We start from the raw sequence: 72089 nt of genomic DNA, 5'->3' as shown, positions 1-72089 counted from the left end.
AATTTATCCTCCTCATACTTTAAACAAGCAGGGTTTTCTTGATATTCTTCTCTCTGACCCACTGGGTTTCATAACAACATATATTGCAGTCATTCACCAGTCAATAAATCTTGTATTCACCCTCTGAAATCTTTTCACTGAAAGAAATGAAATGTATTGGGTGAATTAACTAACTGCAGCAAGGATAGAGTTCTCCAAAATGTAATCAGATCATCGGGTTATTCCTTCCCTGTCACTTTCTGTTGAAGGGTTTTTGAAAAAAATAAATTCTGACATTATGACAAATGCCATCAAAACAACAAAATGTTCTACATGCCTGGCGCTGTTTTCATAAAGCAACTGTAAATAACTCGATATAAGAGAACGCAACTGATTCAAGGCATTGTCTATGTACAAGAGAAGATGTCAGTCTTTTTCTTATGTGGTTTGACAGCAGTAGCTTGTTGAAAGTGAACCAAACAGTCATGGTGTGAGAACCTAATGCTCTTAGTTGAATTGGAAGATGTAAGTTAGGTGAAGTCACTCTCAGGGACATGCAGCGCAGATGCTTCAGTGCAATTAAACTGAAAGACTCATACAGCCATATGGTCAATTAAATGTCTTTTCATCTGGCTTTCTTTTCTTATATACAGTATGTATTCAATTTAATCCTGTTTAAATCTGCTGTCTTTGTAAGGCAACTTTTGATGTCCAATTATTACAGAAATACCCGTCAACAGTTTTAAATCTAGATAATTATTATGCATCTTTACGTCATCCAGAAAATCTGTTTGTGCTCTTGTTTCCGTCTGCACTGCTGTGCTGTATTTGTTGCAGGCCATGATGTAGCATTTCAATCTCAGATTGGCACTCACAACTGAAACTGAGACTTTGGGAGAATGTAATGACATGCAAATGATGCTGCACAATAATTCATAGAAACTGTATAGAAATGCTGAAGCAGAAATCTTTTGGCAAATTCCTCTCTTGTATTATATATGCAGTGATCTGTATGCATCTATTCTTTTCTTTGTGCAGTGGTAGAACTGAATAATGTCCAAGCCTGGTGTGAAAATGTCACACCATACAGTATAATGTCAGTGGAGGCCTCAGCTTTTATTGCTGTGCACAGGTACACCTACTGCTTACGCCTACAGGGATTTGATGTTACGCTGCAGTCATGTTGTTCAGGGGTTAACCCAATTTGCTCTCTGAGTAGTACAGTACACTTCACTTCAGATTTTTCACAGTTAAATGTTCAGTGAGTGACTAGAAGAGCAGGTAACATATGTAACATATCTCCACAGCCTTAATGGGCTGAAGACAGCTGCGCCTTTGCACCATCAAGTACTGCATGTGTTTTCTGTGAGGCATGAAAAATGTCCTGTGATTATGTTTTAGCATGGTTATGGCTAGGGCTGAAACTAACAAATCGTATCACTACTAGATTTTTTTATAGTGGGATGTTGCCTATTTACACCAAAACAGAACAAAACTTTGAAGAGCGAATAGAAAATTATGTGTTTAAGGTTTTGTTCAGGGAACTGTTTTATTCGTAAGAAACACTTCTTGGGAATACATTTGGCATCTATTTACCAGAAAGACATGTAGAGAAAGAAAATACAACAGGTTTCTTCTTGTGTTCTCTGAGACTACTTAAAGCAGCTGAGAATGGGTATAATTAACAGAAGTTGCTTCCAAGATGGACATATAAGAAAGAGAAGTTTTCTTGGAGAGACACACTTTAAAGACCTTCTCCGGAGAATGATACATTTAAGAAGCAGACTCCTTGGAGAGAGAGAAGTGGGAGGAAAAAGTGCTCCCCTTGGGAGACAGACCAATCTGAAAACGATTCCTCCTGAGAGAGAGAGTGAACAGAGAGAAAGAGGCCATGATTGAGATAGAAAGGACACAAAGTATGTTGTAAAGCTGGTGACTGTGTGACTGTGTGTGGGTGTCTGCAGACAGTTAGCAGGAGGAGGACTCCTGACTGACCCTGCATGGACTGATACTGCCTTTGTGTGGCAATGAAGCATTGTGGGAGTGTGGACAGCTTGGGACTCCACTCACGTTCTCAGGGCCACTAGAGAAGTATCCGATTGGCTGCCAGACACAGACACACACACACACACACACACACACACACACAAATAGATAGCTTAGTCCTGACTTGTGTTGGATGTTGGATTGGCACTACTATTGTGTGGCACTGAAACGATCTGGGACTGCAAAGAGACTTGGAACGCTGCTCGACGTACACACAAATCCACAGCAGCAGAGATGAAGGCGCGTGTGTGTATATCCAGCTGTCAGACAGCAAATGAACAGCATTAGTTTAGAGGAATTAAGAGGCAGTGGCTGAAGCATTGAGAACCATTACAGCCGGCTCCCAGAACAAGTCTTCCAAAACATTATACTAGGTCTCTGTGCATTCCTCCATCAGTCTGAGCTTGGTAGCTGGAACACATTGTGTAGGCTCTGTGGTTTATGGCTTTAGTCTCAGCTCCGTAAGCTTCAGCAGTGTGCATTATGTGCTTTTGTATTGACTGATCCACTGATTTATGCTGCATCATAATTAAATTAGATTAAATCTTCTTAAATTAGATTTTTGTTTCCTTTCTTTCTTGATTTCTTGTATAAAATCTTTGGGTTTGCTGAACTGCTACTACCAGTCAGAGCATCCCTGGAACAGAACATTACACATAATATAAAAGAGAGAAAACAGTATGGCCTGTATTTCTGGATCTGTGGATTATCTCTTACTGCTATGAATCAATAGTCCCCTTACAGACAATGGACATTGTGTCCAGATATTTATGGCACAGCAGTGAAGTCAGTGGACAGTGGGGTTAACAATCTGTGACTGAAGAAACAGAGAAAAACCAAACATGTTAAAAAACAGGTTATTTAAAGTACAAACTACAAAGAGACCATTTAAATGTAATTCAGAATATGTTATGTACTTGATTCTTTCCTTTGTTCAAACACTATTCATCCTCTCCTCTCAGTCACTTCTGATAGGATGTGTCACTTCACTTGAATCAGCAACGAGTTCATAACAATTTTTATGTCTAGTCAATCTGAGTACATATCCCAACAGATCTCCGTGCATATAAAGCCAGTGCTTCATATTATGCAGGAACTTGTCCTCTTTTCCTTTTTTTAAAGCACACTTTGATGGACGCTGCCGTCTTTAATAAACACATTTAACCAACAGAAGTTCACTTGCGATCCCTCTCTGGAGACTGAAAAAAGCCCTTATGGGAAATGTATGAAATCACAAACTGCAATTACAGGTAGATGAGGCAGGTTGAGGGGAAATGGGCCCAGCACAAACTGTATTACAACACCTCATCATGAAACACCTCCAGGGGCCCACTAATGATAGATGTTGTGTATTACAGTGCCAGAGTGCAGGGGTTGACTTTTCCTGCAAGGGTCACTGTGTTGGAATGTTTTCTAATACAATTACATGTAGCGTTTGTGGTGTGTTATTACATACTGGCTGAAGAGAATGCAATAGTGAATTTAATAATGAAACCTTGGTGTGATTGACGCAAACACAGGAACGTTGGTAGCATCTGTCTCCAGCATAGTATCAGTAGGAATCACATCCATATTGAGCGACTCTGCAGCTCGAGGTTTACATGAAATGCTAATGCCGGCGCAGAGAGTAGTGTACCCTATATAATGAGGTGAAAAAGCACGGGTGGGGTGAGGGTGGTGGATGGGCATGTAGCATGAGATGTTGATGTAGGAGAGCAGTAACAGACCTGCCGTTTCTCTTTGTATTAACCATAATCTGGTTCTTTACCCACCTTAACCAAACGTTGTAGCTGCCTAACCTTAACCAACTGTTGTAGTTGCTTTACACTAACCATACCATAACCATATTTAATTTTCATAACAATGAATAATCGTGACCTTTCCCTCACCTAACTATACTGTATTTGTCGTTGCAGAATATCAAAATTCCTGTCAGGTAATAAGGTCGCTGTCCCGCTGAACATGCTGTTGTTTCTCTAATTTATGAGCTGTCAACTTGAATATAAATAGAGTTGGACCTTTTTTCCATCAGTTGTTATGCTGACCAATCACGACCCTTAAAGGGACAGTTAATGAATTATGTCCAATTATTTTGTATGGCATCTTCATTAAGCTGGGGGATTTACAAGACAGATTACAAAAGTAACAAAAGACAAAGATAGCCTAGTAATAGGGGTAATAGTATGGGTCAAGCGCTGAAAACCCCAGATCCTATGTTTCCCATGATGCAACTCGGATTTTGCCTTCATCTTTCAAACTCTGCATCCCTGGTTCTTAACTGATGCTCTCTCGTGAAATCTTGTGAGAGACAACGTGCTGTTACAGAACCAGATCACTGATCAGTCAGTAGCTGATTCAATGAAATTATAACCTAAAATCATGGGAAAGAGCTTCATTGGATCATTAAAAAATTCTGGAGGCAACTAGAACTTAATTATTTAGATAATGACATTTATATTTATTACATGTCTATCTATTACAGTTTCTATGGTAAGTACTCAGTAGTATCCTGACAATGAGTGCAATGTGTTCAGCATGGAAAACGGTAATTATAGGCTACACTGGTGCCTGTTTCTTTTCATGAATTCATTCTATTCGTGAAGTAGGTTTTCTTTAAAATTGGCAAAATGAGAACTCTTTGCTCATAAATGATTCTCATTAGCAGCCCAGAAATAAATGTTTTAGAATGAGGGCTCAATAATAATTATTAGAGGAGCTGTTTCAATTTACATTTTGAATTCAATGGACGAAGAGTTCACTGACCCTCAACCCTGCTGCGCAGACACACTCAGACACAAGCCCTGTGGTAAAGTCTGAAAGAAACTGCTTCGATATAAAGAATTAATCAGCACCTTAGTCATTTTTTTTTGTATATAATGAAAAATTGGGGTTTGGAAATGTTGATGTTGTGTTATTCATTCTGTGCTGTTTGAGAGCACTTTGCTTTAGAATCACTCCTGAGCCCAAAAATAGAATTTGTCATATTTCAGCTTTTGATTGTGATGCATAAGTTAACTTTTCTTTCCAACAAAACACTAAGGAAAAACCTTAAGTGACAGAAAAGGGTTTAAATTAACAATCAACAGCTTTAGACAAAAAGCTTCTCCATGGCTCTGTGCCAGCAGCTACAAATCTCCGACTCAGTGTAGGACTGATGTTTCCAGAAAAGAATAAACATGCTTTATTGACTTAAATATGTCTTATAGAACTTTCGCTCAACAGATCTACTTCTGCTTCCTTGAGTAGGAAAAGCAGCAACGAAGAAAATAAGGTAGTTAGGAAGTTAAAAACTTTGGTGAAAGAACTACAGCAAAGGATTGAAAGATTAACTCCTCACAAACAATGCACTGGCAGTGCTTGTAGTACTTTAGGTCAGATGTCCTTAAACAACCCAAATCGTTTGTGAGAACTGATTTAATCACACGCTTGCTGGGCCTCTGTTTCCTCTTATTTTTATACATCCAAAACAAGTTGTTAGCTTGACAAGAATATTATTTTTCCCACTTGTTGTTATTAGAAAAGAAAATTGTGTCATGGTGGCTGTTTTAACCCAGAAAGCACCTGAAAGAAACAAATCTTGTTCAATTAATCAAACTTATTATGGTGGGCACGCTTATAAATCATTAATACACAGGCAAAGCTGACATCAATAAAAACCTAACGGCCTTAATGAGTGAGGAGAGAAAAAAAATGAGATATGAGCAGATGTTCACAATGAAAACCTCATCAACAATGGTTATGTAAAAATGTCATTTTGTTTTTGAGACACCGGGAGGTGCTGTTGAGCTGAAGAAAGAATGGAGGACGCTTTGTGTGTGTGATATGCAGGGGGGGAGATAGAGGAGCGATACAGTGAGAGGCAAAGAGAAGGAGCTAAAGAAGTAAAGAAAGAAAGAGCTGGATGGTGGTGGAGGGGAGGGGGTCAGAATCGAGAGGAGTATCTCGTTATTTTGAGAAATCTATCGTGAGAGGGGTTAAAGATAGAAAAAAGGGTAGTGTGTGATGGGTTAATATGGTATAAACACCATATCCGTCTTCCCACTGTGTTAATTGCTTCCATTATTACCCTGCTAGTTTCTGGGTCAGATGAATTTGTATTCACGACAACATCCTTTGAGGAGAGATTACAGAAAATTACAACAAATACCTAAGACGTCACTGAAGAAGGCCAGGTCTTGTTTTTGAGTAATTGTGAAAAGCAATATACTGCTCTGCTAAAACGTGTTTATCAACTGAGCCCCCCCCTCAAGGGCCTTGCCATGCTGTCAGACATGCAGCGAGCATCACTTTTGTTTTGGTCTCCTAGCGCTCCACCCTTTGACTGTTTGACTCCTTTTCTAATGCTACACACAGCTTCCTCCGAGGCAGATGAAATTGTGCCCTACATGTTATGACGGTGCTATGAATTCCATTTAATTACACCAAAGGAGACTCGTATCATCATTTTCAAGCAGAAGGTTGCTGAGCCTGACACTGTGTGCTGTACATGCATGTCTGCAAGTTTTCCCAGCCTAAGCACCTGAGCATGAGCATGTGCATGTGTGTGTGTGTCAGTCTACGTGCAAATCCCCCCAGCGCACCAAAGTCAATCTGTGTGTTCAGCCTTTCGATGAGCGGATATCTGAACACTAACAGCTTGTCAGCTGCATGTACAGGTTTGCAGACGAAAACAGACCACCAAGCGATGTTCTGCTAGGTGACAACAACCTCTGGGAGGATGATGTAATGCAGAAAAGGGGGGGGGGGCATAGAGCCACACGTGCAGACAAACACAACACACAGACGCAGCTAGATAGAAGTCGCAGCACAGTGGGGTAGACTGTGTAACAGATCAGCTTGTTGTCAAATTGGTGAGACTTGCTTTTAGGCTGTTTCTTAAAGCCAGACAGGAATGATGCAGCAAATCTGTAATGACTGCAACACACACTCACGAGCATGAATCATTTATTTATTGCCGCATAAATCAAGCAGCGCGGCGAGATAAACAGTAACAACGATTTTTTTGAAATCTGTCAGTTACATGGTCGCTACAAATAAAAACACAAAATCACAGATAACAGAGGCAGTCGTGAATTTACCAGAAATAGCTGTCACCAGCCCGATATGCTGCAAACTGAGCGGCTGTCCTTTGTGATATCCTCATCCTCTGAAGGCTCCTTACCTGGCCTCCACCTAGAAGTATAAAAAATATAGCATTTGGCAAACTGAAAACCTATAATAAGGTAGTTGTGCAACTGAGGTCTTGCATATAAAACATGAAAGCCTGGGTTAGCTAATGGGTTACTTATTATGTGCCCTTGAGCCGTTCTGTCCATCATATTTCAGCTGTTACTTAGTGACACACTTTCACAAGAAAATTAAAGCTAAGGACTTTGTCTACTGTGTGTTCTTATTCAAGAGAAGAAGTCAGAGACAAATAATACATTTTAGAAGTTTATTAAAATATTTGAAAATATTTTTACCATGAAATACATGCTTTACATATGGAGCAAACTGTTGAGATATCTGTTTATAGCATAAGTGCACTTTAAGCCTTTTTTATGGATGAGAAATGTGTAATACCCTGGAACTACAACACTTTACATATGTACAAGTGTTTTTTTAAAGACCTCTTAAAAAAATCAAACACAAAAAAACACAAAAACAAATCGTCTAAAAATAACAAAAGGTTGTAATTACCCGTTCAGGCTTCGTAGAACTAGATCAGACTTCATCGTGTGTGTGTTGTGTGTTGTCTGCCCAAAGACTATGCAGTATATTGATCGAAAAGTACAGGAAACATTTGTGAAGATGCCAGTGTCCAGAACATAACATAACATAACAATATTGGCAGTATCACCCTGGATTTACCTAATTGTTCACTGTATTTTCATTTTAAAAAATACATCAAAAAACGTCTTATGAATCTTACTACTTATAATAGCTATTGCAAACTTTCAAAATTTCATAATGTGTCAGGATGTTTTCTGTCTTGTAAAAGCAGAAATTGACCAATATCTTAGGGCATAAGTTTTCCTTTTTCAGCCGTCTCAGTAAGTAGAGACCTTTTCATCCAGACAGGAGGTGTTAAAGGTCCAGACGATGTCCTCAGACTTGTAGCCACCTAGGAACCTAAAACTGGAGACCTGTTTCACCTCTGTTATTCATGTACAGTGGATAAGTGTGTTTCTGCAGCTTTGAGACTTCCCAAAGTCCATAAAGGGCTCTTTGGTCCTGCTGATGGTGACAGCAAGGTTGTTATTAGAAATCCACTCTGCAAGGTACTTGACGACAAGAACAGAGAAGGAAAAAAACACAATGTCCAAAAGACCAACACTTAACAGCAGTGGCACAAAAACATGGACCTTCTCAGAGGCTTAGACGAGCTCACTGATCTGTTATTGAAAACGACATATTAAAGTTTCTGCACAATTCAACCTCTATGTGAAAGCAAGTCCTTTTATTGCACATTAATTAAGATTTGACAACAGGATGAACTGAATTACAAGTCAACAACACCAGAGTCACAGATGTTCAGGTATGTACGGCTAATAGTGCGGTAGTTATTGTGTCTTGAATGAGAGTTTTTAAACATGTTCATTGTACCAACACTACTCATTTTAAGTCATTCAAGCACATTTTTGTTACATTACCCAACCAAAATTAAGAGTTATGAAAGGCAAGAGTGAGATCTGCTATTTCATGTGGATTGCAGGGGCTGCTTTGCGGCCCAGCACTTGTTCTTGGTCGGCTGCGTATCTCACAGTGTGCCTATCAGCTTGCTCCAATGCATGCTGCACAGTAAGTTGCCAGTTAGTTGCCTGGTGGGTATAAAGACGCCCTGCACGCTTGTCATATGCACTGATGAGTCAAGGCTGTTTGACTGGGCTGGAGGGCCGGATTGTGATTGACCGGGGCTTAGCTGGCTCAGTATTGACTGTACACAAGGAGAAGCATAACCATTAACCATTATAACCATTTTTCTGCAATAAATTACAAATATTGAGTATTATCCCCAGCCTTTTATTCTTGGCAGGGTAGAAAAGTCTCTGCAACGCTTTAGTCAAAATCCAGGATAATGACTTCTTTCTAGGTTGGTAGACACCTCACTGACTTAATATGCTTTTAGGGAAAACATTTAATTTGAAAATGTACAAATATCATTAAATGTGATTTTCTAATGTTTCTGCTGTTTTGTAGACTTAATGATTAATTGATTAATCAAACCATAATATTTGCTTTATTTGATAATGACAATGATAATTAGTTTGAAAAAAAATCAATTAACCAAGTAAATGAACAACATATTAACTGATAAGGAAAATAATTGTATTATAGAAAACACATTTTGTTAGAGACAGGTTGGGCCAAAGTGGAACGTGGAAGCAGTGGAGAGATATCTAGTATTTAAAAACAATTAATGGGCCAAACTCTTATCAGTTTCATGGATAAAACAGACAAGAATGCTGCATGACTCACACTGGAACACAGAAGGACACACACACACTGCCGCAAGACCTGAACCACTTTGTCAGGTCAGTGGGAAAACCAGAGACTTGGCCATAGCTGGGAGCATATTTAATTAAGATCTCTGAAATCGCACAATTAATTACTTAAAGACAAACGGAAACAAACAATTTGCTTTTGCACTGAAGAAAGGGTAATATGGAGGGTACAAGGGTTCATTTTTGTTATAAATGTATGTTATATATGTATGTGTATATATATAATGTGTATATAAATTTTTTTTTTTTTTTGTCCACCATCATTATTGAAAAACACATACCAATAATACAAGCAAGCACTTGAGCCAGACTAATGGGTGAATACTGGCATATGAACAGCTTCATAAGCGATTTACTGCTCCCAAAGTAGCCAGTGATGTAAGCCATTATGAAAAATTCCCAGCATGAGACAGATTTGTGTGAAACAGCAGAGCCATTTCCTTCATAAAAGAAATACTCACATAATGCACTGCAGTACTTTATTGGTGTGGTTCAAAGACATAATGACTGAAAAAGCCCCTTTTAAGTCAAGCACTATAATATGTAATGATTCAAATAACTCCCTCTTAAGCAACAGAAAATAAAATGATCCTAATGAGTCCTCCTTTCATGCAGCATGGGATAATTGGAGCTCACCCATTTCCACTCATTGTTAGTAGCCTGGTTGAGTCCTTCCCTACACACATTATTATACATGGCGCAGTATATGTCATATGCTATACACCTAAATGTTCTGTTGAAATGGCCTCGCTGCAATTTGTTGATGGCAGCAAATTGATGCATTTATATGAGAGGATGGTTTGGAGGCTGTTATCAGCACATGGACGGTTGAAGATGAAGAGGAAAACTTAACTAAACCTGTAGACGCCATCCAGGTTCAGCACAAGTGTGTCCCCATTTCACTGATAGCTATGATTTAAAGAGACAGCACTACATGGGATATTTGTAAAATCTTTCTGGGTTGTATCTGTGGTAGTTTTCTATCAACTACTGTATATGTTCCTCTTTGGCTTTGTAGTTAACAGCAATCCACCCATTAGGCAACACAGCTTATAGCACATCACTTCATTTTCTAATAAGTATGCATGTTTATGCTGTCCTATGGTTTTAAAGGAAGAACTCATGCAAAGTAAAATATTTTCACAAAAATGTGACATTATTATAACATATTTGTGTTTTGAAAAAGGATTATAGGAGAAATGACATTTCAACCCAAACAGTTGGGGTCCAAAATGAGTTTTTGATCGTCAACAGTCCTAGTGAAGTAAATGTTATAATCATTAATAAAGTAATAATTGACCAGAGGGTGGTGTCAGAATAAAGGTCTTAGGCATTCTACATCAGGCAGGTTTATCATGTTATTTATTTATTTAGGTCATTTTCCAACTTATAAAACTCAAATACATGATATGTTATGATCATGAAAGTGTTGAGAGATATACGTGACAGTATTATAACAATAATAAAGATGAACTTTTACAGGCATTAAAAAACACAGTGGTGCAATCATGAAATTGAAAATAGAGATAAAAGACATTGAAATAAAAATCTTCAAAATGAATAACAGAATAAAAGCCAATAGAAATAGAAACCTTGACAGGCTTTTAATTTGAGTTGAGACAATTGCCTCAAATTGTCCGAATGATTTCTGAACGCTTAGGCATTTAGAATATGTATGGTAGTGGTTGTTATTTCTGTGCAGTATAAATATCAGTGTTTTCATCAGTGTTTATGTCTAGGTTTATCGTTTAGCAGAAGACAACTTGTGTTAATGATTCATATTTAGAGAAAGTGACTCACTTCAACATGATAATAAGAGTACAGACTACCCACTGTTCTGGAGTGATTGTATGTAAATAGAGAGTCAAGCATCATTTCATTCACATACAAGTAAAATGCTGACATCACTTAAAGTCTATGTATAGTTGATAAATGGCAGGCTAAGAAAATAAAAAAAATTGAAACTATATTTATCTCTTTGTTTGTTTGTTTGAATGATTAATTTCCCCAGTGAGCATCGTGGAGTTTCAGACTATCAATAGCAAACAGCAAAAAGTCAATGCCAGAGAGCATTAGCTTATTACTTTGGCAGGATGAAGTAGCAGCTTCGTGTCAATTAGGAGGAAATAAATGAGTTAGTGAAAAACTGCTGTTTGATTCTTCAGCGTCATGGAACACTTACATTTGGCATACAAAAAACCAGAAGGCTGCTCGAAGGCAAACTTTAGAATGTGGCCATTTTGGTGGTTTGGGCTCATGGAAGAATTACCCGTAAAAATTCAACAATTGGAGTGTTTCGTATAAATGGAAGAGCCTTTCCATCCAAATGTTCTGAGCTGCAAAGACTGTGTTGCAGCCAGAGGAGAGCAGGTCAAGGACTTTTGCCTTTGGTGTAAAGCTCTTCACTGACATGGAGGAAAATATCAAGGGTGGGCTGAGGTACACACACATGCACACTCACTTTACAACATGTTCTGTTGCCGCTTTGCTCTGTTGAGTAACTAGGCAAATGACATTCTTTGAATCAGGCATACAGAGGTCTCACACTTTCGCCTCGAGCAAAATATCCTCTGCTGAATGCCATCTGTGAGTCTCTTTATCTCTCTCTTTTTTAAGTTTTTACTCCTCTTTGTGTGACTAACAGTGTGCATGTTCAGCATCAGGGTTCAACACTGCGCAGGCTGCTTCCTTTGTTGAGTTTATGAACATTCCTGTGTGTTGTACACACATGACAGGGAAGCTAAGATGGTTGAGGTAGAGTTATGCTAATGGTAACAAATTCATCACATTGTTTGTTGAATATTTACACAGCCCACAGCTAGTCCTGTGATTATCTGCACAGTTGAATATGCTTCTGATGCAGTGTGTGTTCTGAACCATGCTGGCTGGGGTCATTTGTGCCTTTAGCCCTTTGATTGTTTGTTAAAATGTTGCTGCACTGCTGAGCAGGTTGCTTCATCACATCAGGGTCAGCTACAGCGGTGGCCTTTTGTTCAAATGTGTGTTGTGGCAGTTGATAAGTCACTTGTTGCATCATTGTGGATTTAGAAAATGGGAGGCTGTGTATATAAACTGGAGGTGTTGCAGTTGTTCAGGAAGAAAAGGGGATGTGGAACAGACAGTTCTAGATAATATGGACTAGGTGTATTTTACAAGTGTGCAAAAATCTTAATGCAACACATTTCAAATGTATGCAAGCAGTGGAAAGAAGGAAAGAGGATGAAGAAATCTAATGTCTTTGGATTACTGTCAAAATGTTGCAAAGCACTGAGCATTTCAGATAATTAAACTTACCAGAGATTGCAATATCTGAGGTTTGTAGTCAATACACAACAGAAAGAGGAAACTGATGCAATGACGTACAATAGCAGTCTACATTTTGCCTTGTTTGAGTGTGGTGTTCACTGTAATGTAAAGTCAGACTCTAGATTCAGGTTTAAAGTCATGCTTTACAGAGAAATGAAATGTGGTTCCGCATGGACTTCAGTGCAATATAGAACAGATATAAAGCACCAGACAGTCTGAAGGATTTACATTCACAGTAACCACTTGGATGTAAACAAGGTCAAGCGCATTTTCTTTTCCTCTTGGAGCAAACTTGATGTGTCAGCAAATCAGTCTTTGAATTTACATGATCGCCAGCGATGGTGAAAAACCTGTCAGGGTGCGCTGCTGATGCTGCTGTACAGCTCTCGAAGGTCGACCGCTACAACAACAGTGGTGAACAGTCTTTGGACACTGCCAACGCATTCGTGCACCTTTTCTTGTGGATATAGAGACACTGAGTGCCACCAGACAGCGATGATTCCCTATTGTTTCAGTCGTGGGTTATCCCATCCAGCTCCAGCTCAATGAAAACATGGACGCAGCAGTTCTTCAGTTCACGCTGGATAGTCCGTCATTCTCACTCTGCCAAATCTCCAGAAGATCCTAGTGGCTGAAGTTGAGTTTTGCTGTGTAAAAGATGCTAAAAGGACAAAATTGCTTCAATATTTGGTCCCTGAGGGGCTGCCGCATCTTCATGCATTGCCGTAGTAACCAGATCATCAAACCAAGTTGTTTAGACTACATTATCTATATTTACAGTAATATAGATCATGTCAATTCAGCAAGCTTATGGTTAAGCTTGAGGAAATGACTCACTATTATTTGATAATGAGAATTTTATTTTAAAGGGCAATAACATATAACATCACCTTTGATACCATTGTTTTGATTTTATGTACTTATGTACTTATACTTACATTTTCTTTATATTTCATTAGTTTTACATCTCTTGTGGTAACTACACATGAGCCAGGGTACCACAGCTGCATGAATGGCGAGCTGCAGCAGCTCCTCAGATTAAGCCTATCGCTCACCTGTCACCTCACTTTGTTGTTTGCTTTTTCCCTAATCGGGGCGACAGTAGAGGCGGACGTGGAGTGGTTTCCCAGAGAGGGAGCGAACGTGTTCAGGATAAGACACTGAAAGCCTTTTTAGCTTCTGTTGAGCATGTCAGTTTGTTTGTTTGTGAGTGTCTGTGCCCCTCAAGAAAACAGCAGTCAATAAAACAAACAACCTGAACAGGCACAGATGCAGTCATTCTACAAAGGGGCTGTACAGAACTGCTACAGTAGTGTAACATTTTAAAAATGATTAATATTACATTACTTATATTCCCAATAGTCCCTGCCCCTGATACTGTATCTTTTGTTCTGAAACTATATCTTGAAAGCCTGTAGAGAAGTATTTTCATATCTAAATAAAACTAAATCAGAAATAATACAATAAAATAAAACAAAACTTTACATATTAATTTATTAAGAGTTTAATATTCAAAAAATCATCTGCTTCATCAGGACTATGTTGATGGTTTCATTACATTTGATTGACAGGGACCATAAAACCCTATTGTTCTTATTCATATGTTGGTAAAACCTGACTGGTGCACACTAGGTGACATCAGTCCACCTACTTTTAACCAGTTAAAAGCGTGTAGAGATAAAAAGATATACAGACATCTCGAATGTTAAATAAGCAAAACTGTTGTAGCTTTGGCAGAAATAAGTGTTTATGATATCCCATCATTCATAGTAAGGGGATGATTGAGGAAATAGGTTTTTAGCACCTTTGATGGACAGAAAAATTGTGTGAAGAGCAAGGCGCAAGTCCATTAAACAGGTGGTGGAAAAAGGTGTTAATGCTCGATAGCCAGCGCCGTGTCACAGCAGGAATGTCATCTTCCATTTCTGCCATCCTGAACTATGACATCAACCAGTTTTAATTACGTTTTCAATGGTTTCATAGTCCTTGATGTCCAACTCTGAAAAATTGCTTTTTTTTATGTTTTCTTTATCATAAAGCTTCCCTTGAGCACTTCAAGGGCACTCAACTTTTTCAGAGAGGTGCTGTACATATGTCACTTTTTAATGAGCAGGTGGGAGTGTAACAATGATAGAACTAATAGTATTTAGCGGAATACATGACAATGTAATGGAGCATAACTGACTGTAATATACATAAAAATTACAATAAATCAAATATCAATCAAATATAATAGATTCATATTTACAATATAAACACATATAACTGTATATATGTTAAATAAATCATTGTGTTTCTCTGCACAATAATGTGGCTCCTCCAAGCAAAATGAGCTCGCAATATAAAGAGATATAGAGGAAAGTGGGACAGGTTTTGCATATATTTCAACAAATAAAATCACAATAAACAAGTTCGAGGAATTTCCAGCATTTTTAAGTCCGTCTGCATGGTGATGTCATTGTTCACGGTCAAATTTCAAAATTCTCATTTGAGTGACACTTGTAACTATTCCCCCCGACAGTTTCAGATCAGCTGACTCATAGGAAACAGTAAGACAATATTGTGCTGCAGTGTCCCCAAACCCCATAACACAAAACAAACACACATAGTCTGCTGTGTCTCTGTTTGAGTTGTCCTGGCTGTGGCTGCTGTTTGCAGACAGTGCAGCCTTTGTCTCTGTCCTTATGATGACAAATAAAGCACCTTGATGCTTCCTCAGAGGGAGGCATGCAGGCACACGCACACACACACACACACACACACACACACACACACACACACACACACACACACACACACACCCTTGGATTCAACTGTTAGCTCTGTTATAATCTGTCAAAATATCCGTGTGGGTTCATGTGTTGGTTTCTCTTTACGCCTCTGGAATCTAAATGAGGATTTCAAATTCAGTAATGTTCATTTGGTGTTTTGAAGTTAATATTTTTCCTCCAAACAGTTTTGGGTTCCTTTAACAAGTCAAGAATTCTGATGTTTTTATTTCAGTTGTCGACCACCCTATTTAAACATTTTTAAATTAAGTACAGTAGCTGCAATTATAAAGTAATTACTTACATCTCATAGGGGACTGACAAAAACACCTAGCAAACACCTAGAGGCTCCAGAGGCTTTGCCCAGTGACATGTTGTATTTAGTTAATTTTTCCAATCCCAATATTTGTTCTGAAGACTGACATGGCATGTAATACCCTGCCATTTTACATGAAAGCTGCTGTGGAAATCAAAACACCTTTCATCACAACAGTCGCCGGACATCTCCGCCAAACAGAGCAGTGGATGAGTTGTACAACAAAGGCTTTACACAGGTTCAGGAGGGGCGTTTGAGAGGAGACCAGAATTAATGAAATCAGGAAAGCCACAATAGTGCTGTGAGCCAGATGGGGGATGTTACAGTGGGTGAGATCTTCACAGGGATTTGAATACAAAGAAAAAAAAAAAACCTTTTGTTTTTTGTCATGACCTGAAACCAAACAGAGGAAAAATAGAAGACATGCAGCAGCAAAAACATGATGACGTCTATTAACAAAATAGATGTACGAATAGAATTTAAGTTTTGAGAATAATTACTGGCTGACCATGGTCATAAATACATTGTACTTCCTGCAGCCTCTTCACAATATAAGCCATCCCGTGTTTCAGCTTTTATTGTGAAGCAATAAGCAGTAGGATGTTTGGTTGCATACATTTAATATGGCTCTGACAGCAATCAGTGAGGCTTTTATCAGTGAGGATTACAATTAAATGCATAGATCCTTTCCTGTGAATCCCTCCAACTCCAACACTCTGCCGCCAACAGAAATAAACAACCGTAAATAGTATCCAAAACAGATTTCAGTGTGTAAAGGAGTGTAAGTTTAACTACACCTGCTCTGACCTCGGTTTGTGCTCTCAGGCACCAGATGTTTTCTGTTGTGACAATTCAGGTTAAAGAAAGTCTTTTTTCAAATCTCTTTACAGGCAAATGAACAATTTTGACTTATTGCTCCTAATTAAGAGGAGGCCGGGATTCTTGCCCATCTGGCATGCTCAGTGATTTCACTAAGCATAGTATGTAATGCATCAGTGGCTCAAAACCAATTAATAAGGTATCATAGGCTTTGCTTTGTTTTTTCCACTTTAAATTGATCCATAAAGCGTAATGACTTAATCTGAGCATAAAACAAAACAAGTATATGGTAATTTCACAATGATAGTTAATAGCAAATGTTAACCAACTCCAGCCTGTTCACTGGAGCATGACAATAAAGCTTTGATGCTTGAAACTAAATCGCATTAGCCTTCAGAGCCATTCAACTTGATGTTAATTATCAATGTGTATGACCCACAATTTTAAAAATAAAAGTTTTGATGAAGTCTTTTGAATCATTGTGATCAGTGACGCTTTATTTGTTATTGACGCCGGATGAATGAAATTAGTTGAATGCGTTTAATCGACTCCATTGACTCAGCGTGGACGACGATATGTCATTATATTCAGAAGAGATTGTATCAAAGCGAGGGTATGATTGTGCAAAGACGGGGCTTCAGCAGCAGCAGTCTGCCTGTTGAGAGCTTCGCTGCTACGTCGCCATGACTCCATTAACAAATGCAATCTCAGAGATCATATAACTAATCTTTGGAATTAATTAAAAATCCTTTTTTTTCTGTACATTTGTGTAATTAAGCTAGTGTGGTCCTTGGTTTCGACTGACAAAGCTAATCCCCTTTTTAAAATGAGATTGAAATTCTGCAAATCAACAATCCCAGTCTGCCCTTCTATTTATAATTATTTCATTATGCGCAGCCATGGGTGTTAACTTGGAAGAATTGATTGTAGCAGCTGGTGATATGGTCAACCTGATCAGGGTGACTTCACCCTGGTGAGAAATTGTTACTGACTGTTTTCCACTGATTCTATATTTCCGAGGTGCCAGAATCTGCCTTAAAAATGATCACCTGAATTCACCTTTCTCTCATCTCTCTGCTTTGCCTTCATTCCACATTGTTGCTGTTAACCTTAACACTGAGATAATGGCAGCTCTTTGCCACAACATGACATTTACCTTACCATGAATAACAACAGCAATAAAAATAACTTCAGTCTAGAAACTGGAAGGTGAGCGCCCACAGAGGTCAAGCCACTATCCCTCTCATTTCTGTCGCGTAACTTTCGGTTCCAGTTTGCTTTTATTGCCCTGCGACAGCGTTTGATCCTCGTGCCTCTGTATTTTTCTTTTCGCCCAGCCGAGCTGACACGCTGACACTAACAAGCAGTGCGCCTTCGGATCTTCTCGGCACCGCCGTCTGCAGTGCCATAAATGCACCTGGCTTTGATGCGCGGCGCAGGAACAACAAGTCATTTAGTCGTTTTGGTTCAGTGAGCAGGCCGTTTGTTAGTTAGCCCCAGGGTAAAGCTGTCTGCAGGAGGCAGGGGAGATGAAGAGGATGGGGAGGGGGTGTGGGCTATTCTATAATGCTTACAAAAGGAGTTTTAACCTTTATATTATATCAGCAGAGTTACATAAAGGCAAGGAATAATCCTGTATGTCAAAGGGAGCTAAGTGCTGTGAGGAAGTTCTAATTTAATGAGAAAGATGGCAAACTAATTGCAGTTCTCAAGTGTTTGCCTTAAATCTCAGACTGCTCATCTCCTTTAAAATTAACAGTAAATTCCTTCTACAGTTTGTTGTGCTCTCGTGCCTTATTATTGCTCAGAGTTTTTATTCACCTTTTTTACTCAATTTATTTCCTCCCCATTCCCCTCAAGACTCTTTGAAGATGTTACGCTCCAATGACCTCTGTGTCCAAGTGTTAAGCAAAAAATTAAAACACAAAAGTAGACACTTAACAAGGGAACGGAATAAACAGAAGCATCACAGCAGAAATACTGTCCAGATAAAACAAATTGTCAAAAGGTTATCTTGCTCCGTGTTTGCTTTTCTTCTCGTTGAAGACGTGAAACCCCATGATGAAATATGATATTATTACACCTCTCAACCAATTCTCAACCCAAAACCACATTACAGTTGGATAGATATGTCACTACTGTTGAGTGATGTTCCCGCTGTGTCTGTAATGCAGGATGTTTAACCTCATTCCACTCACCTGGAAGGACATAAACTGTAGCCGGGTTTCTAATTTATTTAAATCTGATTCACCACTGGCCTCGCTCTTTCAGATGGATGAAAAGGCTCAGGAATTTTGACATTGAGGCCTCTGTGACCTTCTAACTTTGGACCACAGTTTCTATCCAGCTGTGTGTGTGTGTGTTTGTGTGTGTGTGTGTGTGTGTGTGCATGAATGAATGCACATTATACTTAATATTTTCACTAAGCTCTGAATTTTTGCTAATGTGTGAATGTTTATTAAAGGGGCACTCCACCAATTTTACTCACCAGTTTACTCTTCACAAGAAGTACTACTTAGTGTGTGTCAATGTTTTCTGTCTATTCAAAGATGCTGTTGAGTTGCATTATGGGAATTGTAGGATGCAGCATATTTGGACTTCGACCAGTACTTAAAAGTAGGTAATGTCAACCTGTCCTTCAAAATGTTAAATCCTCGCTCAAGTCCTTTAACGTTACACAAAGAGATGTGTCTCTTGTTTAGCCTGCCCTAATTGTTTTGAATGGAGTGGACAAAATAATAGGAACACCTGTCAATGTAAGACAATGCAGTTCAGCAGGACCACTAAGCGTCCTACAAAATGGTCACACAGTTGAACCAACACCACTTGAACACACTTAACAAAAACTGCACAGTGAATGTGACAGTAGGATTTATTGTAGGACTCTTGTATTAGACTGCATTGATTTTAGCCAGGTGTTCCTAATAAACTGACAACTGAGTATATCATAGGGTATAGTTAAGCAGTATGCAATTAAGTGCCTGAAAGAGAAACATTAGAAGTGTCCTATAATTTCATAGCATGTGTCCAGTTTCAGACAGTTTATACAAATGCATGTTTCTACAGTCATCACAGTTGCACATATAAAAAATCTGTTGGTGAACCTGTTTCACAGATGTGTGCTACTTTATGCATTGTTACTGCATATTCTTAAGCTAAATTATGTGTGAAGTAAAACCATACAGGCAATAGCACATGTTTAGACAAAGAGGCGTAAACAGTAACAGTAGTGGATACATTTGAACCACACAGACTTACTGCACAACATTGTATTATGACTCAAAACACCTGACATGTGCACTGAGGCAGATGTAGTGTGTGTGGCAGGTCATTATGGCTGCTAACTGTAGTTGAACTTAATTCTGTAATTATGTTCTGTATCAGTCTGTCAGGTGAGGAGAACTGAGATCCAATAAAAACAGTTTTCATACAGCAGACAAATATGACTTTAAACTGGCCTGCTGCCATAACTATTTTTGCTGGCGCCATATTGCTGCTGCAGCAGAAAAGAGACACTGCAGTCTCTTTATCTCCCTTGATTTGAAAGTTATTACAGCCATTATATTTTGAGCATGTCTCCTGACCTGCATCCCAGAGCAAAGTCTAAATAGGCATTCTTTATTTCATAAGTTTGTCTAGATATAGTGTTTCCATGCAACAACATCACACCTTTAGAAAGGTGTTCCTGTTTCAACTCGACACAAACAAGGCCAAAGTATTCAGAGAGTCACCCACTGCACCAAATGAGCTGCTTTTTTAAAAAATTTTCTCATTATATTAACCCTTCCATTAATCACCCTGTGTCATGTCTACATATGTGCGCCTGTTTGTGTACGTGAATGTGTGAGACTGTGTCAGCCGTGAACACAGTGGCTCTGTGGATCATTAATCAACTCAAGGCGAGCCAGCCAAGGGGTTCCCAAAATGTCAGGGGGGGAGAGGCGAGAGTTTGCTGCGCTCTGTGCTCCTGCGTGCTCCTACACCAGGGAGCTGATCACAGCACATCACTCCCATCAGTCCCAGATGGGGGGGGGGGCATGAGGAAAGAGGATGTGTGTATGTGTATATGAGTTGGAGAAAACCCAGTAAGTCTGCAGGAGCTGGCCCACAAAAACCCAGCACATTCTCACAAATGATGCCAGGCTAAAATTAAACTTTTAACAGCTTTGTAAACTGTTTTGAACAGATAGATCAGAAAAATAATAAGCTTCGATTTCACACTGAGGCAGACAGTAACTCTCAGCTTTTATTTTGGTGGTGCACAGGTTTTAAGCATCTGTTCAACATCACAATGCATGCTGTGATTAGGTGACAGAAGGAGTGGAGAATGTTTGGACAAGAATACAAGAGGAGAGAAGTGGCGGTGCACATTAAAAGCTAGTAGATTTTATTGAAGGGCAACAACTTGGCACTTTCAAGTGGTAAACACAGTTTTGAATTGATCTGAAATTGGGGGTGAAATTGAGGGTGGTTTAGAGAACAGAGATTCAATTCTAAAATTCAGAGCAGTTATTTGACAGTGGCTCAACTTTGTTAGGAAAGAAAGGATACAGAGACTGAGCTAAAAAAGAAAAAAGTGAAAAGAGTGTGAGGTTGCAGACAAAAGCAAGGGGTTAGGAAGAAGCTCTCACTGAGGAGGAATCACAGCAAAGATGTCAAAAATTATTGATATTATGACAAAATGTCTTATCATATCTCAATGTGAAATTCCAATTTCATACTACTTGGGTCTTATTTTTGTAATTTTGTCCATATGCAGCAAATCTTATTATGAAAGAGAAAACTCAGGTAAATGGTAAAATTGTAAGTTTTTTTATCAGTTTAAAAATAAAATTCATGGTTGAGCTTTGAGCAACTAAAATTACTATAGTTTAGGTTTTAACTAGGGATGAGTACATGTAATAGAATAATCAATTACTAATTATTGATTACAACTCTTTGTAGATTATTTTTTCTTTGGTACTTTCTAAATATTGCTAGATCCTGCATGCATTTGGAGAAAACATGTCGCCGCATGACTAAGACTAAAAATAAGTATCAGCCTAAATATAACAGAATGTTTTTTACTGGTAATTACATTTGAAAAAGCAGGGGTGGCATTATATATGAAGACAAGACAATTAGCACATTATGCACAATTTCACTTATTCGTTTTCAACAGAGGCAGAGAGTGTCTCATTATGGGTTGTTAGTAGCCTTGTTTCTGCCGGATTTTTTTATGTTCGTTTTTTAAGTTAATCAGCCCTAAAAGTAGTTTTTCACAGCTCTTAATAATGTGTTTTTAAATAAATTCCTGACATGTGCCGACGTCGGGTGGAGAAGCAAACCGGGGAGCGAATCATCTGTCAGGCGGCCAGGAACTGACTGGTGTCACAGATGATGAGGAGCTCAATGCCAACTGTCAGAGAAATGAATTCTGGCCACTTCCAAGATGTTGTCAGAGGACTGTGTGAGTCTGATACACAAGTGATACAAATGTGGGATTTACGTTGTCCTGACTGGTGGGATTTCATGTCTGACTTTCAATCGAATATTCAGGCCAGTACCGCAGATATCTGTGTAGTTACTCAATCTGGAATTGAGTATATTACATGTGTGCAGAGGCCACAATAATAATACATACTTAAATGATTTCAAATCTCAGGCTGGAGTTTTCATCAGCACTATGACAGGAAAACTAAATCTAAATGCATTGAATGTATTTGTCCAGCTATATTTAAATAAACTCACATCTGGGGAGCTTTGGGACCAATGTTACATCTAAGCGGCAAATGCATCAAAGCCAGTTTGCTGATATATGTCTAACACTTGTGATTCTACATACACACAAATATATATATGGAGCATTTGGTGGCAAATTATTTTAAATACCAAGGGTTTGCTTGTGATTTAGGGTTTAATAAGTGATATTCAGGGATAGAGAGACAAAATGAAGAAGAGGAGTGTTTGTGTAAGACATGGAGAGGGTGGGTGTGGGCTTTAGAAAGCAGAGGAGCGTTGGGGTGGAATAGAGCAGTTTAAGATACAGCGTGTCACTGTTTGGAGTACCAGAATGGATACATAGGGGAAAACTGTGTCGGTTTACAGCTAGCCTGGGGTGTAGCATAAATAAGGGATGGTTAAACCAAGCAATGCACAGCTCGCCTCATGTGAAATAACCTAGAGGGGTTTAAGGAGGAGGTGGATGTGAATTAGTGTGTGTGTATGTGTGTGTCTGAAAGCGAGTGGGCTTTGGATACACAAGGCATAAACAAATGAAGAAAGAGCTCTCGCTCTCAGATGTTGGGTCCCTCCCTTCAGGAAATTGTTTGCTCCTGATGCAAACAGTACACAAAAGCACACACACACACACACACACACACACACAAATAAAGCTGCACATGAGCATACACACCGAGGGATAATGGCTTCCCATAAGAGGAGCACAAGCAAAGTCAGCACTGTGATTTTGATTTACCTCATTCATCAACCACGGACATCCGAAAGCACACATATACACACGCGTGCACACAAACACACACTCGCTCTCTGCCTCATCCTTGTCCCAGTCCTTTGCACCAGAGATGGCCATTATCTTGGTGTGCCCTTGTTTGAGTGTGAAACATTTTCATCTGCTATGACTCATTGCTTTGAGAGTATACCAGCTGCCCAATGCCCAAGTGTGTGATCATGGCATAAAGCGTACGGAGGCAAGCAATGGCTGGCTGGGAAGCCTTAGCAATGGACTAATTAGGCTTTTAACAGAGAAAAGGCAACAGGCTTGAACTGCAGATGGCGTGCAAGGGGAAATTGTCATAATATAGGCTTTTTTTCCCTGTCAATAATAGATGCATCCTACAATTGCTGCACATTCGTTGTTTATCAAGTGTGCTCTGGGCTGGAAAGTAGCATCGGTTAGCATTCTTTGACAATCCGGCAATTAATACTGAGTTGCCCTCAAGTGAGGTTCCCCACTGCTCTGGAGGTGTTGCTGTACTGTCCGACAGTAGATCCCTGTGGTTGCCCTGGGCAGCCTCCAGGTGCGAATGTGTAACTGGTTGAATCTGAAGCATGACATGTGCACAAGCTCAACCCCTCCCCTGGAGTAATGAAGATCAGAATGATCTGTTTATGCTCGTCTGGGAAGCCATTAAGTGATTTAATTCAAATGCAAACTCATGCTGCGCTGTAGTATCGTCTCATTTCCTGCTGGAAACACCGAATAACTGTCTGTTTGTTCCAATGATTGACTAATGATTGATTAACTAATTTCACACTACTGTACTGACTCCCACCTCAACTCAGTTGCACTAAACAAACTGTAAAGTGGCTTCTGTTTGTCACCATTCATTTGGCTGTTTTTCCCCAAAGCCTGGGGGTCGTCCATCGAAAATAAAAACCAAATCATATTAGAGCATTTTAGCTACACTCCACTAGCTCCCAGTATCTTTTAGAATATATTTTAAGGCCCCTTTACTTGTTGGTTTGGGACCAGCTTACATTGTGTATCGTAGGCAGTGCAACTTTTTTCTTTTTTTTTTTAAACTATGCTCCAAAACTATGGAATACCTTGCCAAGAGCTATAAAACATGTTGGCCCTGTCAACATTTTTAAACAAAAGCTGAAAACCTATTTATTTAACTTGGCTTTTAATTAATTGTCTCATATTTTACTATTCTTACTGGTTTCTGTTTTTATTTTCATTTACATTTTTTGTCATCTACTGTATATTTAATTTCATTGTTCTTCTATTTGCCCTTATTTTATTGTACTATTTAATTTTTTATTGTAAAGCACTTTGAGCTTCATCTCTTGTATGAAAAGTGCTCTATAAATAACGTTTATTATTATATTATATCTATATATTCTCTGCTGTACATTATACCTCTATATATTTCTACATAATGCTATGAAAATGTATCATTAGGTCCTTTAAAGTAATGGATTTCCTGCTCAGAATCTGTATGTATAGATCAATAGTGTGTCAGTTATAAAAGCTGCAGTAGTGGTTGGATTGTTCAGAAAGAACTATAATCTTTAGCAGTAATTGGTTTGATTCCTCAGTTGAACCCAACACAGGAAATCTACATTTGTGGTTCTAGTGTACTGTAACTATGACAACTGAGTAAGCAGTAGTTTTGCCTGATAAGATTTCATCATTTAAGTACCACTCTAAAAAGCCATGCTGTCAAACAAGTACTTATTTAATAACTAAACTAATGAGCCAGAACATTTTTACTACCCCGGCCTTCAGATGTCTCCACAAGACATCTGAAAACTCCCTCCGGTGTCTGGCACCAAGGTGTTGGCAGCAGATCCAACTGTTCACTGACCGTCTCAGACCTTCACCTGCTTGATTACCAGATAATCATCATCATTTGCTTAAACTGTAAATGGTCACAATTTTTGGGCTCATAGGTGCACAATGAAGAAGTGGGAAAAAAAAAAAAGGATATTCCAACTGAATTTGATGAAGTTGGTTTTCAAAAGAGATCCCATCTTTTCAACATTTGTTCATGCTGTTTTAAATCAAACATTTTCCTCCGTCTGTAAGCACGCCTGCCCTATCTGTGCTTGTTAAAATAAACGTCAATATCGATCAGGAGTACATGTAAGTGTAGATAAGATTACCAAAATCTCTTTGAGGTTTTCGCTCTGAGCATGTGTCTTTGTTCTCTGTGGTCAGTAGCAAATACTTCTCACTGTTGATGTTGAAAATTTCAAAGACAAAAAACTTTATCTTGGCTGCCAAACATGCAGGAGTACCTAATCAGTCTGTCGTCGCCTTGTCACTTTGAAAACACATTGGGCCAACAGCGCTGCTGCGGCTTGACTGATTTGCTGCTTATAGCACACTTATGATGATAAAAAGTGGAACAAAGATAAAGCAACAGGTTACCATATTTTCAACTAAAACCCTCTCACTTCCTTCTCTTTTCCATTACTGGGGTCCATCTCAGGGTGTTAAAGTTAAAAGCATCTGAGCTGATATCCTGTGACACTGTACAACCACGGCATTTGACACAAACCTTTTAGGGCTTAACACATCTTAAATGCCCGTCAAATCCCATGCGACAGTGCAGCAGGTATTCATAGGCAATTTAGCCAGAGCAAAAGGGCATCAAAGCAGCCTCCATTTGTGCTGTGAATTTTAAAAGGCCTGGTGAAAGAACCAGGGAAAGAGAAGGGAAACGTCTATGGTCGCAAACTTCATCACACATATATATTTCACACTTTTAATGCTGCCATTTTAAAGACTTTGTCTTGTGTCATGCCTGTTTGAAGCAGAGCCTAAACACAGCCATACTGTAATATGGCTTGAGATATGGCATCAGCTTTATGTGAGGCCTTTTAGTCCATTTAAAAATCTAGCACAGTTTGTTCTGAGATGATTCCTCCAGCAGACTTGAATCATGACTGAGCGTGTCGTCTCTAATTAAAACATCTGGACCACAAAACCGTTGCAAATAGAGCCTAACTACACAGACAGGTGGACACTGATTACCAAAAAGCTTTAAAATTAGAATTGCACTCCTGTATTATATAGGTCATTATGCTAAGATGAGGAAATAGTCTTGACATTTCTGTGAGTGTATCATTGTCAGCCCTTCAGTGGAAGTCAGACTGCAGTCCAGGGTCCAGGTTTCACATCTAAATTCAAATGGCATTAAATGATAAGACTAGTTATCCACTGAAGGCTTTTCCTTTCACCTGTTTTGCCTAATTTTAAATCTTACATGAAAACTCCCCTGAGGAGGCAAAAAATAGTCAGACAGTGACTTGTAAGCTACAGAGTGTCTTACCCATCATTCTGTTGGAGGCTCCTCAGAGCTAATGATTTATGGGCAACACGTCCAGGCCTAATTGGATCTTTGAAATACCCATCCCCTTTGTCTGAATGGCTTTAATGGTGTGGCACTGCTGCGCTACCTTGATGTGGTGCTCCAGCTCGCCCTCTCTCTCTCTCTCTCTCTCTCTCTCTCTCTCTCTCTCTCTCTCTCTCTCCCTCCCTCTCTCTCTCTCTCTGCTAACACTGGAAATGAACACCGTGTTCACACATAAACAAAAGAAATGCACCCCACTTGCTCTTACTTATTCTATAGAGATCCTCTCTCTCACACACACACACACACATCTCCCTGGAGAGACGTTGCCAGGCAACAGGAAGCAGCACCCCCTTCCCTTCTATACCCCCGTCCTTTTCTTTTTATTATATTTTTCTTTTGTGAAGCTGCTATCAAAGGTGAAAGGAACAGAAAGGCGACGCAGCGATCAAGTAAAAGCAATATTTTTCTCTGGTGCTGAATATTTGTTTACTGACATGCGCACTGTACTGTATGCCCACATGAGCTCATCAAAATATTTATTTTATCTATTATTATGGTTTTGATTCTATTTATACTGTCAGGATCCAAGCAGTCACACAGCCTGAACGTGCATATTTTTAAACATGACCTGCACAGTTATCATGTTTGATGGTGCAGAAGTGGATGAACATGTATCAGTTTTTGCTTTGTCACCACAGCCACTATATAACTGAGATTCTCAGTAATAGCCTCACAACTTTAGCCTGAAATTTGACATCTGTCATCGTGGTCGGAGGCAGCTGAATGGACTCCTCACTTGTAGACATAAACATAAACCCTTCTTACACATGAATGGATGAACGCACCTCTCAGTGGGCTGGCATTGGTCTGCAATTTTCATTTTCACTCTGGGAAAGCATGGTTTAAAAAAAAAAGAAAAGTCCAGTTTCCTATTAAAGTACCCATCAAAATTGGTTTTCTGAATGTAAGGGGAGAAATGGGCCTTGCAGTTGCACAATCTTGCTTTGTTGTCGATGATTACTTCAGTTATTCAAGACATTCTGTCTTAGTCTGGCTTTCGTCGGGTTACCAGGCTTCGCAAACATCGGTGATCCTGGACAGCTGGTGCTGCAAACCGCCTGGATTAACCCTTGTTTGTTGTATGAAATGTTCTAAAACAAGATGAAACAATGATACTTGTAGGGAGGTTTGAGTATATGGCAAAGCATTTTGTAAATATTTTTAATGTATATTTAACAAGGAACAAAAAAATAGTACCAAGCCTAACAGCAATGATATCCAATTAGAAAAGATTAGAAAGAGTAGATATTATGAGCCTTATTAAATGTTGTTCAACATGTTCAGTAGTCAAGAGTGAGTTTTTTAAACTCATCTGTCACTTTGTGTTTGTTGCTTTATATCCATATTAGGATCATGTGCCTCAATTATTGTGTCAGCTGACTGGTCAGTAGCACGGGGATCCGCCCCGATTAAGACTGAACCAACTTCTCTGTCCTCACTCCTTCTACATGAACACACCACTTTTCTGCCTACATTGGAGCAGTTTAGGTTATTTCATATGACAGCTTTCTGTCTGTGTTCCTGGTGTGGGCCGGGCTCGGTGCACCGATCAGAATTCAGGACATTTAAATTTAAGTGTGATGACAGTTGTGGGGTTCTTAGAGAAATACCTCGACTTGAATTAGCTGGTTTTCCTGCCTCTTGGTGGCAGCAGAATCCAGCTGTAAATGCGACTTTGAAATTGATACTGTTAGCTACTGTTCCACCAGGTTCTGAAGGGAAATATCTTGGCGCTTTAGCTGCTAAATTCTCCACTGTGTTCACCAGCTAGTTGCTAACTATGTCATTTTTGGTGCTGAGGCAGCTATAACTCAGTGGGATCATTTTCAATGAAAACAACTGGAAAGACTTCCAACGAGAGCAGTAAGAGTTAACCAAAACAGTGAGGTTGTTGGCCGTGAAGCCAAAACGATGAGCTGCAAGATGCTAAAAAGCTCCATAGAGCTTTGGGGAAGTGCAGAGTCTTTTTTTAGTTTTGAAACCATGTTTTTAGGGCACTTTAACTCCAAATGGAGCCTGGCTTTGCTGGACTATACCACAACAGCCCCACAGATCCTCTTCAGCAATCTCACTTTATAATTTCGGCTCATGAAAATCACGTATTTCTACATAAAACGTTGACCTTGTGCGTCAGTGAACAGTGTGATTTAACAAAGAGGTAGCAGAAAGATTTCCAGCATATTTGTCCTGTATTCATCAAGGCATACAGCCATTAAAATGTACTTTACTGACGATGCTGCCTTCTTAGTCACCTTCAGATTTCCATTCCAAAATGAAAAGTATAATTAAAAAATAAAAACAGCCAGGAGATTGTTCTCCCATTTCCAGTTGTGAAGTAACCCTCCCGTGTCCTTGAGCCCTTGCCAAGACTAATGACAAGCCTTGTTGTCTCTCCATTTGTTTTCCTCATGTCCTCTGCCACGTTGCAACACAGTTGGAGAGAGATTACAGTTGTATTGGGTGCCGCCTGTCACTGTACAAATGCCTGTCATTAATTTCACAGGCAGAAGGCAATTTCAGAGAAGTGGATAAGTTCTGATAATGATGCGAGCTCTGTTGTGCTGTCAAGCTGTGGAGAGAAACATCAGGTCAAATACGTCTTTTCTCCTTGTTTTAACTTTTGTATGTTCTTATTTAGATTTAACAAAAAGAGACTCTTTGACCTAGAAGCTTTCTGGAGTGATCTCATTTAATATGTCTGTTGATAGACCTGACATATTCTGGTTTTTGTGGAAAAGGGTGTGCAAATGAATCAAGTGGCAGAGCTAGGCATGAGAGAGAAGGATGATTGAGATGGAGTGGAGGATATCAATTGTCTTAAGATCATTTCAACAATGCCACTGCCCTCTTAAGCTCAAATATAAATCACCTCATGAGCCTGGTGTTCAAAAGGAGCTGTCGGCTGAAATCCGATGCCACTTGTAGATTTGTTTCTCTCATTCGGAGAGCTGCTCAGATTCATCCCAAGCTGTGTATTCATCCAAAGGGCTGTCTCATCCTCCTCCTCTCCTCTAATAACTCTGTGTGTGTGTGATTGCATTAGGGCCATGATAAATGTAAAATAGAAGCTCACCGCTGAGTGCATCATCCCAAATTACTCTGCAGACGACGCTAGTTACAGATGGGACCAGGAGGAACGTGTTGTTTTCGAGCCGCCTGCGTCACAGTGCTGTTGTTATCACACTGAAAGCGAGGGCTTTTTTCCCAAAAAACCACAGCCTCTAAATCCACCGAGTCCTCCTCTTGCTGTCGCCGGCTGATGAGATTTGTGCCTACTCAGCCCAGCAGAAAATTTAGTGAGGTTTCACACATGCTAATAACAAATTTTATATGAAATATGCTGGAACTGTTTTTTTTTTTTTGTGTCGTTGAACAATCTCTCCTCTGTTGTTAGCACCGTAAACCAGAGCCATCCACACACATTTGCAACTGTCAATGGCATAAAAAGACCAAAGTGCAGTGCAAGTTTCGTGGGCCATTACTATACACTAATAAGCTAAAATATTTCCCATCTATATACACTGACATTTATTTTAGGAGTTAGCTAGAGTTATAGCTCTGTCAGCTCTCCTCAGTCTTTTCCGGTGGTGCATGGCTTTTTACGAACCCACATTAGTCTGTGTGCTAAAATGTGAAATAGGGAAATTTTACTAAAAGGAACTATGTCTTTGGCTTGTATTATCTGATATAAATTATTTTTACACTCACCAGCTTTTTCTTTTATGAGTAAGAAATAGACATTTACAGTATGTGTTAAGTATTTACAGTATTTTTGTAATCACTTCCATACAAGACATGACGATTATGTACTATGTTCAGGCTTCATCTGTTTGTTTGTTTTTTGTCTTATATTCAGTAGGCTTGGTCAAAGTTGCATTCATACTAGATTGAGTTGGAGTTCGAGTGGCAGGAGCTGATCATTCAATCCATTTGATATTGGAGCTTCAGTGTCAACTCAGTTTTATTTGAAATTCAAGGGCTTTTCATTCTGCGCAGGATACGTCATCCTTGATACGGATGATAACGATAGAGTGCGAGGATAATAGTACTAAACTGTATAAAGGGAGAAAGGGGGGAAACCTGACAAAGGGATCTGTCCTCTAGGTTTTCTAAGTTTTCCTGTGTGAAAGATGTTACCACTGACTCCAGTTGATGGTGTGTATCCTGTGTAGTGTAGTCAGTCCATCATAGCTGAAAGGTTTCTGGATACGGTGACAGGAAATATACTGAAAATTCACTATCAGACCAATTTCTAATCCTATTGATGTGTTTGTTTTCTAACTAATCTCACATGATGTGGTTATATTTGATGTGCGAGACTTAGTCAGGCCCAAAAGTGTCCAGTAAAACCAGTTCAATCTCCAGGGTATTTTTCTTTTGTTTCACAGCCATGAAGAAAATAAATCCCCCCTCCCCCTTATATTTCCCACCCCTGACTGTGTCTTTTTAGTCTATTATTAGTGAAAGAAGAGTGAGTGAGTCAGAATCATTGGCAGTGGTGGTGTTTGCCTATTGTTTAATCTTTGCTTTCTTTCAGAATACTAACGCCGGGCATGATGCCCACTTCTCCGTGTAGCACATCGATAATAAATAATCCATTACACCTCTGCAGCTTTTACAGAAACAACTGAGAAACTTGTCTCACAAATTTTGCAACATGCAGAAAAGCACCTCGGTATGTAACTCGTCTGGCCCACTTTGCCATGCATTTTAATTGGCTCTGAGTGTGAAGAGGAAGTGCGACCGCAACAGTCAAAAGTTGAAGCGCTTCAGCGGCCTGTCTCTGGAGCAGCGAGACGGCTCTCCTCCAGTGCTCTGCAAATCTACAGGCCTGACAAATCCTTATTAGGGGCTCCTACTGTACATCACTACAATATGTGTGTATGGGTTTATGATTTTGCACTACTGGCCAGGGAAGCCTATTTGACCAATTAAACCAGGATGTATTTGCTGTGTGTGTGTGTGTGTGTGTGTGTGTGTGCGTGTGTGTGAGAATGTGTGGGTGTGAAAATATTTAGAATCCTCTTGACACCCAATTAGAGAGCAACCCGACATGACCTCCAACTTCAAGAGATATCAAAAAGCTCAGTAGAAACAACAACTTGGAACTGCTTGACAAAATGGCCTCACTAATGAGCGCCTGTAAACACAACTTTATTCTTGCTGATTGGTATTTAAAAGAAAGAAAAGACTACAGTGTGTGTGCAGAGTCTATGGCTTTAATTACCATGCATAATGAATGCATGGAGACCGGCCATTGTACCAGTGGTCATCTGATATTTGGACTATATACAGTATGCCCAGGACAGTACACTACATGTTTTTCCCAAGACTGTTTGTTTTCAGTTATAATAACTTCTAGTTGAAAATATCCACACTGTTTGACAGGAACAAAGCTCTTTTTAAACTTATTTTCTCCTGGATTTGTTGTGTTTTTCCTGTAAGAAGACACTGTTGGTGACGGTTTAGAGCAAACAAGATCCTCCTCTGACAGGCACGGCTCTGAAATGCTTCTGGCGTCCGGTGGACGAAAGGTCAAGGCACAAACCACTTAACTGCAATGTCCATGCTTTGATTCCCAGCCGGAGGACCCTTGTTGCATGTCAGAGCCACATTAAACCACAGAATTCATGCCAGACCAACATCCAGCAGTAACTTTAAACTAATTATACCACAAGTATCAATTTGTCATTTAGCAAATTAAGACAACTTGTAATATTTTACAAATAAGTTTTCAAATATGACCCCTCAAATGTTATTTATCTAAAAGTCTTCTGTCATTTTCAGTTGAACAGCTTATTTTCTAAAGACACTCACTGACACCTGTAAAAAGGAAAAGTCAAGTAAAAAGGTTGATTTTTTTTTTTTTTTTTCCCCCTTCATTCTTCGATAAATCAAAAGCAGTTGGCATTTGTCTTCAGTTTCACGTCAGCCCCGTACGCTGAGCAATGAAAAGTTCTGTCAGTCTTGACAAGTTTTATCAAATCTGCTTGTGTTCTTTCAGTTCAACTTTCAATCATTTGTCAACTGGCTCAATCGCAGTAGTGGCCACTTTGATTGCATTTAAAGTTGTATTTTTAGGTGACATGTAATTTGTTACCCACGCCATTCCTTCAAATTCTTATACCGTCACTAACCAAGTGGCTGAGAATTTGTGCCTCAAAAAATGAAAAGTTTTCTTTATTGTGGTGGGAGTGCGACACCTCCAGAAGTGATGAAACTGAGCCAAGCTCCCCAGCACCATGACATGAATTTACTGATATAGACACAAAGCCAGTTCCCCCTGCTGTCTGCTCTGGTCCAGTCTGGACGCTCATGTCTCGATTGATCACGCTCATGAAAACGAACAAAAATCGTGATCAAAGCAGACCCGGGAGTTCCCATGGCCACAGTCTTCAGATCACAGAAGAGGAGCAGGTCTGCGGGAAGGAGGGAGGGATGCGGTCGGGGGTGGAGGATGAAACGGAATATGAAACAGTCAAGTGGAGATCAACTCTGCTGATCCTGCTTTTTGATCTCCGTCTGCTTAATATATACGACTCTACACGAGCGTCATGACGGCACTGTATGTGTCTATCAGCTCTCGTAGACACCCCATGTATAAAAACACGTTTGCAGCCACACAGGCATACTTATGCAGATCATTTCTTTTTCACATCTATTTTCTCTCTTGCGTTCGCACCATCAGTCGCCTCATATCAAATCACAGTTTGAGTCTCAGCTCCTGTGCTTAAAATGCAAATTTTTCTGGATGTTTGCCACAAAAAAGGGGGATTTATGTGCACAATATACTACGTTTCACCTTGAGACGGCCTATTGTTAGCATATCTGCATTCATAAAGTCATCACAGAAGCTGACAGTGGGCACATCTGCAATTGAAATGCCACAATGTTTTTTTTTTTTTTGAATTCACATGCTGGTTGTTTACACACACAAACTCAAAGTGTATAGTCTATTCAGTGTGTATTTGTTCATTTAATGGAGAAAAAAAACTGCATTTTACAGCTAATTATGATAATGTGCATATAGACTCGTTGTTATTCTTTTATGGGGCTGAAATTCAAGAAAAAGAGGTTGTGCTGCTGTGATTAATCAAGCTTTTATTAAATAAGCTATAATGTGATGTATGTAGGAGCAGACACATATTTTCTCTCACACACGCACACACACACACACACACACACACGACAAAGCTGCATGATTTCATTCCTACACATCACTGCAAGCGCACTACTTCAGCACCTGTTTACACTCACACAAATTCTGTATATATGTACACAAACAAGCATACACTGATACTGTACACACACTCACACACACACTGTGCCTAATTATTAGAGTGCTTAAACTTGCTGACTGACCACTTTTTCAATCAACCTGTGCGTCGCAGCAGTTCCCGTCCACCCAATCCATCAAATCTCCCCCAGCGTCACACCGTCACAGAAGCAGCTATTGTAGCCTGTGCTCCAAGTCGATAAAAACAGAGATGATTACAAAGGAAATTATAATTAGTTGTAAGTGATTTCGAACTGTTATTTGTCAGCTTTGTTAGGAATGCTGATCCCAGATCAGAGACAGACTCCTCTTTGATGACCACATTCATAAAGATGAATAAACTGGTTACAAAGAAAGGATCCTTTAAAGAGCTTCTTGGTAGAAAGATCAAGCCAAATAAATAAATAAAACTCATTAGCAATAACAATAACTTTTTCAGAGTAAAGACAAAAAAATATCTTTTGAAAAGGTTAACTCTTTAGATGTACATGTAAATTGAGATGTATGGTACATTTTGATCAATACGCTGTTTCCTAGGGCAACACTTCATTTTGCAGAGTTTTTTTTTTTTTTTTTTTTTCAGCTCACTTTGAAACAAAATCTGCGAGAACTCTTTTGGTTGAATAAGTGGCGCATCAAAAGAACCATGGAGGGGGAAATAATATTATATGCTAATAGAAGCGAGCTCGTGGGAGCAAAGGCTTAAATCTGGCAGATAGAGAACTAATTTTATTTCAGAATGTGTATTAATCAAACCCAAACTCAGCATCATATGATCTCAAAAGGCAAAGCTACATCAGCATTCATACACCGGTGCATGTAATAAGCGCTGGCCCTGCAGGACTGTTGTTGGCAGAAACATTAATAAATCAAGCATGCTGAACACAAGAGGCAAAGGTTGGCTTATTGACACCACTTAAAATAATAGATGTGTATATTGTGTTTCTACAACGGACACCTGGGGTTAATAAATGTCTGGCATAACCGCACAATGCAATCATTAATATGGATTGGGGTGCATATCATGTATGAGGGCGTTGGCAATAAAGCTTCCTTCAGGTGGAGATGATGTATTGAACATACATTGGTTGACAGTAGTTTTTGTGTTGTTGTGATCTGAATACGGAACAAAACTCTCTTGACAAAGTTTTACAGTTTTGCTAAAGTTTGAAGATGAACATGGTTTTTTACACATTCTCTGGAAAACTTGGCGTGAAACCAAAAAAAACAACTTACTGATTTAAAATGTTGAACTGTCCATAGAGAGACAGCTTTGGATTCTACCCAGTTCTTACAGTGAAGTTGGATTTCACATTTCATTTTAATGTTTAGCGGTCTCTGCACGACTGAGTTAAAAAAAAACAACAAAAAAAACATATTTGTTGCTGCACCTCTCTGTGTGTGACAACAACTGGAAGTGTGTGTGAAATTTGGCCACACAAACTAATGAAAGTTGGCTGGCAATTTTGAATGGTAATGCTTTGAGTTGTTGCCCAGGTATTTTGTTTTGATATGACGGATAATCCGTGAAAAAATCGATAAGATAGACTGCCACATATTACAACCAGATGACAAGCTATCATCATGTTCTTCACTGTGGAATTATGTTGAATTAGTGTGAGATGAGAAACTTGTGAGAGAGACTCATGCTATAAAAAAAATATATGGAAAATATAAATGAAGGGTTGGTCATAAAATCCTCTTTATAGCCTTGGGAGCAAATGGTAGCCTGGACCAGGTAGGGGTTAAGTATGCTCAACAGGAATGGCCACATGGGTAATTCACCCAGACCCAATGATTTAGGAGAACGCCTCATTAACCAGCAGGTTATCCTGCAGCCTCATAAATTAAGAGCCGAGCCATTTTCAGCAGACACCAGGAGAGGCACCTTCGACCTCCTGATCTGCTGTCAAATGTTCTGCCTCCGAGCAACTCCACATCCCCAAATGCGTCAGGCTTTAAACCTCTGAGCCAGTTTTCAAAATGCATTGCATCACACACACACACACACACACACACACACACACACACACACACCACATTACACTATATATGTGTGTGATAAAAGTCAACTCTACTGACTAAGACTTTTTTTCAGTGTTAGATTTTCAGACAGTTCTGTAATGATTTAACCATGAGTTTCATGCCCGATCAGGCCTTCAGAGTGCACCAACTGCCCCAATGTCGTCTATTCAGAAAATGAACAAGATTTTTACTTTTTACCCTGAAAGCCCTGAAATAACCCCTCTTATTTTGAAGGTCTGTTGGCTATTCGCAGTTAGTCTACAAGCTCATTGAATCAGTAAACCTTTGACCTTCCCAGATAATCCCTGCCGACCACTTGTTGTTTGACACTTGTCCCAACTAACAAGGCTTCAGCCAATATTGGATAATATTAGATATTGCAATATTTCCTGCCATATCTGATATTTTTCATAATATCAAAAACAAAAATTAAATAGATACAAATTAAATACATACCACTATATAATTATATTATCATTAATGGTCTGGACTGTATTGAGATATCAAATCGTCATTGATCAATCAGCAAATCACCTCTAGTGTACCATGCATCGATTCTGTATCATTTTAAATGCAGCATTGGCTCCTGGTCCTCCCATGTTTATGCCCTGATGCACCAACTACTAAAGCATGGATGCCATTAGAATAAAAAAAAAAGGCGCAATTAAACCTCTGAACTACAGTTAGTGATATGAAAGAGACATGACAAAACCTTACAATGTGATTATTTGGGAAATGCCTGTGTGTGCTTGCAGGTCATGGAGCAAAAGGTAGAGGGGAGCATGCTGGCAGAACGCTGACAGATTGGATGAGCCCTTCGAGCGTGCCCTCCCGCAGGGTGTGTGTGTGTGTGTGTGTGTGTGTGTGTGTGTGCGTGCATGTGTCAACCAGGCTTCACAAAATGTTAGCATCAGTAGTTTGCTCTTCACTGACACGGGATCTGTCCAATTTTGTCCCCAGACACCTTTGTAGGGGGTCTGGAAGTTGCACTCCAAATAGAACCTACTGACAAGAGCTATTAATGGAGCTGTTTTGTTTGAAGTTATTATCATACTGATCTGGCTTTTTTTTTTTTTTTTTTTTTTTTTTTGTCATATTGAATTCCAGCGTTGCTTGCAAACATTTACTTTATACATTCATGCTCTTTTCTCTTGTCTGTTTGTTTTGAAGGGCCATTTGATTGGCCCATTGTGTGTATATGTCTCTGTTTGTGTGTGCACACAAACATGAACAGCACGGCACGTAAAGCGCGTGTTTACCTTCATTGCTGCATCAAGTCTCTGGCCTGTCTTCTCAGGCCCGAGGGAGGCAAGTGTTTTTGCGGGAGAAGGCATGGAGGTGGATTATCGGAGCATTCCTCCATAGACTGACCATTAAATGTTGCATTAAGCTTGCGGCGTGCCCTACTTGCAGTCTTTGTGCTACACTAGGTTAATGCTGCATTCATGTCTTTTCAGCAGAACGGGAAATGGAAGAAACTTTTCGTTCCAAAGTTTTCTCACATTATTGCAAGATTTTGTCCTGAAAAATATGACAACAGTGTATCATGAGACTCATTTCACTGTCACTTTGGGACATGATTCCACTTTTGCTATCAAAACAAGCATCCGCCCTAGTGACTTTACAAATAGAATACTGTAGTTGACATAATTGTAAAAAGAGCTTCAAGCTGCATAAACAACTGATTAGGGTTGTCAACAGTGCAACCAGCCATGCTGTCTGGAGTATTTGCCTCATGCCAACATAGATATATGAACTCTACTGAAGTAATTTTCCCATCTTTACAGTTGTAATCTCTGCTCTCTAAAAACCTCGACGGAATTCAGTCCTCTTTGTCCTGTTAATACCGACATGTCTAAGCTAACCACGACCCGCTCAATGACCCACCTCTTCTGTTGAGACGTGACTGTTAGCCAGCGACGGTCCAAGGGAAATTTATTCTTTAGTTTGAATGTGGCAAAACATTAAATATTGGATTGGTAGTGACCTGTTTGAATTCAAAAATGTCTGTTAACATGAAAGACCTCTGCCTTGTGCTCCCGCAAACTTGGCCTATGGCGTAGTCGTATTGACCCGTCAGCAAACTAAGCTAAGAAATATAATGGAGGACACTAACAAGCACAGTCATGCTAATTGGATGAACACAACACAGAAGCGTCTGAAAAGCAGTGTGTGACAGCGTTTCGGGTTCTTCACCATAGATATGCTAAATTTTTGCCACCTTCGTAAAAAGCGGCTGTCTTAATCTACAACCACAGCAAATCTGAGTGAAGCAGCATCAGCCGTACAGCGGCATCTGATTTCCCACTCAGTGTGCAGTTGTGTGCCAACAGCATGTTTAGTTTCACATGACGTTTACAGTGCCGTAGCTAAACTCAGTAACATGATAGTATCATTAACACAAATGTCTAATTGTTGGCAGTCTGAGACACAGATGTTTCAGGTGTAGAAACATATTATTCGTCATTATTCACCAAACATGGAGACAGTCAACCAAATTACCACGGAGCATTAACACTTTCACACATATGTTCATGTTTGTGTTCACACATGTTCACACATGTTCACACTTTGCTTTTTTTTCTAAACATTAGCAGAAGCTTCATCCAAGCCAGTGTTTATTAGGTTCTAAAGACTGTTACACATTGTTGTAGATACTATACCATTTGTACACATGCACAGTATACTGGGCAGAACAAAGCTGCCTCAGCTATGTTCCTGAACTTCCTTTTGTTGTAATTATTTCATGTTTCCTTGGGCAACAGAACTCTCTGCATTAGTAACACAACATCGCTTAAAAATAAAGCCTGTCTTGTTCTTTTCTTTAGTGTGAAGAGTTATTCCAGTAGACCGTAACATTACAATATAACTCCAGCAGTATGGAGCAAATATCTTTCGATGCACATGTGCTGTTAGAGTGGGTCTCTAATCTGTCTCATCCTGGAAAAATTGTCAACTACCTTCCCTTTAGCTACATGTGAAAGTTGCTTGTGCTGAGCTATAAGAACGTGCCTGACATTTACAGCAAAAATGAAACATATAAACTTATTGGAAAGCTATTTATTCATGCGAGGAATACATAAATGTGATGTATTAACATGCTTAAGATATGTTCAGGCTTCTGCTCTGATTTTGCTTCAGTTTGCCGAAGGCTTGAAAATGAACATGCATACTTTTCCTCCTTAAAAGTCTTTTTAACTACAAAGTTTCTGCATTGTACTGTTGTGTAAAGGTGTTATAAAAACACCTCTCAAGTTTGGCACCTGCTGCATTACTCCAATATCCGCTAATTGACAACATCTACAAGCCGAACAACCTCACATCTCCTGCAAAGTACTCCACTTTGATTTTGTGTCTATGCTTGATGACTGGCTTGTGTGTGTGTGTGTGTGTGTGTGTGTGTCATTACCTTCTTTCTCATTTCCTCCGTACCACCTACACACCTCTGGATTAGCTTTTGGACTGTGCTGAGATCAGGGGTGAGCATTCAGTGGCACAGCAGGGAACTTGTGCATGGTGTGTGTTTATTTGTGTTTTAGGGCAATATGCTCCCATATTATTTCGAGGTATCATTTCCTTTGTTCCGGTCACACCTTTGAGTTTGTGTGTGTCGGGGGGTGGGGGTGTGAGAGCGACTTGGTTGCTGTAATGATTAATGGGGGAAACTTTCAGTGCTGATTCCAGTCGGATAATAGTAGCCAGGCAGAAAAAAAAGCAATCTTACTTGTCGCTCTTTTCTGCACAATTGATCCAAAAGAGAAAAAAAAATGTGGAAAGATCTCAATTTCTGAGCCTGTGTTTTGATCCCATTACAAAACACAGACACACACATTCTCCAGAAGCTCTCACTCTTATAGCAGATCCACGTGAGCTCATGGGCGCTAAAGAGAATAAACCAACCTGGCGCTGACACTTGCAGCAGCTACTTTTATATTCCAGGCTGATTGATCTGGGCGTTCAGCATCTGGCATTTCCACATTTTTTCCCTTTCTAATTAGCTGCTGAAGCTGACATAATTAGTTACCACAGATGGACCGGGGATGTCTGGCTGACACTATCTCACTCACACAGCCCCGCGGCGCATTTACAACTTTGCATTGTGACACTGCGTGAAGGTGTTTAAATCTATAAGGCCTTTATTTGCTCCGGATGGTGTCGCAGCACGGTGAACAACAGCTGCATGAGTAAAACTCACAGTCATTGTTTAAAGTCCAGCATTGTGCATTTATCCTGTCCTTCATCCTGCATAAATAACAATGAAAGATGTTTTTTTTTTTTTTTTTTTTTTTTGGTCACGTTGAACATAATAGTATCCGATGGGTTTGTTAACAGACCTATTATTTTTTTTGAGAATTTGGTTTCTTTATGTTCACACCGGCTGATTATTTGATTTCCACCCACGACAGAGTAGCATTGTTCTCACCAGCCCAAATTAATCAGGAGCGCCTACCTTCCTGCAGATGTGTTCAGACTTAATGTGAAGCAAATTCTCACCTCATCTTCAGGACGTGCCAGTGAAGACATTAGCCAGCTTACACCAACTGTGTGTGTGTGTGTGTGTGTGTGTGTGTGTGGGTGTGGGTGTGTGTGGGAGTATTGGAACTTTTACCAGGTAGTGAAATTCATTTGTTCCCTTACTGCTCATGAAGTGCAGTCTCTCAGCTTGTACAGATTTTTGCTCAGGTTCAAACATTTTGAACTTGAACAGACTTTGCCTAAGGAAAAGATGTATCAGTTTATGTCCACTCTTTTCCCAGTCACCCTTTCAGTGTGAACACTACTGTAGCAGTAATCTTATCTTCATTTATTACCGCTGCATACCCACAAAACGAGGCTTGAAATATGCATATGCCACTTACCAGGGAAAAAAAAAATAGATTCATAAAAACAAACTTCACATGAAAGCATCGTTTTGTAGGTGTAGCTTTCAGTAGCAACATGTCGGTTGCTGAAGTGTCCTTACCAACATTTTTTAAACACTGAACAACCCTCAATCTCTACTACACAGCAGCTACCTGCAGCACTGACAGTGCAGTCTGCAAAATGAATGAACAGTGGTGATTTTGAAGCAGTTAGCATTTAATGTTTAAATGACACACGACTTAAATTGATTTCATTGCTGGATATAACTAAAATCAGCCAACTGATATTACTTTTAGGCTAATTTGTCAGCATTGCTCAAACGTGATTTTAATATCAACCAACTTCATTATTGTGGTTGAAAAAGTGAAAGGGAAACGTTTGCTCAGAGACACAGACCGACAAGCTCTCGTGAGTCCAAATAACACACTGGAAGAGAGACAGCTAGCAGTTGGTTCTCAGTGGCACCATTACCCGCTAGTTATTTTTCATTTATTTTCTTGTGTGTATTTATTTTCAAAATCCCTCATGTGTAAATTTTATATATTAAATGTGTCTCAGATTTATGTTAATACAATGAAATGGAAAATATGAGTTTAAAATCAGAAAGTTAGACAACCAGTTTTGTAATGATCCTTTGTAGGCATTCAATTTCACTTAGATAACACCCATTATTATTTAAGCGTTTCAAGGAATCTGGAAAAATATGATAGTATTTACCAAGAGAAGCCTCCTGTCACCTACTTGCTATTTTTCACAGCTTTTAAAATCTGTTCACATCACTTTCAGGAAAGAAGTGTTTACATTAATAGCTCAGCAATAACCATGCAAACTGTGTCAGCGTGTATCTGCTAAATATGGACCATGGCTTCAATTTCATTTCCCCATCGCCCTAAGGTAGAATATAGCTTTACATTCTTGAGTCTTTACTGTGTGTTAGATTTTATGTTTATCCTGCAACAGGCAATATTTGCAACATGGTTTCTATTCCCTCCTGAAAGTGAAGGTAAATAAAGGGTAATGTAACATCTAACATCTTACGCTTCTTACGCATAATATGCACTGTAGCTTATAACATGGTTATGTAAAGAGTGCCTTGGCTAATAATGCTTCCATCCAAGTATTATAAACCAATTATTCACATAAAACCCTACTCAAGCTTTATTCTAACACACTAAACACAACCCTTCATGATTAAACAAGATGGATCGGGGGAGAAAATCAGTGTTCATTCGACAGCACTGCTTTAATAAAAAGAGACAAACAGAAATTCAAGTAGAAGAGTAAATCAGACAAAAAAAGAAGATGTAAAGCTGGAAATGTCAGTCTGAGTTTAGTAAATTATCCTCTTACTGGGGAAATACGAGGAACCAACCCTGCCAGGTAGCATATCTGCACAACTTGATTAGAAACGGGTCAGGGTCAGCACACTTTCAACTCAGACAGTGCTGACTATAAATTGAAAGTGCAATTCAAATACTGTAAGAATTTCGGAGCCTTTATTCTCTGTCATTTTCTTTTTTCTTTTTTTTTTTTTTAGTATATTTTTTTGGGGCTTTTTATGCCTTTAATTGATAGTATAGTGGAGAGAGACAGGAAACGGGGAGGCAGAGAGGGGGAATGACATGCAGCGAAAGGCTGTCCGATGCGGGATTCGAACCGGGGCCAACTGCAGCGAGGACTGTAGCCTCTACACATGGGGCACCTGCATAGACCACTATGCTACACGACGCCCCTCATTTTCTTTTTTCAGGGTTACATGTTCTCTATGAGCCTTTTTGCAGCTAAATCCAATCCATGTAGTAATTGAATTGGAAGTGAAAAATGACAGTCATTCTGTGATGGAGTATTTCTCATCCCATCGACTCGGCTGCTTTAGCATCAAGGCATATGTCAGAGAGGCGCTTCGACTGAGCCCGCTGATGACAAAACAAGGAATAAATAAATCATAAGCTCTTTAATGATTGATGCCAATAACATCACTGCAAACTCGCACAATGATTCTGACAGTGAGAAAAATTTTCAACAATTGAACCCACCAAACTTGTTTTTAATGAGGACTTGCTTGACTCAATAGTAGCCAGACAATTAGAGCCGTGGCAGCCGAGAACCAAAGCTCTAATTGGCTGCCTTGAGATCTGTAGTGTTTTCTTGTGGCTTTGCAGATCACACAAACCCTAAAAATATGGATCAAAACATTATCCAGTTCTTTCTTACAGAGTTATTTTATAAGGTCAAAAAGTTCTTTATATGCTGTCGCTGTAAAAATAGACTGTGATCAGCCACAAAAAGGCGACGTTCTCATCCAGCAGATGACGTTCACTTGTTTATGGCGCACGGCTTTCGCAGTTGACCATGATCCCTGTGCAAGAGCTTGTTTTTTCCAGCCACAACATGACTGGGTCTGTCTCCACAAAAGGAAATAAACAAATGAGATGGCAACGTTCATGGGTTCAAGCTAAGCGTCACTATTATGTGGGAATAAATTAAAGGTTTGGCCTCTAAAAAATCTCCTCAGGGCTATTATGATTTCACCATTATCTAGAGCGGCAGACACATTATTAAGACGCTGCAATATTAATTAACTTATCACAATGTATCACTGTCACCGAGCCCTAAATGCTGAGGCCACTGGGAGGGAGGCTTCACGTCTTCGCTTGAATTCTGCTGACTTAAAAAAAAAAAACACACGTAAGTCAAATTGGGATAAGCACAGTGATTAAGCAGTAAAGGTCAGCACTGGAGGCGGCACGAACTCCATCCACTCATATGAATCCAAAACTAAAACCATGTATCCTGGAGGAAATAAAAACAACAAACACGAGTTTGAAGATCATTCTGCGCAGCAAAACGTCTCTGTGCTGCTCTCGACTCCTGGTTTCATAAATATCCGCATTTTTATAACAACACTATAACTGAATAAAGAAAAGAAGGAAAAAGTTTAAAAGAGATTCAAAACAATCTGTTATTCAGCAAACATCAGCTATGGCATTTTGTTTTGAAGCAAAACTGCACATGTGAGAGCCATCGTACATTATATAACACATCAAGTCACTTCTCAAGTTTTTATACGACACTCTTTGGCACAATTTAAGTCCTCCAGTATTTTAAAATATCCCAAAAAAATTCAGTTTTACCTTTTTTTTTCTCCTCATGTACATGCTCGGTGGGGTGGAGGTCTGCTGACTGCGGAGGGAAATTCTTGCAAGTCAGCTCTTCCTGAAGACTTCAAATAGGCCTGGGATGGCTTTGATGCATGTTTAGGCTTACGGCATGCCACTGCAGAAAAGAGTAAAAGTCCTCTTTGGTCCGTGCAGAGTTGATCCTGTACATCTTTGTGTATTTCACTCCAGAAAAAGGGATACGTTCTTCTCATTTTACATTGGAAAAGAGAGAGGGGTCGAGCATGAAGGCAGTATTTTATCCTCTACGTATTTTATCTCTGTGTTATGTTGTTGCCACATTTGCTCTATTTCCCTTGTTTTATGTTTCTTGATCTCACGTTCCTATTATATTCTGGTGAGCCAATAAATTTGTATTCTAATCTTTTCTAAAAACAAAACTTAGAGTCGAAAGTCAACTTTTTTGCTTTGTACTGCATTTTTGTGCTTCATATGCCTCCCACCCGTCACGACCACCACCCTACGACTAGCATGTGGTAAAAATGTAGAGACATATTTAATTGGGCTGATATAAGCTACATAATCCAAGCAGTGATTACCTTTTCTTACCACAATGTAATGAAGAAACAAATTTGTTGCACAGTAAATGTAGATTCTAGGAGACAGGTGTCAGATGTCTTGCTTAACTAATACATGATTCAGTTAACCTACCAAACCTAGACACAAGCACTGAAAGGAAGTTCAAAGGATGTGGGATAAAAAAACAATATCAGATGAAAGTTCTATGATGCAGTTATAATTCCCAGCAAGTGTAGAAAGCAAGAAAGTCTTTATTCTGTCCTGGATTTCCTGTTTTTAACTTTAACTTTTTAAATCATCCACAGACTCTTGAGCATTTAAACAGCCTTTCAATAATGTAAGTGTTGAATGATATTAAATGTGACATTGAACCTAGTACCCGCATCTCGTATGCTGCACCCAGCCTTGTTCAAATCATTCACAACTCTGCGAGTTCTTGGGACTCGTACATTTCAAACACCCGTGGGCTGTTTCTCAGTCCTGTGTGAGCAGAGCCGTGTCAAGTGTGCTCACAGCCACGGCTTGGAGAAGAGACAAATGCTTCCAGTCTCCGAGAGGCCAAAGAGAGCCACTGACAGAGTCAAGTTTTGGAAGGTGGCAGACTTCCTCACAGTTGTTGCCTGGATGCATATTCAAATCCACAAACAGAAAACCTTGTGTTGTGATCATGTCACCTTGAAGGCAGTGACATGTCACCTTTTGAAAGTTGGCTCAGTTGCCTTGGTTACACTGATGTTTTGTTTTTTTCTGGACTGTAGTCACTGCAGTTCACTGTGTCTTCAACAATGCATTTATAGCAATTTCTATAAGTGACATGGAAATTATAATGTACTGTAGAGTCACGTGTTTCTGCATAAAAGAAGTTAATGTGTGTAGTTTGTTATTTTGCCTCAAAAAACATCGTAAAACCACAATGGAAACATTAGTGTCATCGCAACTGAAGTATGGTAAAGGAATGTTCACAGATATTATACATAAAGCCCAGTTTACTTGTAATGAGAAGACCTACTTAACCTGGTGAAACACAGATTAATATAAATGTGTAATGGCTTCTGTGGCTCTGGAGGAGTTGGAAAAAATAACCCTGGTGATGTAATCGTGGAAAAACAATCAGCAACTATTTTGATAATCGATTAAATCAATTTTAAAGGAAAAAATTACCAAAACAACTTCTCCGATATTAAAATCGTCCCTTTTCCTTAACTTTATAGAATTTAAACTAAATATCTTTGGGTTATAGACTGTTGCTCGGACACGACAACAAATTTGAAGCTTTTATGTTGGATAATTGGCAGATTGACAATGAAAATAAGTGTTGGGCTGCAGCCCCACTTGATAGTAATCAAAAGATTGTTGTAATGGTCAAATATTGTCAAATTACTGATTACCAGTATGCAAATCCTGGTCTTGATTGTCATTCCAATGCTTAATTTGAAATCCTAATTTTGTCCATTCATGGGCAGCTAATTAAATTTTGATTGAAAATACAGAGTTGTTGTTTGCCTTCAGTTCAGCTGTGAGTGGCAACCATGTGCAGCGAAAAGCCAAGTGTATTGAGGCTACCCTAACCCTGTGCACCAGGTGATTTCACTGATTAGCGCTCCTTCAGTCAGGGAGGGACTAATCAATAGAATCAACCGGCATAGTGTTCTGCTGGACTGAAAACATTCACGCTCTCTGTATTCCACTGCACCTAGCTGCAGTGGAATCTCCAGTGTTTGCATCAATTCGTCAACTCTTGAAAACACATCCATCAAGAAAAATGTGATTAAATTGAAGACATGACTCAAAACCTTTTTGAAATATTGTGTCTTGGGTCAGCTATAGCACTAACCAGCAGGTGAAGGCTGATCAATACTGCCTCAATGTCTCACCTAATATCTAGGGCTATATTGCTTGTCAAGACATAATGTAGCAAGGATGACGTATGTTGCTGTTTGAGATTGGTTTCAGAGCACTATTACAAAATGTGCCCTTTGCTTTTCTTCTTCCTTAAAGTGCTGCTGGTCAAAATCAGCCCTATAAAGTTTCGGCAGGGGTCGACACTGAAGGACTACGTTGAGCATTAGCATTAAATCCTCAGATACCTCAGTCCCCTCAGGCTGAAGAGAAAGTCCAACCCACAGTAATTTAACTTGCGGGGTTAATTTGGTGTCAGCTTACTTTAATTATTTGGGATAGCGATGCCTTTGCCATCATCCACTCGAGTTACCTGCTGCCATAACTACTGCTCAACTTCACCTCTCTTTTATAATCTCCCACCAAATTCCTGTGATTAATCTCAATGTCTTTCAAAATCCCCTTTTATCTTCTTTTCAGTGCTTGTCGTTCCTCAGCTTTCCACTAGCTGTCACTGTGGAGTCTCTTCAAGGTCTTACCTTTTTAACTTTGGGGTATGAAGAGCAGCAGCCAGGAGGCGTTCAGCTTTCGTCAGATTGAGCTTTTAGCATTAGCCTTCCAGTATTTAGCATTTAGAGCGACAGGTTTGATGGCCTCTTCCGACTGTTCTGCTTATTGCTATTGAGTGGGTTCAAAATCTAGGTTTAAAATCTTTGCTCAGACATTAAACTTGCTTTATACACTGGTTTTAACCAGCTCAACCAAAGGTCCTTCAGCTATTTCAATGTAGTGTAGTCACCAGCTATCAGGGAACAGCCAATCTTCAAGTGGCTCATGAAATCCCACTTAAATGGTTTAACTCAGTGCTTGATATCAATGACAATGGTAAAAAGGACTGGCCTACAGACCTGTGCTCCTCATTCACTGCCAGCCTTGGTTTCAAAGCCTGAGTTGCCCAATCTGTTTGAGGCTAATTGCACATGCAGAGCTCTTTTTGAGAACCTGTTTGTGCCACAACTTGATGTGCATAAAATGTCTCTTTGTTATACTCTTAGCATAAGTGAAGTTGTGAGCACAGAACAAATTGTCCTTGCAGTGCTATCTTACTTAATCTTGGTCTGTCTGGCTGTGTTACAACTTCGCCCTTGATTGGTCAACAAATGTTAAGATCGTTTAAGTCCTTGGAAATATATTGTGACCTTTTTTCACAGACAAATGATGATGTAGTTCATGGTTTATGATTTGTAGGAAGGTGGAAGTTTTGAGGGTTTGAGGGAGATGGAAATACCTCAAAGAAATAAGACTGATGGAAATTACAAAAACATGCTGAATAGTTGGAAGGCCCAGACTCTACATACCGAACTGGATCTGGTGCAGAAGTAGACAGGTGAGAGTTTATGGAATTCACTGATGCACATATTAAAATGTCTTGAGACTTTGCTGATTAAAAGCCAAATACACTGAATCATTGACAAAAAAAGAATAAAAATTAATAGACTCCCACCACTGGTTGTTACTTTGTGTTAAAGCCGAATTACTCTCCGATTTCATTTGATACAATCTGACAGTTATTTCTGAAAACACTCAAACTGTGAATGTTTAATTTAAAATTGAAACTTGTGAAACAATTAAAAGTTGGTAATGTCCCCGAGCTTTTGGAAAGAACACTATCTTCTGCCTCTTTCTCAATCACTTGGTCTCCCTTAATGCCTTTGCAGGCTGCGTTGCTATTCATAGCATGTGTGTCTTAGAAACTAAGGTCTCTGATCAATTAAACGTGCCTCTCAAGATAACTACATTAATTACACTGTTGTTTGCATGAGTCTTGTTGCATTGCAGCGCACTTGAGATGTCAGACTGAATGGAGGGCCAGATGGGAAGCATTTTCCGTAGGGTTGAGTTTCTTGGATCTTTATGTATTCTTCTGGTGCTGTTATGAGATCAGCTGAGCCTTGCAAAGTATTTAAAATCTTTTGAGTCATTTTTTGAGTTATGCAATCACCAGAATCTTATTTCATGAGCAGTGATATGGTCACATATCACTGCTAGGGAACAGGGAAAGAGCTGCAGGTTTTCCGACATAAGTAATATTTTGTGCTGAGAGAGAAAGTAAAAGTTAAAGAGGAGGGGAGTTGAAGGAGAGATTTTGATAGCGTGTAAAAGAGGAAAATCCAAAGGAGGGGTCTCTCTGAACTGTATACAGACTCTGCTTTGGGGGAAACTGCCTCGGTCAAAACTGCTGAGTAATGCACCAGTTGTAGGTCTCTGCAGACACACACACACACTCACACACACACGCACGCTTGCACACAAACATTTGAGTCAGCGCTGCCCCGCAGTCTGCATCAAAAAGCCCCTCAAGTGATAAGCTTTGGCGAGAAGAACGAGGATTCCAATGCTAATCTCCTAAACATGATTTTTCATAGCGCTTTGCACAACATGCCTCCGGATTAAAGACATTCTATTAAAGAGAAGGGGCTTAACATATGGAAGGGGAAGAGAAGCCAGTCGTACTTGGTTGGGTTTAGCTGTCTGAGCTATAGTTCAATGGTCCCTTTTTTTAAGTGCATTTGCTCAACAGTATGTGCTGTGGGATGATCCCTCAGAGTACTAAAACATCGCAGGGAAAAATAGAAGTTTTTTGTCACTGTTTACAAGGATATCTAGGTGTCACAACACTCATGTGTACTTTAGCCAGAGTGTTATTCTATGAAAAGCAGGTTTAATTCTCTTAGGCCACACAGAAAGTAAAAGAAATGAGTCAAAAGGGTAGTAAGGAAGTGGTGAGTAAAAATGATTTGAAGCCTATTTAGAGCTTTTCTGTAGCAACTCTTCTTCCACTGTTTTGGACCTTGAAGTGGTTGTGCTGTTTCCTAAATTGGACAAACTAATTGCTCATCCTGAGAGAGTATCTTTGGCAGAGTTTATATTCAGAAAATAAGGGATCAAGAAATGCTTTGTGGTTATTATCTTCCCCTCACGGGTTAGCACAAGTTGATTTGTTTGCCTCTGATGCAACCAGATGTTGAACTGGCTGCGGTCAATATCCTCCATTAGAAGCTGAGCTTGTGCTTGTGATTATTTGCAATCTTCATATTGCATAATTTGAATTGGATTGAAGATGTGCCTGAGCATGCCTGTGTGCAGCGTATGGCTTATAGGTGATATTAAGCTTGGTGTAATGACAATACTAATGGGCCATATGTGTGTTTTGTATTTTCAATATCATCTCTCACTTCATGTAATTAGAAAAAAACATCTGACCACTTTGGTTGGAGTTTAAATAGTATTGTAAACTGAAAGTTTCCCCAGGCTGTGCTAAGAAGAGGAAATTGATTGTTTGCTGCATCGATTATATCTGGAGGAAACAATAGACGAATACAAGTAGTCTAAATGATGGGAGTAGAATGCAAGTAGGAAAATGTAGTTGTCAGTAATTTGGAACACTTAATAGACTTTCACAGAAATTTGAATCCACTGAGAGAAGGAGAAAGGGCGCAGAGTGAGATGTAACGTGTTGCAGTGAAGACACAAGAACACAGCACAAGCTTGAATCTCATTTACTGCAAACCATAATGCAGTGTTGGTAGGAGTGGAGAAAGGAGCTCCAAGGAGTATCAGATTACCCCTACTTTTATACCTGCGGGCAACAATATGTGACAGTACACAATAAATGCACCATATGGTTTATTACCTGCTGCTGCTACTGCTGCCCAGTACAAACACATCTCTCCGAGTTTCATAGGAGGCAGTAATCATCTTTTTAGTTTTAAATCTTGACGAGTTAAGCACAGTTGGTCAGTCTCTGAGATCTGAACAGCAAGTGAGGACTACGAAAGATTTTCTCCCTGTGTATTTATTCAGAATCAAGGCAGTTGTATTGTAAGAAGTCTAGATAACCAGCATATACTGTGTAATTTACTCAGCTTGTCCCGGCCTTCGTAGGATAGTATGACTTTGTTTCTTTGTGTGAAACGTCATAATTACTACGGCCACTAGAGGTCGCCTCAGAATGACATGTAACTATGGGTCGTATAGTGCTGCTTGCAGACAACCCATAGGGTTGTTTTAAAGGGAAGTCTTGTGAATTTGGGTTTGATTACATTTTTGAACGACAGACATACATCGGCTGATGTGAGATGTCCATATTTGCTTGACTTTCACCTGCATCCAGATCATGAAGTTTATTTTGTAGTGCCAGATCAGATACATCAGAGCTTTCAGAAAAGCATCTATTTGTCTGTCATAATTTTGACTTGGAAGTTGGCATGAATCCACTTCTTTACTTCCAAGTAAACGGAAGCAGGCCATGAGAGCAGTAACTGGTTTCTGCTCCTGAAGTTTCATTGTCCGGAGTGAGAAAAAAACTTTTGGGAGAAGATATTAGATTTATATCACTATAAGGACACTAGGGAATTAAGCATTTAGTTGTCACTGACAACAGGAAGTGGGAAAAGCTGAACGTGAATTTATAACTCTTGCTGTGACGGCAGAATTTCAGAGGGCATAGAGGCATTACCTCAAAGACGTGGACAAAAATATTCTCTCTAGTAATAATAGCTAAAACCTCCTCTATTGTATTCTCTTGTATCCCCTAAATTTCCAACTAGTTATTTATCAAAGTGGAACCGACTTAAAATATGACAGTGACACAGGGTCAATTCATATTCATAGAGTGAGAGGGTGCAGTGAAATATTAAATAGCAGAGAATATCAAGTCAGCTCTCTTGAAAAGAATGATCCGTGCAAAAGCTAACCTGCCTTAGTCATACTCAATGATCAGTTTCGACTCCACTGGGAACATTTTGCCTGGTGGTGGTGCTCCTCTTGCTTCAAGGGATGACTCACCCTGCATGCCTGTTTCTAAACTGCCCTACTTCTGCTTTTCCATCCTCCTACTCTACGCATGAGGCCTACAAACAAAGCAAGCGAGATGATGGGAGGGGGGTTGAGGCGTGGAAGAGCCTCAAATCAGGATTTAATTAGAGAAATTATCTTATGCATAATTGCATACAATGTAATCATTGAGCTCCAGGACTTTCAGACGGGAAGACGGACAGGTTAATGCAGCGAGAGAGCAAAAGATGGAGGAGTCACCTTTTACCAGTCTCCAAGTATTTACTGACTATTAATTAATGTGGCTCTCAAAGCCCTTTTAGTACATTTGATTGGCAGCAGCCCAGGCCCATTTCCCTCCCATGACCACTACAAATAGTGTGGAGGCTTAAGCTGTAATTGGCATCCGTACGGCCCCAGCAGAGAGCGGCAGCGCATCATTTCCATGACAAATTATGCAGGTTGCCTCTTACCTATATGACAAGCAATTAAAGATATAGTGGTCTGATTATGAATTGCTTTTTGCTAAAGAAGCGTAATTGGAATTTTATGTTAACCTGTTTTATTTTAATTGGGATGTTGCCTCTGTTCATAGAGCAAAGTAATTATTTTTGCTTCTACCTATTTACGGTAGCTCATAGATTCCAGTAAAAATTGAAATTGGTTCAATTAACCTTATCAGACTTATTTCCATCCATGTGCCTGAAATGAACTTATTAACTCTCATTTTTACAGCAATTGTTTATTGCTTCAGAGGCACCGGTGAATTTCAACTTTGACCTCGGATGCTTCAGTGAAGGAACCAAACAACCCCATGAATCTAAGATGGACCGTCTTTAAAAATCAACACAATAATAGCAACTAATAATCACAAAGCATCTCTCAATACAAAGGTGCAATTCACCTTGATTTGGCTGCTTTCACAACGTACCATCATTCACAACGTGAAGGTTTTCATTCCAACTAAACAGCTGATTTCACTAAGTAGTTCACTTCCTTGACTGAACCTGTTTAAATCAGTGATACAGCACATGTAAGAAGCACAGAAACCTACATAAACTCAGGCCTTAATGACTCATGGGTGATAAATGCTGTTCTAGATCAGTGGTACTTAATTCCAGTCCCGAGGACTTGGTAATCTTTTATATGCAGCCAGGTGTTTAATGCACTTAATTAAGTTAAGCAGAAATCATTAAGTTGGGAAAAAGGACAAATGTAGCTCAAACAAATGCAAGTACCAAATGACATACTGTAATGAATTGTAATAATATAGATATGGTGTTGAAATGAAGTGAGATAGACCACAGTGTGCTTTGATATTAAAATCTACAGAGTTTGTGATAACCAACGTATGCATCACATGTAGATTGTGTGATGCGAGCTGCAAGATACTCTCACTCTTTAGTGGCTTTAAATGGAAAACACTGCGCACACACATACTCTCCTCTCACACAGGGGCTTCTTTTCTCACAAAGGTACACTTTTACTTTAGTCCAGCTCGGCAGCCTATCAGGAGGTGCAGAGCAAAGGTGCTCGAGCTCCTGCAAGAACTGGCTTCCTTAGCCGATGCTAGTCCACAGTGAAGGGTGTCTGTAAACGGCCGGCCAACAGCTGCACCTCAGCCAGCTGGAGGACCATGTGCTACTTCACACATCCTGGAAGCAGCATTACACTGCACCTATTGTTCAGAAATACCTTCAGATGAGTTTCACAGGCATCCTCTCTGGCATGTTGAGGCTGGGAGAAGTGAGAATTGGGTAAAGGCAAAGCAACATAGGAGCATTCTGGGTCTGAGTGGTTGCTGTGGAAACACACTGAAGAGCCCCTGATGATGGACCTCCGGTTGCCAGAGGAGTTTCCCTCGTGGAGATGCAACTGCTGTTTGTCAGTTGTAATGGCTTTTGTTGCTGTAGCAGTTTCACCATAAACAAAACCACTATGTAGTAAACAGATTTAAATTTTCAAAAAAACAAAAGAAAAAAAAAAAATTGATCAATACGTGTGTGCTCAGAAGAAAAGCCTAAATACATCAGTTGTTCAAAAATCCCAACAAACTGTTCAATGTGTATTATTTTTTTCTTTCAATGTTCTCTGGCGATTACTCAAATGACCTATAGACCTGCATCCATTCGCCATTGTAATAGTAGCAAAACAACTCATTCCCTGCACTGAACACAGTAAGATGAAAATGACTCATTGTATACTAGCATAAAAGAATGGCTTCATATTTAGCTAGTACAATGATTCTGTCAGTGTTACTACTGTACAATAAGGATTCTGATTTCCATACTGTGGTTTACAGCGGGGCGCTGTTGTCAGAGACGTGATAAAGACAGACGTCTCTTCAGGAAGAGGCTGTGGGTTAGAACATGTAAGTCAGCATGACAACATGTGGTTGATATTAAATTGAGACTATAAAGTATAGAGAGACCAGATGAGCAGCACCACTGATGTAGAACTGCTAAATGCACAATTCAACTCTGTCTCACGACAGCTGAGCCTCGCATCCAAAGGTGAAGCGGCATGTGTAATAACATAAGAGTAAGCGAGTTTGTGAAGATGCTGCAGACAGAGTTTATAGATGTATAGCGTCGGAGGAGTTCATAGTTTCTTTGGCCTTTTTGAACAGATGGAGTTTTACTCAGTAATGAGACAAAGTGGGTGGCCAGCGCATCATCAGATGACAGGAAAGCACAGCAGAGCTCCTTGGTCATTCTGCCCACTCCGTGTGAAGTCAGTAAAGCTCGTGACAGGAGGCTTCACCCACGTGAACTCCGGCCCCTCTGGCTGGGTCAGCTGCTGGAGTCACATGGGTCGGAGGGACCAGGGGGACAGGGGGGAACTGGAACCACAATCACTTTATTTTGAAAATATTCCATTTTCTCTTGTGCTGTGTGACCTGGGATTTGTCTTGCTTAGATCCAATATATATTTATTTATTTATATAGTGAAGTGAATAGTTCAACTGCTCTGAAACAATTTATCAATTTGGATCTGCATGTGTGTAGCATGTAGTTGAAGCTTCTGGCAGTTGTCGGAAATGGATTTCCTGTTGATTTTGTTCAATTTTCATTTAGACATAAATAGCCACATTGAAGGTGATGCAGCTCCTTCATTATTAACAATCAAAAATATCCAGGGTCAGTCAGGTGTCAGTGTCATGCATTTTGCTGGTAAAAGAAAATCTCTAAAAATCCTGAATCCTTATCGCCCCCCGACTATAGCATGCTAAAAATATAAGAAACCATCAGTGGAAATCTGTGACATATGGTCATATTTTCTGAAAGCAGCTCGTCTGTTGTCAACATCATTAAATTGCTTTCCTAATGTTAATGTAGGCTTACTGTAGCCTAATTATGTGCTTTGAAGCTGCACTGTATGGGGGAAAAAAATAAACAGAGTCATTATTAAAAGTGTCCAGTTATGAGCTAATTTCATACAGAGACTGTATGACCCATGGGCCCTGGACCTGTGACCAGTGGCCAATTCTGAATTTCTGTCTTAACATTCGAATAATAAATTCTCCCCAATATGTGCATAGATTAACATTAATAGAAATATCTGAATATGCAGCGGTGAGGTCAGATTCTCATGAAACCACAATCAAACAAAATATCATCATTGAACATGAAATTCCTAGAAAGAGATTCAAGTATGGTAACAAGGGAAAAACCAGTAATTGCAATAATTTTCTCACCTTGAAATTGGATATCACACTTTTTGACTTGCAAAATGAAACACCCAAGGCCTCAGAAAACAATTTCATTCACTGTTTCCTGCTTTAAATTAACAATGCCCCCTCCCCCTCCCCCCCTAACTGCATTATAATACATTAATAACTGTATTTTTTAAATGCAAGATAATCTGAGAGTGCGGTGCAGTGTTATGTCCCACCATATGTGTTTGTTATTTTTTCTCTCATTAAATCTGGGTTGGGACTAGAAGCCTGCAGTGTCTCATGTTTTATTTATGGCGAAGATGTGTCGACTCCGATCGTCTTCAGCTCAGGCTTTTTGATCTTCTTTCATTAGAGGATGTTCAATATTTATCAGTGCAGTTTCCCATTATTCTGCCTATGGATAGGTCCAACTCTTTTACCACTTCAGAGTCGGGCAACTATCATGGCTTTCTTACAGCACACATTTGTTAAGGAAATGATGCAGTTATCTTTATGAAATGCTCTTTCTGTCAGAGAAGAGGATTTTAGAGATCCTGGGAGCGTTTGACCAGTTGCCCGTAGTTTTATTCAAGATTCATTTTCATCTCTTTTTGAGTCCAGTCCACATTTTAAACTGCACTTAGAGGACACTCTGCTCCATACTGAAAGTTCTAAACCACTAAGAGAATATCAAACACTTGACTGAATCTGAATCTCTGAATTCTCCCCCAAACATTATTTTAAATAGTTTCCAACATATCCATGAGTCATACACTACACATATAATAATATATATATATATATATACATATAACAACTCTCATGTGTCCTTAAGGTGTTTAAATGCCCCCAAAATGAATCATAACATGTCATATTTGCTTAATTTCCCCTTTCAGCCTAGATCTCTGCAGTTTGTATGCGCTTTTCTAAATCCATACTTTTTAAACCAGAGTTCTGACACAGAATAAGTTTGGAGTAAAGTGGTTATCCTTGTTATATCACTTGACAAACAAAATGAGGATAATAGCCAGTCAGTGTTAAAAGGTCAGCTTATCTACTCTAACCTCACTACAGCAGGACCCTGGTTCTGCTACGGGTGTTTATACCTCTCTTTTGTTTGTTTGTGACGCTGTAAGGTCACCTCTCATTGGTACGAGCTGTTGCTAGTCAGACTGCCATGTTAACAATCAGCTTGCCAGCTTGACAGCGGGGCCGTGTCTGTCGGCCCCGGCTGAGGTCAAGCCTTTCAGCATGTCGCTACGGGCCGAATGTAAAAATTGCAACCCCATGGAGGGATGTGAATGGAGTGCAATTTTCACTGCTTTTTATGTGACAGGAAAGAGTGACCATGACGGGAAGCCAAAGTACAGCTCCCGGTTTTGTTCAGCTGTTTGTGAATGTACAAAGTCGTGAATTGACAAAGTGGGTGTTTATTGTAAATACAGAAGTCTGGGACGTAGTTGTGGCTGTATGTATAGCTTCTGTAATGTGACATATTTCAGAGTGAGTAGGAACCTTTTATATTTACTAATTTATTTTTCACCTTCAAGCCCCGTCACTGGAGGATAAAGCCTCCTTCTTTGGACATTTTGAAATCTGAATTATTGTATTTCAAATCAGGGTGATTTTGGAAATTTGGAAAGGCTTTGACATCCTTTAAGAATACATCCAAGCAATGTGCTGTTCTAAACCTGAATCCTCTCTCTGACTTCAGCTACAGCCTAATGAGAAGGAGCGTTATGTTTTTCTCATCTCTGTGGTTTCCATTCAGTCCTCTTTCTTTCTTCTTATAGTTCACATGTGCCAAGTATAGGACTGTTGCTCTGCAGTTCCAGGTTCTGATCAAGGTCAGCCAAACTCTGTGGCAAACAATGTCATATTTTGCTATAGCACCAGTGAGTGCACCTGGACTAAATGGAGCTTTCAGGAACACAGCAACTGAACAATTTGGCTTTTTATCACTGATCCAGGACTACAGCATTTTTATTTTGACTGCGAGACAGTCCCAGAGTTTTTTATTTCATGGCCTCAAGATGCCACAGAGGACACTAAAATGTATCACAGGGAAAATGTGAGACTTGAAATGTGTGTTAGACCATCCCTTGTACTTGTGGTGTGTGTGTGTGTGCGTGCCATACTGAGTGTGTGATCCAAACATTGCACTACATGGGGACATCTTCTAATTATCTTCATGAAATAATTATATTTAGTTTTCTTAATACATAAAAAATAAAAACATATCTCTGTTGTTTAAATCCATCCACCTGCCGCACCAGCAGGTACACATGCAAATGATTAAACGATCTGAGGATATTTCACACACAGCCAGACGAGGGGTCTGCAGCACTTGCTGCAAAGCCAACTGCATGCAGTGGAAATATTCAGTCTTACATAATCTTAAATCATACCCTTTTGGAAGGAAAATGAGTACTCCAGAGGCTCCTGTCAGATTCTAAAGGCTTACAATAACAACTTGACAAGGTGCTGTAGTGTAGGTGGCTACAACAAAGGGCTGCAATGCATTTCGTATTTCTCTTCCTATAGAAATGTTTCAGGCCAAGTTGTACACATTTTGAACAATCTCTGTGAGTTGCCTGAAGCACTGAAGACTCTAGATCACAGTTTTAAATTATAATCAATAGCATTTATGATCATACAGAGGTCCTCTTTACAGTTTTACTCTCAGTGACATAATGTGCCAGGTAATCAGGAGATGAGCAGGCGAATTGAAAAGGCATTTCTGATAAAAAGCCTTGCCAGAAGACTTAAATCTGTGTCTCACTCATCTCCCCCTTTCAAATATTGAAAAGGAGTGGTAGTAGTACAAAGGGAGGCTAGACAGAAAAATGGATCCAGCCCTTAGCAGTGGGCCTCAGATGTCTCGAAAGACTTTTGGATGTTCTCACAGGAACTCCTTTCCTTTGTGGCTAAACAGATTTGTTGATTACCCTCAGAGAGGCAACTGTGCACCATGCAGCAGAAATTTTTTCTCTCATATTGCACGTCAGCTACTTTTTACTGCAAGGAAATTTTCGCATTTACTTTGTTTGCCTCTGGTTTGTGCTGGAAAAAATTGGTGTCAGTTATCATGATTGTAAAGCTGAATCTGTCTAGATAACAACTCAACATACAATCCAACAGAGGTTCAAATACTTTGGCAAAATTGACTTTTTGAAGATAAGTGTGCAACTTCAAACGGTGCAGTTTCATACATTTTTACTGCCAGGTTCATTTGTTCATGACGTTAGAAATGAAAGATAGAAAATAGATAGAATTTTGTAATGTATTAGGTTATCAGTATGGAATTTTGATACCCAGCCCCATTCAAATGACTAGCACTGGCTAACACATTGACAGTTGGACCTACATGTTCACGCCTCCTGAAGAGCACTAATGTAGGGGGCGCTGTCATTGCAAAAACAGCAACTAGAAGAACAAGCAAAGAAATATATTTTTAATTTCAGTTTGACTCCAAATTAACTTCAGTTGTGCTTAACTTTGTATTTTAGGTCATTATATTATAGCCAACTTTGTGTTTTCTCCAGGGCTTTACAGGCAAGAAAATAAATGATTTATGGGGCCATATTATAGGTTCATGAGACAATTGATGGTTGAACTGTATGCTGGGCCTAGGGAGGAGAAGAAAAGACATATTGTTGATTTTATTTTATTTTTTAATCTTCTCCAGCGAAGAGTTGATGAGGCGGTAAATTTCATTTACTGGTCTGCCTCAGACTTTATAGCTTTTGTGATTGAACTTCTGGTTTAGAAGAACAGCTTGTTATCAATTAAGAACTCTCATCTGATACACAGTATAGTTTCAAATAGGTTTTCATTGACTAAATCAGAACAGACAAGGCCCTTCTCCACCTTTATCTGCCAACGAACACACACACACGCACACACACAATCTGTATTGTTTTCAATATTGCCTCTCGTCCACTCAGCAAGGCAAAGAGGGGTCAGTTGGAATCTAATGAACCAGCAATTTCATATGACAAATTGAGTCTCGATACCAAAAATTCAATTTAAGCGTGCGAAGGCTACGGTAGCTGAATGTCTACAGATGATTATGCCATTTCCCTGGTAGCCCATGAGACTCAGCTGATGAGATTGGATTTGAGGACACACAGATATGCAATGCTGGTAGAGACCCTATGTTATTCACTCACACATAACTTTTTTTTAATTATACTTTATTAGTTTCTTTCCAAATTTTATTTTTCTAATTTTATGTGTGTTTGTGTATTTGCATAGATAATATGTGTATATTATTATGCACTGGAAAATAGTCTGAGAATAAGTTGGTTTTAAGATTTATTGCTCAATAATCCCTGTGATTAAATCAAGAGCCACTTAGCTGAGGCTCTAGACATGATAAGAAGCTGTGAAAGGCCTCTTCTAAATCAAGTAATCAAGTAAAAACAATAGAAAATTGGCATGCAAATAATAATTAATATGCATTTTTAAAGAGAACATTATCAACATGCATTTACCAGCTCATGACGTTTGTCAACGTTATTGTTTTTTATTGACTTGTTCGTAAGCGGCATTTGGGACACTGATGCAGACTGAACAGTCACAGTGGTGATGCAGCACCAACCTATCATAGGAATACCATATCATGTTACATGATATGGGCACTTGCTTAATACAGGAGATCCCATCTTTTTGTTTCTAGCCACTATCTATTGCTCATGATAGATGAGGTCCATTTGCCGTCTGAAGTCATATTTCTTTGTGAGCTTTTTCCACGCCACCACGAGTTAAGAAGACTAAAGCTTTCCATCAATGTAGGTTCCCCTGTAGGGTAGTAGATAGAGTGGAGATACAGGATGATGGTACAGATATGACCCCAGACCCTCAGAAACCTAAATGGACCAAAATTACATGCATTACTATGAATGACTATGATTTTCGAAGGTTAATCAGTCACTGTTGTCATGGTACTGTGGAGTGGTTGGCATCAGTGGGGATGGAGCTTAGCGAAGGGTCAGTTGAAAACAATCATCATCAAAACATCAAATGATCTTTGGATTATTTGGAGGAATAGTGTTCACTCCTCTGGTAAAATTTCAGAGACTCAGCTGTACTATTTGCTGCTTTATTGAAATGCTAAGGTCACACGTCAGAAGGTCTGACATGTCATGCTTAGAGACACTTGGAGTATAAATTCTTGCTAAAACACAGGCTTGAGTCTGCTCCAGTATACATTAGGGGGAAGTCATCCTAGACACTCACATTTGCCCACTGCAGTTTCCGATCAATTTGACTTTGAAATTCGTCTGGAGAGAGCAATCAAATTTCCCCGGCAGGAAGAGCCGCGGATCGCTCTGGTCCCTGCGAGGTGACGGTGCTAACCACTGAGCCACCACCTGCTGTGAAAGAGTCAAATAACGTCTAAATCATTCTGGCTTCAAAACCTGAAGACTATCCTTCTTGATGTTTTCCTGACACAGCAGATAGGCAATCAAACAGCCATACGGTACATTGTGTTTTCAGAGGGGTCTCCCCTATGGACAGAAAGCTCACTGAACATTTTAAAGCACTTTAAAGAATAGGTGAACTGCCTGACCTCCACCTCCACAATTAGTTTTGCCTGATGCAGCTCTCCCTTGTATTGATCCAGACTCCGGCACAGGCGGAGAGGGAGTGAATGAATGGCTTTGCCTTGCTCAGTCCTCCTCATCTCTGTAACCATGTTCAGCCTTTTGCTTTTGTAAGTTTATATTTTAGAATTTGTCAATATACATAACATCTCTCCTACATTAGCAGTGAACATACCTTTTCCTGAGGATCCGGTCCTGATCGTACTGCGCCCTCCAGCTATCTTGTTGTCTGTTGTTGTTTTTCACACTCCTCTGGCTTCTACAAAGTACAGACCACTTTTGCGTCGTCTCTCACGGCTGTTTCTCTTCCAGTTTGTTTAATTGCATATTTTATTCAGCGATTCTCTTCGTTAGACCACAACACAGTGCAGACGCAGCACATTATGTGTTGACTGCTGGAATTGTTTTTTTTTAACTTCACCCTTCCACCCCATCACCTATAAAGTACTAATGCTCTTGTTGTAATGTAGCCAAGCAAACAGTGCATTTAGTCAGAGTCATTTTAGTGGGACTTTTTTTTGGCTGCAACAGCTCAAGCCCAGAATCCAAAGGTATCTGCATCCATTCAATGTGAAGGATGTTATTGTGGAGAGCACACACTGCCTAGTTGACATTTTCTTGTTTGTGAGTCTCTCAATTAATAGAGAAAATGTCATTTTGTGCATGCAATTATTGCTAAGTGCTGGGTAAATAGATTTTCCCCATATAAACTAAATACCTTCAAAATTACTGGTTGAATTATCAGATGGTGCCATTAAATGGAAATCAACTTTTAAAAACATTCATCATTTTTAAATGTTGATTTCCATTTAGTGAACACTTTCTTTTGTAGAATCCTCCTCTGTGGTTTAAGGTCACTTCTTTTTTGGTTCTGTCAGATGTCAAATTCTTTTCTTCCTTTAAAACTTGAACATTTGTGCACTTTTGCTTTTTATCTAGTCAGTACCAAGTGAAGGGAAATGAACGCTCTATCATTTATTTATTTATTTTTCTCAATCTCTCCTCTTTACCAGTGCCTTTTGGGAAAATGGATCATTCAAAGAAAAAAAAAAAAGAAGAAGATTGAGGCAACACAAGGTTGTGATAATTCATTTCTTTCACTGAGGACTTGCTTAAATCTGAGATGGGTCCAAATATTTCCCAGCATCAGTGTGACAACATTAAATGAGTCAGTTGCATTTGACACATGAATGAATAATGAATTGTCATTTGATTGAATGACATATTTAGACTTGGGCCGCTGATTAGGAAAGAGCTGTGATGATGACAAAAGCCCTCCAGTTGCATAATCACCTATGATTAGAAGGCCTCTTCAGATGGCCTGAGGTTGTTTTGGCTTCAATATATGCACTCACTGAGAGAAAATAAAAGTTGGGTTATGATTAAGAGGGCACTTTAGATTTACTGTGAATTATAAATGTTGCTTCATGAGAGACAGAAAATGTTTTGTGATCCTAGCTGTTTTCATAGCCGGATGAAATCTGGATGGTGTTCAGGTTTTTCAGCATCTAATTTACACCTTTAGCTAGAAGTTGAATTTATTTTTAAATGCTCTATAATAGTCCGGTCAACAAGAGAACAGGGGCCATGATCACAACGTATCTAGTCTTACCGCTAAGATCCTCTAAAAGGTTCTAAAGCTCCTTAATGAAGCTGCTGTAAGCAACTTCCTTCTCACAGATGAAGTCTTAAACTAAGACAAAGTGCAGGATCGACTTCTTTTGCGATTGATAGCATGCTTAGTGAATGTAGCCTGCTGGTTGACTGATGGTTGACCATTTGTGTCTCAAAAGCAAGAGGTAAAAAAAATGTTTCCACAAAGGGAAGCAAAAGGTCATTAATAAAACAACCAAATTATCAGCATTTGTCTGAGATTATGTTGTAATTTCACTGAGGTCCTGGTTGTGCGTGGATCTGAAGAGGAGCCTGCACAGACACTGTCCCCCACCAGGGGGGGACAGCCAGCAGGGACACAGGCCTCTGCAGGCCTCCTCAGCAAGTGTCTGGCCACACCAGAGATAAAGAGAAATGGGTGCTGGAAGGTTATTGACGTCTGGGCTACTAAACAGACATTTAGTTATCACAGTAGGTGCATGCATAGAACTGTGCCCACCCTGTGTGTACGTATGAAGCATCACAAAATCATATAAGGCAGAACAATACTACAAAGAGTCTCATTCTCATATGGCTATAAATTTGATTTCCAGTCATATGCCCTAATTCAGTTCAAGCAAAACTCAACCTTAAATGAGTACAATACAGTTTTTCCTAAACAATATATTGTGTTTTACTCCTGAATATGTTTGAATCAGTCAACCTTAATATCCAAGGGAGAATGCCATTTGTTAATTGTGCAACGAAACATCATTAGCCTCCAGATTAGGAAGAAATGACATGATTTAGGTGCTTCTGTTTGATTTACAGTATTTACTTAGTATTACACTGATTCTATTCAATTGTGAAATGAACTGATACCAGTTTGAATTGTTGAGTCGTAAGTCTGCTCTCCTTTATAACCTTGGAGTCATTAGCGTCACTTGATACAAATGATCACAGCACCTACTAGTCTGATTTTCTGTGGTTGTTACTTGTTGAATTCCCCTCCGTTCACAACAGAAAGGTCTGTGTGGATCTCCTCCTGCAACCACTTTTACAACTGTCCTGTGATTCAGTCATAGAGGCTTAAACAGTCCTTTCAACTGTTCCGAACTTTTCAGTGGTTTTGGAGCTTCCCCAAAAACACTCTCCCCTGCAGCTCTTGTTTTGTCTAAAGGACAGAATCTGGGGACAAAAAAAACAGAATAAATGTTTGCCTTATGTTTAAGCTAATCTTCCTGCTGCAGTTTGAGTTTTATATATACATGCTGACAGGCTCCAAATACTCCAGAGAGAAAAACATAAATGCTCAGCAAATTACATCTAGACCTCTTGGACATAAAAACAGCTGCATCTTGGATATTGATGCTTTAAGTGCTAATTTTCTGATGGAAGGTTAGGGAGGAAATTCTGTGTTTTTAGGTGGTTATCATAACCAGTGGCATCAAGTTAAAAGTCTGTTAAGTCAAGTGGTACAAACTGAAAGCTGGGTGTCCCTCCGTTTATGTGAAGTTGAAGTTAATAACTGCATTTGGCAGAGCAAAAGAAATACCTTTACTGGAGGCCTTTGCTGTAAAAGAGGGAGAGCTTGTCCTTTGTAGCTCTGATTGATCTTTACTGGAAATATTTCAAGCAGCAGCTGAAAGTGTCCCAGTTCTAGTCTCTAATTTTTGTTTTCCAATTATTTTGGAATTAAATTCATATTCGTCCTTACTGCTGTGACAACACATAAAAGTTGGATTACCCACATGAGACGGTTGTCATAATTTTGGTGCGACTTCACCTCGGTGGTGTAGCCATTAGCACGTCGCACGACCAGGCAACAATGGAAAATAAAAGCCGCGCTGATTGGCATTCAGGGGGATTCTTCAATTTAGTCATGACAAGTGCGTTGCAAACAAGTGGGAGAAGCGCAGCAACCAAAATGGATGTGACATTATTATTATTTTATTTTTTTTTGTTATTGTTACTGTGCGCACAGTTGGCTGTCAGTTTCTGTTGGTGTCAGGTACGGGTGACATCCTAAAATAAATACGAACAGTCAACCAGACAATGAGATGTGTTCGGAGCTGAGCCTCTGGTGGGAACGCAGTGTATGTGATGCTTTCTTCATAGCAGTATTTAAACATATGAGGTTTAATGTGACCAGAACAATACTCAGAAGCCTTATGGCACCTGCTGCTCCGTAATCAGTGCCACCGGACAGGATTAAGCCTAATTTAATGGGTGTGGAGTTAATTTGCTGGCACTGTCAGCTAAAGGTGTAGTCTGATTGGAAATACTGTGCCTGATCAGTGGGAAACAGTCAGATTTAGAAGTATCTAATTTGTTCTTCTGTGTGACACCAAAGTAAACTTGTGGCTGACACTCCACCATGTCAAACTTGATCATTTTATTCTGAGAGATTGCTGCTATTTTGTTCATTATAACCTTTTGATGATTTCCCTACGTGGAAATATTTTTTTCCTTCACCCAGTGACACATTGATTTTATACTGGAGCTGCCAGTATTGACAGTTAATACATCACAGGGCTCTGTGTGTGTGTGTGTGTGTGTGTGTGCGTGTGTGTGTGCGTGCGTGCGTGTGTGCGTGCGTGCGTGCGTGCGTGCGTGCGTGCGTGCGTGCGTGCGTGTGTGTGTGTGTGTGTGTGTGTTTGTGTGCTGACTTAAAACACTTCAGGCTACTTTTCCAATTCTGGAGACGAGCCAAGGTTCCCCGGCTATGTCGAGGCCTTAACTAAGTGCAGGGAGAAATCAAGCAAGGGTGAGAGAGGAGTGAAAGAGAGTAAAGAGAGAGGGTGAAAGGAGGATCGGAGGTGAAGTGTAAAATGGCTATAATTATGCTTTGATATTAAATTACCATGTATAATTGAAATAAAGTTAGCACCACAGTCTTCTCTCTTAATAGCAGCTGCACAGCTCAGTTCTGTTAAATAACCTGCTAGTTATTGCCTGTCCTATATGGAATTAGAAGTCAAACCATCATTACAAAACTCATCTACCCATCACTTTCTATATTAGATCCAGGCTTCACACACTATGGTTTTAATACTAGCCGAGGACTTAATTCTTCCTCTGTGTACACTTATGAGCAGCAAATAATTTAGTTAACACAGGATCCAGCTCAGTGATGTGATTTTTACACGACTGAAAATGAATCTTGACTTTATTAATTGATTATAATTGACACAAACAATACAACTGTATTATAACAGTGGAGAAAGGTAAGACAGCTAATTAGATAACACATCCCACCGTGGGATCAAGTGAAGTGCTAATACATGTCACAATACTGAAGTCAAATTCCATTCGTGACTAAAAAGCACTGGTTGTAAATTGGCTCCAAAGTAATCAGTGAACAAGTGTTTCTCAGTTAAAACCTGATTAAGGATATGGATACACAAGCGGCTACGCCAAGCTCGCCGATGCTGCAGAACTGAACACGGACTGCCGAGGCCAGCTGTGGTTAGCGGGTTAGCTGCTTAACAGTTAACAATGGGCTGATTAGCAGCGGTTGAACTTTTAATATTAAATGTGTAAATATAGCACCTTTTAATGACGCGATCTGTATGATTCATCTGAATATCGTATAATTCCGTAAATATTTCATAAATGTGCTTATAGATACGAGTTATTGCATAGATTAAAACTTATCAAATCTGAAGTATTTTCATGGTTTAATTCACCCAGAGTATAAGATGCAGTTACAATAAGCTCTCCCCCACACCAGCTACAACTTCAAAATGCTGTGTACATGATAATGCATCAGTAATGAAGTAAATAATAGATATGCTAATTCACTTTGACAGGGTCATTCTATATATTCTATATAATATTTAGTATAAGTCTATTTTGCTAAATCTTTGCAGTCAGGAGGATCTTAATACTTTTCCTTCCACTGGTTATGAATACCAGAGATGGCTAAAAACAGAATTCTCTATGGCATTTTAATACGGGATGTCATGCTCTTTAAAGCCACTAAAAGTTGTTTTTGATTGCTTTGATGGCAGCCTGTCAATCTGGATGCACAAGCCAATCATAAACAGCATGCACGAGTCACGAGTGATGAGATTTACACTTAGTTTAGAATGCACACACGTTGTTGCACTCAATAATAGACTTGTTTGAATTATGGTTAAGAGTATAAAAGAGAAAGAAAATGCTGACATGAACAAGTTTTGCTCAACTCTTTAAGAATCTAAGTGAATATAGCCTGAATTTATGTAGCCAGATAGCAGCTTTTAAATTAGAAGCAATCTGGAGGGGATAATTTCACACAAAAAGGAAAATGCTTGCATGCTGTAAAAATTGTGCTTATGGCAATAAAGTACAGCACAGTGCCTGTAACGCACAGTGTACAGCTGGTCAGGCAGTTTCTATAAAAGACTTGTGCACTCTGAACAACTGTGCAGTACTGAGGCTTGTTTTTATTTACTATAAGTGTGTATTTAATTTTTCTTGCTCATGGAATATGGATTACATAAAGAAAATTGGCTTTATTCTTAATATGTTGAAATGTTGATTGCGCTCAAGCAGGCTGCAGCATAAAATCCACAAAGACAAAATCAAGACATTACAGAGGTATTGTGTAACACGTCACATGGCCAAAACTAGTGGACAGTGTCCAAAGTAAACTTTTATAGTAATGCATCATGAAGGCAGACCTTGTTTAACATTTCCACACCTCTACACTGCAAGAGACTCTGTCAGAAGAAGAGACTTCACCAGAGCTGCAAATGACCTTCTGTCCTCTAAGGAATAGACCCAGAACAAAAACAGGAATGTTGGTTAACCACGTTTGCCAGCAGTGAATCTGACATGAAAATTTCATTGCTCAAAGCACAGCACAGGCTGCCTGACAGTGTTTATTATTATTTTTTGGAACATATACATTTTTTAACTCGCCTAGAGCCAACAGAATACTTAACAAATTGCAAGTCTGTTTTTGCTGATGCCATGTGTTTTTCAATTAATGCAGAAGCGTAAAAACAGCATTAAACTTATGTAACATGTGCACTTTCTTTACACAGTGTGTATAATGCTGTTAAAAATATACTATCATCAGAGGTATGTTCCTCTACCTAGTACAGTCATAGTGATTTGTGTGGGATTCATTGTGTTGATAAAAATGTCAGACTGGAATATTTGTAGATCAGTGATTCATTAGAATGGACGTGGAGTTGCTTTCAAGCTTTGAGTGCATGAGATGATACATAAGTATGTACTGTATCAGGGCATCAGTGTCACTGACTGGAAAGCATTGGAACTATGTACAGTGGATGAACTGCATGAACCACAGTCAACATGAGCTAAACATCTAGGTTACTATGACTGACATGTGGGCTGATTGTTCAGAGTGTGCGCACGTGTTCATGCATCACTTGGCGGACTGGTTTTGTTCTTAACATATCCTGTTATGACAGGAAACTTCTTTATGTTGCGTCAGTATCAGATGTTGCTTGAAGCGCCGCTGTGAACATTTTAAATCTAATATTAGTGTTTTTTTTTTTTTTATTTGAGATTTCCAGGTTTAAACCTCCCTTTGACACTTTGACAGGTGTTGATTGTCAATGAAGGGTCATCCAAAGTTGAACTTGGCTCAGATTTTGCAGCCGCATTATGGAACCTCATTTGGCAATACACTGCCTCGGCCAATCAAATACATACTAACACACATTCTAGCTAGATTACTGCATAGCTGAAGGTGTATTTCCGCCGTTTACCTTGTGGCCTTTAAGACAGAGGATGAAATGACTGCTGTTTATACGTTTCCACAGTTTTTTAAATCCTGTTCCATAGTACTGTATAATGCCATTTATCGTGCTGCACAATCATCATACATCTTATTAATTGTACCTGCAGCCACATGCCCAATCTAATAGCTCATGGGTTTTTATGTCTGTTTAAAGAAACGTTTCACATTCTCCTCATGTCTGTGCAGTAAATATGAAACTACAGCCAGGAGCTGGAAAACAGCTACCCTGGCACTGTCCAAATCCTGCCTACCAACACTGCTTAAGTGTTAACACATTATATCTCATTTGTTTAATCTGCACGAAAATGAGGTGTAAAATTGTCATTTGGCCATTTTACAGACATTTATGTGCTTGACTATTTCTTGGCTGAAATTGGTAACTTGCTGGAGTCCATGCTAGGTTTCCAGCAACTGGTCCATGAAGGGTGTTTTATTTCATTGAATAAACTTAACAAAAAAAAAGCTTACAGCCTTCTAGCAAATGGTATGTTTCGCTGAACCATGAATTACAGCCCAGTATTATTAAATCCATCTTAGACATGTGATCATTTTCCAATTTGAATTTGGTTTTTATCACATAATCACTGATTTTTAAAGCAAGACCGTGCAAGTGACGATTACAGGATGATAGTGTATGCTACAGTCTTGTGTAACAGTAGCACAAATAGATAAGAGTCGACATGTCAGTGAACACTCTCGGTAACATCAGCAACACAGCTATCTGTGTAATGGTAGCTAACATTAGCCATCATATGCAACTGGTCATACCAGACCAAGAAACACTGTAGCAGGAAAACTCCTGACTCCACTGAACTCAGCAATGGTGTGTTTAATTGCAGATGAATTTAACTTTTCATTTGTGAGAGAATAACTGTTTTTTCTTAATCAAAACGAAAAACATTGTCACTTTAATATTAGTAATTTGTCAGACTTTCCATTAAAAACCTAGTGACTGTATCTTCAATAGACATCTCTTTGGTTTCTGTTGTATCCCTGCATTCATGCTTCATCCCGTCAACCCAGGCAGCGACACAGTGACGTTAGACACAGAAAAAAGTAATTGTTTACATGAGCTTGTTGTTAAATTGATTCCAGTTGCAGAGAAAACATAAAAAAATGAAATCAATATTTGCTGTGCCATAAATTGCATACATATGTCCACTTTTCCTAACCTTCCCCCCAGAGGGAAAAATGACTTCAATCAAGCGCTGTCTCCGTTGACACACGGATTGACAAGTCACAGTGTCAATCATGCCTGCAGGTGACGCTGTTCGCAGGAAAGAATGATAACAAATTAGCATCTGTCAGAGGTTGTCAGACTGAGTGCCACAACGCTGGGTCAACAGCTGCCGGGTATGTGATTAAAGTGGCTGCCAAGTTGATGCAAAAAAAAGCCTCAGAAAATAGACTGCGACTTAATTAGAAATGCATTACCAGCAGATCACTTCTATCCTTGGTGACAAAACATTTTGTAAACCATTGACAGAATTATTCTTTATTCTGTTTAAGCTACGGTATCAGTATTTATTACAACTGCTCTAAATCTGAATAACAAAAGCAGTGCTCCTCTGGCTTTGAAAGTGCACATAATTACCAGTTTTACTTTGGCAATGTGACTTGTGGAGGAAAGAAAAGTAAATCTTTTGTTGGATTTGGAAGCAGCTGAAAAAATGGAGAGCTGAACCCCATTCTTGGGATGAAACCAAACATGCACAGACAGCAGAGAGCGTGGCTGTTATGATCCTTTAAGTACTGCTTAGAAGTGACTGACAGGCATAGAAATGATCTACTTTAATATACCTCCTTGCATGCAAGAATGCATCCTTGTGCGCTTTCCATCTCATCCATACATTCACCTTTTGATGGAGAGCAGATTCCATGATTCCCTGCTGAAGCTGATACTTATCGTGACCGATTTCAGGGGCCCATGCCTGGCTGGTCACTCCTTTTGTCTCCCTGTCACTGTGTATCCACTCCACTCCACTCCCCTCTCTCCTCTTCGCGGTTTCTGTGTTCAGAGGTCAGAATGTAATGAGACGGTTTTGATGTGCAACTGTAAGTGCAGTAATTAAACGAACATACGTCTTGACTTGTCATGTAGCATTTTTCTGTATATTTAATTTCATAGTGCCGTTTGAATTCGGAGTGCAACATTTCACAGATGATCTCCTCAGATCTAAAGTTGAGTTTCTAGCCCTAATGTATGTGCAATCGATAACACAAGGAGCTGCATTTTAAGTTTGTGTGTTTCTGAGATATGTAGCGATCGATTGGTTTGTAGTGCTGACACATTGAGCTGCTTGTCCGTGGTAATATTTCATAGCCAAATGTTATTTTCTCTTCAAATTGACTGCTTGGAAATATTAAGTGCCACCTTGAAAATCTTGCTGTCTGTCCCTACAGTGAGTGAAAAAGTCTTCTTATTTATTTTATTTAGAAGAAAAGAAAATACATACATTACAAATTGTTTATTCAACATAAATTGTTGCTGCAGACAGATGACATCTAACTGGAATCAATGTTAGCCATTTTTTTCTCTGTTTAAAAAAGGGAGAAGTGTAGCAATGACGACTGCAAACAGATGAGGAGTGAGTGCGATCAATAACGACACGCCAAGTGATGTCAGGGGTAGTCTCATCAAGGTCTTGTTCCCTGGCAGCTTCTGCTTTGGTCAGTGTTGGGGGACTGATGTGTTGGAGTGGTGTCATTTAACATTGAGATGTGACCTTTAAGGTTTGTTACAGGACCTATAACAATCCTCTAAAGGCCGTCTGGTGAAAGTTCACCAGGCTTGTTAGTATCTAAAATATAGTTTGTTGAATGTTATCATTTTAACTGAATTATCAAATGAACAAAAAGGTCTTTCACAGACATGTCACTCAGCTGCCGGCTACATTGTTGAACCCGGAGAGAAGAATAGAAGTTAAAATTAGACATCAACCCCACATTCCTTTTCACTGGCTTGCCAGCTGATTAGACAAATGTATGTAACCACCCCTAAATACAGGATGACTCTACACATATTTAACATGTAACAAGTGATAAATGACCAATTAACACTGGGACTCAGGATTAAGACTAAAATGTGTTTTTCATTTTGTCTGTAAACGTATTTCAACCATAATTTCAATGCAGGGGTGAAAAGAGGCTCTTGAAACCAAATTCTTAAACTGTTGTGAACCACACAGGATCCATAGAGAGCCAGGCAGAACCTTCACCATCATGAAATAGCCAAATTGACATTTTAATGCTTGCTGTTCAGTAATAGTTTAATAGTTTTAATAGTTTAAAACCTACAGCCAATTTAGAGTCACTAATAAACTTGCATGTCTTAGACTGTGGGAGGAAGCCAGTGTTTTGAAATCCATAAAAAACTATATTTGTGGTTTTAAGAACCAAAAAACAATCTCAATTTAGTTTTACATCTCCTCTCTCATGCTTCTCTCTAGAGCTCTAGTAACAGCAGGTCAGTGCACGACTGCATCTGACTGTTTTCTGACTGACTGAAAAAACACCTAGAGAAACCAAATCCTGCAAGGCTGGACATTGGGTCCAACGGTGGGCTTGGGGGAGCGTTGACTGCTTTGTTGTGACATCACAAAGTTCCAGAAGTCCTGACGGCTGGTTTTAAGGCTCAGTTTCTGAATACTGGCTGTGTGCATTTCACTGTGGACAGAGGCTTTGATACTTTCACAGTATTAATATAGAACCTAGACCTGATTTATAATCAGACAACACATGGACATCTGCCTTTATACAATATGGAACCTTTAATACGTGTTAAAGTCAGACTTTATGCTTATGAAAGATTTCTTTTCCTGTGCTTTACTCTTACTCCTACATAAAGTCCAGTGCTCCAAAGTTTAGGAAACAAGCCAGACTGATCCCTCAAGTTAAACTGACGGACGCCGTATTGATGATAACACAGTTTTAGACTAAATAAAGCTCGTACTGGAGGGAGACAACAATAACTAAAGACATCACATTTAATTGTGCCTTCCCCCCGCTCCCCCCTCAACTTTTGGTTTCATCTCAAGCACTCCACTGAGAAAATATGCATACAGTCTGGTAAGAATATGTCGATTGCTCTGCAGTGATTCATACGAGCAGAGCGTTTTTAATCTTTTGTAGTGAATTAACAAAAAAAGTGCATTAGCAGGCATTCATTATGCAAGGCAATGACTCAGAAGTAATGTGCAAAATCACCAGGACTTTGCAATCCATTATTGTGACTAATTTTCACACTGGGTGAGCAGCAAAGAGTAGAATAGAATAGAATTAGGAATAAGATGGTCTAGACTTGGCCTGTATTTAGCAGTCACATGGAAAGACACACACACACACACCTTC

This window comes from Seriola lalandi, unplaced genomic scaffold (genome assembly GCF_002814215.2).
Source record: "Seriola lalandi dorsalis isolate HSWRI2012SDOR001 ecotype SW California unplaced genomic scaffold, Sedor1 jcf7180002054966, whole genome shotgun sequence".
Classification (NCBI taxonomy): domain Eukaryota; kingdom Metazoa; phylum Chordata; class Actinopteri; order Carangiformes; family Carangidae; genus Seriola; species Seriola lalandi.
This window is presented reverse-complemented; position numbering follows the sequence as displayed.